This window comes from Esox lucius, chromosome 2, assembly GCF_011004845.1.
Source record: "Esox lucius isolate fEsoLuc1 chromosome 2, fEsoLuc1.pri, whole genome shotgun sequence".
NCBI classification, from domain to species: Eukaryota; Metazoa; Chordata; class Actinopteri; order Esociformes; family Esocidae; genus Esox; species Esox lucius.
Genome location: NC_047570.1, coordinates 14,054,896 through 14,126,984, shown reverse-complemented (window position 1 = coordinate 14,126,984; position 72,089 = coordinate 14,054,896). Strand labels below are relative to the sequence as shown.

At 40.5% G+C, this 72,089-nt stretch overlaps 5 protein-coding genes across 13 annotated transcripts in view; all 5 read right to left on the bottom strand.

Moving 5' to 3' along the window:
- nptnb (neuroplastin b) overlaps positions 1 to 9,355 on the bottom strand; it is a 43,845-nt gene extending 34,490 nt beyond the window's left edge. The window contains exon 1 of one of the 5 annotated variants that reach the window (XM_020055942.3): positions 8,904 to 9,355. In XM_020055942.3, the coding sequence (XP_019911501.1) occupies positions 8,904 to 8,982 (79 nt within the window). In that variant the 5' untranslated portion in view covers positions 8,983 to 9,355. The remainder of the gene's footprint in view (positions 1 to 8,903) is intronic. The other 4 variants (XM_020055934.3, XM_010878944.5, XM_034296861.1 and 1 more) reach the window with 4 other exon arrangements.
- Positions 9,356 to 16,011: 6,656 nt separating this feature from the next.
- LOC105015625 (UDP-glucuronosyltransferase 2A2-like) lies at positions 16,012 to 20,196 on the bottom strand. The gene is made up of 2 exons (XM_034295449.1): positions 19,614 to 20,196; positions 16,012 to 17,635 (listed from the first exon to the last, which is right to left on the bottom strand). Exon 2 carries the CDS (start codon positions 17,625 to 17,627, stop codon positions 16,017 to 16,019), a length of 1,611 nt encoding a protein of 536 aa, XP_034151340.1. The 5' UTR covers positions 17,628 to 17,635; positions 19,614 to 20,196; the 3' UTR covers positions 16,012 to 16,016.
- Positions 20,197 to 31,428: 11,232 nt separating this feature from the next.
- Positions 31,429 to 41,272, bottom strand: chrna5 (cholinergic receptor, nicotinic, alpha 5). 5 transcript variants are annotated; one of them, XM_010878899.3, is made up of 8 exons: positions 40,818 to 41,272; positions 40,476 to 40,637; positions 35,115 to 35,266; positions 34,242 to 34,286; positions 33,624 to 33,733; positions 32,882 to 33,059; positions 32,028 to 32,735; positions 31,429 to 31,744 (listed from the first exon to the last, which is right to left on the bottom strand). In XM_010878899.3, the coding sequence occupies exons 2-8, from the start codon at positions 40,552 to 40,554 to the stop codon at positions 31,586 to 31,588; spliced, it is 1,431 nt and encodes a 476-aa protein (XP_010877201.1). In that variant the 5' UTR covers positions 40,555 to 40,637; positions 40,818 to 41,272; the 3' UTR covers positions 31,429 to 31,585. The 5 variants fall into 5 exon arrangements, with proteins under 5 accessions (XP_010877201.1, XP_034151902.1, XP_019908410.1 ...); XM_034296011.1 differs by having other exon boundaries at positions 40,836 to 41,272; XM_020052851.2 differs by having other exon boundaries at positions 40,850 to 41,272.
- A 488-nt stretch (positions 41,273 to 41,760) lies between these two features.
- Positions 41,761 to 47,014, bottom strand: LOC105015799. The gene is made up of 11 exons (XM_034287361.1): positions 46,827 to 47,014; positions 46,674 to 46,724; positions 45,839 to 46,153; positions 44,698 to 44,847; positions 43,673 to 43,697; positions 43,534 to 43,583; positions 43,407 to 43,416; positions 43,064 to 43,122; positions 42,952 to 42,976; positions 42,541 to 42,560; positions 41,761 to 42,079 (listed from the first exon to the last, which is right to left on the bottom strand). Exons 1-11 carry the CDS (start codon positions 46,858 to 46,860, stop codon positions 41,970 to 41,972), a joined length of 849 nt encoding a protein of 282 aa, XP_034143252.1. The 5' UTR covers positions 46,861 to 47,014; the 3' UTR covers positions 41,761 to 41,969.
- A 13,187-nt stretch (positions 47,015 to 60,201) lies between these two features.
- The window catches only part of LOC117592952, a 12,098-nt gene continuing 210 nt past the window's right edge, over positions 60,202 to 72,089 (bottom strand). The window contains exons 2-10 of the mRNA XM_034287533.1: positions 71,349 to 71,660; positions 62,941 to 63,111; positions 62,776 to 62,800; positions 62,636 to 62,685; positions 62,495 to 62,504; positions 62,209 to 62,267; positions 62,081 to 62,105; positions 61,852 to 61,907; positions 60,202 to 61,475 (exon numbers count right to left, since the gene is read on the bottom strand). Of these exons, the coding sequence (XP_034143424.1) occupies positions 61,372 to 61,475; positions 61,852 to 61,907; positions 62,081 to 62,105; positions 62,209 to 62,267; positions 62,495 to 62,504; positions 62,636 to 62,685; positions 62,776 to 62,800; positions 62,941 to 63,111; positions 71,349 to 71,562 (714 nt within the window). The 5' untranslated portion in view covers positions 71,563 to 71,660 and the 3' untranslated portion in view covers positions 60,202 to 61,371. The remainder of the gene's footprint in view (positions 61,476 to 61,851; positions 61,908 to 62,080; positions 62,106 to 62,208; positions 62,268 to 62,494; positions 62,505 to 62,635; positions 62,686 to 62,775; positions 62,801 to 62,940; positions 63,112 to 71,348; positions 71,661 to 72,089) is intronic.

Here is a 72,089-nt window from a genome sequence, read left to right as displayed (position 1 = left end):
AATAAGTTAAGCCACTCAGCCACACCCATCATTTCCCCGGCAAAAAACAGGTCAAAAAACTAGCGGCAGCTGTAAATAAACTGACAATGGGACCATGATATGAGAACAGGACCCGGCCTAGCCAGCACAGATCAGATCAGAGTTTACACATTCCACACACAGTTGGGTCTGACTTTGGCCCGAGAATACATGGGCGGCTGGAGCCTTAATAATAGCGATGTATTCCCTCTAAGCCGTGTGTGCTCGAGGCCAACTATTCCCGGGAATGTTGCGCTGATGATTTAGCTCCACAGAAAGCCCTATTATGTTGTGCTATATAATAGATCACAGTTTTCAGTATGATTGAATCAAAGTAATGCCCATACTCCGTTCATAGGAAAATACAGCTAACCCTTCATCTGGAATCCCACAGTGTTCTCTCTATGATGTCAGGTTTTGGAGCTGGCCATGGGTCTCATCACAGCATCTCTAAAGGTTATAAAGGACAGCTATTGCTCCAACAGTACCGTGCTGCTGCCTTTCTTGATTCGGCTAAAGCCTTTGACTCAACCATCACATCCTTATTAATAGACTACATAACCTAGGGTTCTGAGAGGACTGTCCAGCCTGGTTTTAAAATAATATGTCTCTGAGCACGTACAATGTGTCAAACGAGGGCCTGCTGACCACTCCCCCGACATCTACTCTATAATACTTTTTAATCTAAACTTTCCGCAAACTGCTTGCCCCCCAAAAACACCCTTGCCCTGGATGGGACTAAGTTGGAGTATGTCAACACCTTGAAATATCTTGTTATTTGGCTCAACTTCTCACTGCTCACATTCTGTACCCTCATTGCCCACCTACAATCTAAAGTTAAATCCACAATGGATTTTTCACATTAAGTCATCGTTCACACATGTTGCTAAGTATATACTTGTTAAAATGACCATCCTGCCAGTCCTCGACTACAGCATTTTTAGGTTTGCTGCAAAAATGCTCCTCCATAAGTTAGATGTGATTTACCACTCTATCATCTGCCTTGTAATCTCTTGCTCATTCAACATTCATTACTTTGACCTTAACACACTAGTTAACTGGCCCTCCCTTCACACACAATGCCACACAAAGTCACTTTAGGAGAATGTTCTCTCTACCCTATCTCACTACTTAACATCTGCTACTCTAACAGTAACATGCGCTCATTTAGATATATCACTCTGGTTACTCCTTAAGCGTATTCTTCCTTTGGTTGATACTAATTTCAGTTTGCTGCTGCCAAAGACTGGAATTAGTTGTAAAAGATCTGTTTCTCTCATGCTCATCTTAGTTTACAACATCAAAAATAAAATAACTATCTGTTGATTTGATTTCCTTCAACATTCAAATGCAATGTTGACAATACTCTCCCGATGACCTTCAACTTAAGAGTTAATTAATTAACAGTCCAATGCACAACTGATTGCATATACAGTGGGGAGAACAAGTATCATAGGTACACTTCAACTGTGAGAGTTGGAATCTAAACAAAAATCCAGAAAATCACATTGTATGATTTTAAAATAATTAATTTGCTCTCGTTACCTGTATAAAAGACACCTGTCCATACACTCAATCAAACAGACTCCAACCTCTCCACAATGGCCAAGACCAGAGAGCTGTGTAAGGACATCAGGGATAAAATTGTAGACCTGCACAACGCTGGGATGGGCTACAGGATAATAGGCAAGCAGCTTGGTGAGAAGGCAACAACTGTTGGCGCAATTATTAGAAAATGGAAGAAGTTCAAGATGACGGTCAATCTCCGTCGGTATGGGGCTCCATGCAAGATCTCAACTCGTGGGGCATCAATGATCATGAGGAAGGTGAGGTATCAGCCCAGAACTACACGGCAGGAACTGGTCAATGACCTGAAGAGAGCTGGGACCACAGTCTCAAAGAAAACCATTAGTAACATACTACGCCGTCATGGATTAAAATCCTGCAGCGCATGCAATGTCCCCCTGCTCAAGCCAGTGCATGTCCAGGCCCGTCTGAAGCATCTTAAGGTCCTGGAGTGGCCTAGCCAGTCTCCAGACCTGAACCCAATAGAAAATCTTTGGAGGGAGCTGAAAGTCCATATTGCCCAGCCACAGCACCAAAACCTGAAGGATCTGGAGAAGGTCTGTATGTAGGAGTGGGCCAAAATCCCTGCTGAAGTGTGTGCAAACCTGGTCAAGAACTACAGGAAACGTATGATCTCTGTAATTGCAAACAAAGGGGTCTGTACCAAATATTAAGTTCTGCTTTTCTGATGTATCAAATAATGATGTCATGCAATAAAATGAAAATTAATTACTTAAAAATCATACAATGTGATTTTCTGGATTTTTGTTTTAGATTCCGTCTCTCACAGTTGAACAGTACCTATGATAAAAATTGCAGACTTCTACATGCTTTGTGGGAAAACCTGCAAAATCGGCAGTGTATCAAATACTTGTTCTCCCCACTGTAAGGCATGAACTAACAACAGCTAACAGTACCCTACAGTACTACATTTTTTTTTATGTAATTATAAAAAGCTACATTATTGCTGACAGAGTATAGTCTACAATACATTATCTAAATGTGAAATATATAAAAAAAAGTCAGTACACACTATACTGTATAGTTCCTCCAACAGAGCAATTTATTTTTAGCTGTTGTTATTAAACACATGCAAATGTAAATGCCAGTATATGCAAACAGCAAACAAAAGAATGCATCAATGAGGTATGTGGTCCATGGTGCAAACTGAAATTGTAAATGTGGCGCCACAGTGAGAATGACTGCCCACCCCGGGTGTCGACCGACCCAGCGCGTCAGAGTGGAATTCCCTGTCAGTATAGCAGTAACAAGCCTACCACCAAGTGAATGCTCTGGTCACAGCACAACCACACGTGCCACACATGGGTTGATATTTACAGAAATATCTAAGCCATTATTACATATATAGTCAATATACCACGTCTAATTGCCATATATCACATCCCTCATGTAGAGCATCCCTGTGTTGGGGATTTTCGTGATTTGCTCAGTTATTCGAGATTTGCTCCATTGGTTTAGTTGATAAGGCACTCTGAAAGGCCGATTACGCTCAAATAGCCATGACAGCCTAGGTTCATCTCTCTAGCATGTACAATGGGAATAGCAGAAACAATACATTTTCTACTTACAACTCTAGATAGCCTCAGCAGCAGACTATATAACAACTATCGAGCTAGACTGTTGTCCTTCTGGCAAGTTATTTCTACAGAGAAACTCTTAAACTCTGTTACAGTGGAAATTGGGTTCTTGGTCACCTCCCTGACCAAGGCCATTCTTGTTTATTTACTTTGTTTGGCTGGTAGGCCAGCTCTAGGAAGTCTTGGTGGTTCCAAACTTCTTCCATTTAAAAATGATGGAGCTCAGTGTGCACCTGTGAACTTTCAATGCTTTAGTATTTTTTTTTATAACCTTCCTCTGGTCTGTGACTTTTCACAGTTCTGTCTTGACGGTCAAGGGATGGTATACATTTCTAAAAATGTGATTTTATTGTTTCATTATGGGGAATTGTGTATAGAGTGTGTGTAGACAAAAAACTATTATATATCACATTTTGAACACTACCAAATATGTAAAAAGTGAAGGGGTCTGAGTACTTTTCTAAAAGCACTGTAAATAAAGTAAGAAAATACACATAAGGGAATAAACACTGAATAAAGCAGGACACTAAATCTCGACTAATTAAATTCTTGACAAATTCAGTGTGTGCATTGATCAGATAGCAGCATGTTCAGTTGTTTTTGAAAGAGTATGGTGTGACGGTATCAAGCCAAACGGTCTTCACAATTTGTTCCAGTCATAAGCAGTGTTTATTTGAAATGAATGACAGTCAAAGGAAGTGGAGGCTTTGGTGTGTTTGATTATCACCATTTTTGTTTGTCTCCTTACATCACCTGAAATTTGCACAGTGGCCAAAAACATTTGAGAGCACATTGCTTACATTCCGGCCTTATCATCTTGCCTGAAGGCCCCGGAGATGTTCAAAGTAATTAGTGTTCATGTCTTTCTCTGGAAACATCTGGGCACATCAAGCTTCAGCCTTCTCCCCCGTTATCATCCCCCATCATCCCAGAGGGTAAAGCATAGCCCGGCCGCCCACTCTGACTGCTCCGGCCGCCTCCTCACTAAACCATCCACTCAGGTCACAACAGTAGCATCGTCAAATCCACCAGAAAGTGATGTCCACCAGACGGCCTACATAGATGAGATTAGCCTGTAAGGTGGATGAAGCGATACCAACGCAGTTGTATAGGTAATGCAGAGGAAACGATAAGCTACAGGAAGGGATTCATACAAGACACCGACTGGATCCAAGGCATCCATTATGCTAATGTCATTCTGCAAGAGGCACGTCACGGTAAAAATCCTATGGAGTTTGCTGTGGTGAACAGATCCTATCTGATGCTGTGTGGCCGTCCCGTCGCGCCTGTCTGTTCCAGAGTGTGTTGAGAGCAGTCTCCCCAGAGGACTGGGAGCTGAGTACACACATCACCAGGCAGGTATGCTCTGGCTGCAAGTCCACCGCCTGTAACCTGCCTCGCCGTCCTACAACACAGACTGAGAGCAGAACCCCCATGGCGCCTCCACTGGTTACATACGGGGCATTCATCTACGAGCAGGCGGAGAGATGTCAAATCACCTGCGCGTACCAGTGAGTGAGGTGACTATGGTTGGATTAAATGCGAACAAACTCAAAATGGGCTTTACAGGAATGTTGGATTTTCGGTTAAAATCACTAGCATTATTAAAAACACTGAGCTTTAGTGTCAGTGTGTTTCCTAAGCCAGTGTAGCTGACTGTTGTAGGAAAGCACATTTCTTAGCTGGCTTGCAGCATCTGCGTAAGAGGTGTTACACTTGGCCGATAGCCAGAGGTTTCACAAAGCCTTCTGCTCTGACAGTTGTAAATGAGTCACTGCTGTGGGTTGAAGGATGATGTACTTGCTTCTGAGCTGCTCTAAACACATTGATGAGTGGGCTGGGATAGGTTTCTTCATTCATTTGACAAATCAGGAATAATCCCTCATTCCTTCATGCATTAGCGTGATGGCAGTTAGCAGCAGCTGATGCTGAAATGAGTGGGATAAGGTGAGCCCTGTCAGTTTACTGGAAGAGGGACAGGGGGGGGAGAGTCAGGGTTCAGCCCCAAAATTTGACAGTCATGGCAAGGAAAAGGCACAATGCTCGCTATTAGGAATGTGTTGTTTTACACCATTGTAGGCCGGAACCCTACATTTTAACATTGGTATAATAAAATATTGACATTTTTGATGGCAAGCAAGTGTTTTGCGCCTTTTCCTTGCCCTGACTGTAACAGGGACAGCCATTCAGGTCACTGAGGGGAGCCACAGCTGTTTAATGAGATTTAAATCCCAATACCCCCCCCCCCCCCCCCCAACCATCCCTGGCAGAAATGTGCTAATCCCCCTCAACCAGCAAACACTGCTCCCTGATTAACCCTTTCAGAGGTCAAGATGACAGAAAAGCCCGGCCCTCTGTCACTGTGCAATGCTAGCAGGGTTAAGAAGATACAACACGTCACAGGATTGGCTGAAACTCATCCACGTCACCATGACAACAACTGTCAAATGAGGGGGGCTTCCTCACTATACGCACAGTTACAACACATCTTGTAACCACAAAAACAAATCTCCCAGAAGTCGTATTTCACACATCCGCATGTCAACATTAAGCCTAGTGTCGCCATTATCTTCAAAATATCATCCACATCGTCCAAATATCATCCGCCGCTACGGTGTGCCCACTCTGTGCTGTGTTGAAGGCTGTGGGATGCTGTCGCCATCGGTGCAGTATGTATCATGTTTCACAGTGGGCTAGCGTGACTCAGTAGAAGAGCTGGCACACGTCCTACAGCTAATTTTCCACTCTCACAGATGTATCCTTTACCATCCAGAACATGGGCAGTGATTTACATGGCTATACTATATCTCGCAGGTACACTGATTGAGTCCCTTATTTACTGTAAGAGATACGCCATTTTAGTTTGTGTTTCTATGTTGCCTGCGTGCTCCTGGTTCGGGTGAATTGCTCAGGAAATGTAGATTCAGTGTGGCCTTGAGACGCACAACCTAATTAACTCTTCTAACCACTATATTACTAACTTTTGAACATATGAGGAAGTAATGTGAGCTGGAAGCTCTCTATCCTACAGTAAAATTAAAGATTTAGCTTGTTTTTACTGCAGCATTTTGGGTCTGATTTGGTTTATGAATTTATTGGTAAATCAAATGTGTGGTCTGTATTCTATGTCAACTCAAGAAGAGGATATTAAACACAAACCTTTCCTGAACAAGAATATGGCTGCTGTAGCAGTTGAATGCTTTCGATAAAGATTATGCATGGTGCATTGCCATAAACAGCATCTTTAGGTCAGACAGGAGAGAACCACCTTTCACATTCCTTCATATGCATGGAGGACACAGCCCTTTAAAAAGCTTAAATAGTTCACATGAATCTAGCGAGTCTTCAGAGAGCCAAGCAGTTGTTCACAGTGATGCTGCTGTCCATTACGAGTTAATGGATTCACTTTCACAAAAGGACGCTAAAGCCACAGTTCTCTGTGCTCAGGGTGCTGTGTCTCTGCTCTATAAATAGCGACTGGCAGCAGAATGGACCAATGCTATTTACAGTTCTCCAGATATCTATTGCTGAATCTCAGCCATCTACGGTCTGTTGCCCTCATGAAGCTTCCACTCATCTCCATCCACTTCTTTAAACACACCGTGCTGTGATGCAGTCTTATGCTTTTATAACGCCACCCATTTACTTGTCATTGACCCAAATATGAAACAGTGAACCCTGTCTTGTAACTTTAAATCCAGCCTGAAATGAATTAATCTGTTTCATATGTCCATATCTGTGCCACCAAATTGCATAAGCGTGTCAATCATAGAAAACACGATCAATCCATTTGTGCGATGATCCCAGTGTGTTTTACAGTGCCTGCATACAATGGACAGGTTTCAGAATGGCATCTCAACAGTGCCTGAGACAATCAACGTAATGAACAAATTAACCAACAATGGAGAGCAGTTAGTTATCATTTTTAACCAGCGCCTGCGAGGCTCAGACAAGCTGCAGACACACTGTGACAAGATGGCAGCAATCTGTCTCCCAAGGCCCCTGGAAGTGTCAGCAGAGCTCATAGTGTCGTTACGGACCCAGGGAGTGGGCACACCAGTCAGAGACTGTAGACTACAGCCAGTCTTGGCATGCCTACACTTAGGCTGTACCAAAACAGCAGTGGGCAAGCAAGGGACCTGAAATGAGATTGTTGTTTTAGTTTAATTCTTAAATGTATTGAATATTAAAGAATTAACACCAACACTGGTAGTGATAATAGCATAGCCAATGATGGAATTCTAATCAATAAGCATTGCTGTACAACTACTGTACAGCCTCGTATTTCAATATGTCCTCAGAGCTAAAGGATATAGCAATAACACAGCCCAAAATGTAACAGAAACAATTATCATCTAAAAATATGCAAATAACTGGTAGTAGCTCTTAATAGCTTTTGAACATCCATTAGCCTGTTTTTTGTGTGAATAGGCCACCTCTGATTGGTGTGCCCCCTCTGGGTGACCAAAATGATTCACCGGGATTGGCTGTCTGTTCGGTACATGTCGGGGAAGGCAACCCTGTACAGGCAATGATGAGGAGGCTCAGACATTTTTCATGTTCAGCAAATTGTGTTTTCCCCTCCACCAGACTTACACAGTGGTCATCAAAGACTGAAATAAATACTTTGCTGCTGGACTTGGATGAACCATAGAGGGCCAAATTAAATCAGTGAAAGGTTATCCACCACATTAAGAAAGATGATTTTTAATGTCCCAGCATCTAGGCTACACTGAGATAATAAAAATAAAAATAAACTACTGTGGCCTAATATGTTTTCGGGTTATCAACAGTCCACCGAGCTAACGATGAGACGTATACATTATATAATGCAATTTTAACTACCGTTACAAATGAATGGGCCTTACTACGTCCAGAAAACCAAAGTTTATGTTTGCAATATAATGTAGATTGTATTAGGCAGCAGAAAAGTGTCATGACCTTCTTAAATGTCCACACTAAGAATGATATCAATGGCTGCCTATTAATTCACATGAGATGCCAAGTAAATTTAAGTGCCATGAGCACAGCACACACAAGCACAAACAGTGGAACGTTGACCTTTTTACATATGATAATTAGATAATAGAAGAGATATAGATAATCCAGATCATGTAGCTCTGTTCACAACATGACAAATGCAACCTAAACAATAAATGTTCTACTATAAAAATCCTATCAAGATTATGCATAACCAAACAAATATTCATAAATGAAGACAAATAATAATGAAGTAGATATGTTGAGACAACAATTCCAGTCCAACTATAAAATAGTAGAATACTAACTCATAACATCATAGCATACATACTAACTGACACTACATAATAACCGATAAAGCAGGTGGATTAAATGGACAATCCAAGAAACATGACGATACTTTAGCTTACTGTAGTTTCAATCTTTTTGCCTACACTGTAAATTTGGTCACAAAGAATACGTAAGTAAATGGTCACAAAGAATATGAACACACCAAATACTGAGACCAACAGTTATGTAAGCTGATTTGTACTCAATATGTTAAATACTGAATTTCGTTGCCTAAATGCGACAATGCCCCTCATATTTAACACATCAAATGGCAGAATGCCCTCTTCATCAAATCTTTTTTTTTTTTTTTTTATCTGTTTTCTAGTAACAATAGCTACTTATTGAACAGTTTTCAACACGCTGTGCCTGACTGCGATTGTGTCCCGGGCATGGTCACTTCTTTATTCTTACCGCTCTGAGACGAGACGTAATGCAGCATTAATGTTCCAAAGAGGACCACCACCACCGGCAACACTGCGTTGGGCTGCATTCTTGGGGTTCGATGAGAGGACCAGGCAAGGACTAGGCAGCGAGAATGTGGGAGGAGAGATACTGGTAGCGGATATTGGGGTTCTGGTCTAAAGGTGCATAGCAAAGTACATTACGAGTTATTTGCAATGAAAAACGACGGCTATTTAAAGATAAAGTCCTCAGAAAAAGAATGATAGCAGGTAGCGGAAATTCTCCTGGACAGGCCGGTGGCTCAGTCAGGGATGCCGATGTAGTAGTAGAGCCATATGCCCAACAGCCTCCTTCATCGGATTGCGGAGAAGAGGTATTTCGGTGTCAGTAAGAGCGTCCACAGTTGTAGTTCTGAAGGATCAGAGATGCGCAGACCGATGCGCATCGGCGTTCATAACAAGGCCCTTAGTGTGGTGTAATAAGTCCGACCATGCACAATTTATAAACTACGTCACGTTAATTTCCCTTGCAAGCTTTGACTTTCTATTTTTTATTAACAGTCCATTTACATATGGGGTTTTACGCATCACAATCTTGAGCACGAGTGATCTCTTGCACTGCACCCGACAACGTGCACTGGCACAGGGACATTTTAACTTCAAGGATGTATATCGCTGAAATGTCAAGGAAATATTTCGATTTTGGATGGTTTTCGTTGACAATGTGTAATAAAATTGAACTTTCATCACGAAGGAATAGATTTGTTGCTAGTATGTAAACCGTGCAAACAGTGTCAGTAGCATATCTTAAATAATGTCAACTCCCCTGACACAAATATTCTGTTTACAATAAAATAATAATACGACTGTATTTTGGCAACAGAAAGGTGTGATGACCTTCCTAAATGTACTCACTGATATAAATGACAGTGGCTGGGTCCAGGACAGAATTGTAGTGGTGCAGATTATTGGGGCCATTCACTGAGGATTGACAATTCAATTGTGGAGCTCTTTTGGTATCACTGGGGGCCGTCCACATTTGGAGTTCCGAAGGATCAGAGATGCACAGTCACTCACACACACACGCACTCTCTCTCACACACATACACACAGACACACACAGATTGAGAGAGACATGGTCATCTCCGATGGCTTGTCGCTACTGTATTTAGACCACTTGACAAATGTAGAGGCACTGCTCATTTTAAGAAATGCCAGTACTTAGTCAATGCTTCACCTGCCTGGGAAAGTCATTATTTTGTTTAATATTCCAGTGGCCCTACCTTAGCACTGTAAATCGGTAGGAATGTTTTCTGCTCGAGGGCGACTTAACTAGGTTCTAACATCTCGGCCGCAAACCACAGCAGCTAATTTAAGCATAAGACACACAAAACTCAACATGAATCCAGGCTGCTGTACTGATTGTCCATCAGAGACAGACCCTAACATGGCCTCCTTGTAATCCCTGTATTCTGGAGCTGTGCTGTGGTGTTACATTGGTGCCATCTGCTGGCTATAGGAGCAGCCAGCTTTCAACTGAGTCATACAGGGAATATTGTATTGTGTGGGTGTGGATATTAGTACTTGGAGAATCTATGTACTTAGTGCGTAAATATTAATGCTGTTTGGAAACTGGTCGTGGAAAACCAATAAGAAGATATAGGCCACACAATGGCAATCCATTCAGTCATTGTGTTTACAGTACATATGAACTGTCAGTCTGAGGGATGCCATAGTACTGACCATATTCAGTTTCTTGTTTTTCAGAGTTCATCTGAGAAGTAGATTCCATAACTTTTCCTGACCGCTGCTGCACTACAATATCCACCGACCATTGCACTTTAAATATGTTGTGCTAGAGGATGTATTGTAAATGGCTGGTCTTCTCACCCAATAGCAGAACAAACTGGACTTCCCTCCACTTTATTCTCCTCCCTCTAGTTTGTCAGTGGAAGAGTATGTTTAAAATGTAACCCCACCTGAAACCCTCCACTAGCCAATCAGCTAGGGAAAGGTCAGAGCTGATGACACACCCTCCTTTGTTCAAAACCAATGAGAGTGGAAGTGTGGCATTTTGCCCAAGGGAAAAACTTACCCCTAGAAGTGTTAATCACGCCTCACTTAACTGTTGCCAATGTGTTCACAACGGTACACACTCTGTTGGGCTTTTTACCTCCACTACTCTCATTTTGTGGTCTATTTAGTATGGAAAGTAGACAACAATGGCTTACCAGACTGAAAAATGAACTTAGCAACAGTCCTCTGGTCTCAAATGTGGCTTTTGGATTCATCCTCATGGGACTAGAGAAGCTGGTGGAGCTAGAGTTTGAGTGTCCTTGCAATCCTAAATGGAACGGAGTGTTTTCATCTGCCTTCTTCATCATTCCTGCTGTCATGGCCTTCACGTTAATGCTGATCATTCAAGGATGTAGATGCGAAACACGGTGCCGGAAGACTGTGTCTCTTTCTAGTTTTGTTCCTGCCATCGTGTGGCTGATCTTGTTGTTCCTCGATGGCCAGTACTATGCCTGTGCAATGACAGACTGGAAGGGCAGATTCGTCATTGTTGATAAAGCAGCACCGCAGAAATGGTGCGAGCCAACTAGTGAGGGAGACGTCACGTCACAGGAACTAATGCTACGTTCCCAACAGCTGTTTGTCTGGTCTCAGGTGAGCATCATTTCATGCGTTTCTCCTGCACGCTAAGATGTTACATACGTGTTTTCCTTCCGTGGGCTAGAACGGGGAGTTCAGGGGCCATATGCATCAAGTTCTCAGCAAAGTAATGCTCATCTAGAATCACGTTCCATGTGTTCTCGTTCAGTACGATTTAAGTGAGCCCTAAAAGATCCACCTTAGTCCGAAATGCTGGATGCATTTGGCTCCTAGCTCCCCGTGAAACTGAACAGCGCTGCTGTGTTTCAAAGGGCTCCACTCGTGTGGCGTAATGTGTCTCATCAATGACAAAGGTGTCTCGCCTGTGCACTGCAGTCACATGTTGGAAAATAATTCACCTTGTCCTCTGTTCATTTCTGCCTCACTGCTGTCTCAGGTTATAGGTATTTTTCTTCTCATATTCATCTGTGGGGGACTCATAGTATATGTGATCAGAGAGAGTTGCAAGCAGGAGTCTGGGATGCAGGACGCAGACGTAGCAGAGCTCACCGTACTCAGGAGTAATGTGAGTTCGCTGAGAACCAGGTCGTCGTGAGAGGACAGGCTCCACCGCAACACCTGGCTGACTTTCCGGCTGGCCCATGGCTCAACTGGTTCTGGTGACGGTGCTGAGACTCCTGCCATGGCCACTGCCTGGTGGGGAAATGTGGTTAATGACCTAACGGGACATCTTTGGTGAAAGTACTTTTTGTGTTGTGAATAAGGTGTTCTCAGTAACACCTTCAGCATTTTGGGATTTACTACTTTGGATTTTCATTGACCCCATCGTTCAGCGTGGGAGTTCATGTCATGAAGCTACTAAAAGAAAAACCAACGCTGGTGTGTATACGCATATGTATACGCATATTTAAATATTTAAACAGTATCTCACAAAAGTGAGTACACCCCTCACAAATGTTTGTAAATATTTTACTATATCTTTTCAAGTGACAACACTGAGGAAATGACACTTTGCTACAATGTAAAGTAGTGAGCGTACAGCTTGTATAACAGTGTACATTTGCTGTCCCCTCAAAATATCTCAACACACTGCTATTAATGTCTAAACCGCTGGCAACAAAAGTGAGTACACCCCTAAGTGAAAATGGGGCCCAATTAGCTATTTCCCCTCCCTGGTGTCATGTGACTCGTTAGTGTTACAAATTCTCAGGTGTGAATGGGCTGCAAGTGTGTTCAATTTGGTGTCATTGCTCTCACACTCCCTCATACTGGTCACTGGAAGTTCAACATGGCACCTCATGTCAAAGAACTCTCTGAGGATGTGAAAAAAAGAATTGTTGCTCTACATAAAGATGGCCTAGGTTATAAGAAGATTGCCAAGACCCTGAAACTGAGCTGCAGCACGGTGGTCAAGACCATAGAGCGGTTTAACAGGACAGGTTCCACTCAGAACAGGCCTTGCCATGGTCGACCAAAGACGTTGAGTGCACGTGCTCAGTGTCATATCCAGAGGTTGTCTTTGGGAAATAGACGTATGAGTGCTGCCAGCATTGCTGCAGAGGTTGAAGGGATGGGGGGTCAGCCTGTCAGTGCTCAGACCATACGCCGCACACTGCATCAAATTGGTCTGCATGGCTGTCGTCCCAGAAGGAAGCCTCTTCTTAAGATGATGCACAAGAAAGCCCGCAAACAGTTTGCTGAAGACAAGCAGACTAAGGACATAGATTACTGGAACCATGTCCTGTGGTCTGATGAGACCAAGATACACTTATTTGGTTCAGATGGTGTCAAGCGTATGTGGTGGCAACCAGTTGAGGAGTACAAAGACAAGTGTGTCTTGCCTACAGTCAAGCATGGTGGTGGGAGTGTAATGGTCTGGGGCTGCATGAGTGCTGCCGGCACTGGGGAGCTACAGTTCATTGAGGGAACCATGAATGCCAACATGTACTGTGACATACTGAAGCAGAGCATGATCCCCTCTCTTCAGAGACTGGGCCGCAGGGCAGTATTCCAACGTGATAACGACCCCAAACACACCTCAATGTCGACCACTGCTTTGCTAAAGAAGCTGAGGGTAAAGGTGATGGACTGGCCAAGCATGTCTCCAGACCTAAACCCTATTGAGCATCTGTGGGGCATCCTCAAACGGAAGGTGGAGGAGCGCAAAGACTCTAACATCCACCAGCTCAGTGATGTCATCATGGAGTGGAAGACGACTCCAGTTGCAACCTGTGAAGCTCTGGTGAACTCCATGCCCAAGAGGGTTAAGGCAGTGCTGAAAAATGATGGTGGCCACACAAAATATTGACACTTTGGGCCCAATTTGGACATTTTCACTTAGGGGTGTACTCACTTTTGTTGCCAGCGGTTTAGACATTAATGGCGGTGTGTTGTGTTATTTTGAGGGGACAGCAAATTTACACTGTTATATAAGCTGTACACTCAACACTTTACATTGTAGCAAAGTTTCATTTCTTCAGTGTTGTCACATGAATATAATCAAATATTTACAAAACTGTGATGGGTGTACTCACTTTTGTGAGATACTATACATATACATATATTCTGCGCCCACAGAATGTGCACAGTAGCAACAAAAATAATTATCATTAATTATGTTCAGCACAGCAACACCCATGTCACGGACCTGCCTTCAATGAAATGCTGTATATGCTTTTAACCGCCATTTCTACAGTCAAGCAGACATTTTGATACCAGCTGGTGGAGCCCGTGTTTATTTGTTGCTTCGGGATGTCAGTACCTCATGTACATATCCGACACGAGACATATTTTGCCATAATTGAGGTTTTCCTCATTTCCGACCTGGTTGTAGGTCAGTGTCATGTATCTGACGGCCGCTGCACTACGCTTGCTCTGGCGCCCTGTCTTGCCATCTGCAGGTTTTGTGATCAAAGACTGGTCTTTACCCTGGCTGGGAGGAGTACCTCTCTGGACTAGCCCTCTCATTCTGTGGCGAGGCCTGTTCCATCACTCCCAGACCACTGACAAGCCCACGCCCAAGCTCCGGCCCAGACCCAGATGCTTGATACAGTAGTTGATACAGTAGTCCAAAAAAAAAGGATATCTTTCATACTAAGCAGAATGTGTAAATGTAGCACGGTTGACAAGGATTCATGTTTTGTTTTAGCATTTACATGTAACTGGTCATACCACTGTCTATGTACAATATGTTTTTTTTTTATTAAAGAAATTATTTATTTAATGAAAAGAGCTCAGGTTTTTTTTTACGGTTTACTTACACTTACAGGATAACATATTATTACTTGTGCCTGACTATCAAAACGTTATGCCATGACTTGTGTGATCAAGAATTATATAAAAAAATGCTTTTGGCTGAAGGTTTAATAAAACAATGCTATTATTCGTAACTGTCCAGGCACTACCCAATACACTAATATGTGATATCAATCTCATTTGAAGAACTCAGTTATTTATGCTTCTTACAGTCCCAACATCGCTTACAACATACCAATAGTAAAATAATAAGCACATGTAGGATTTTACAGGAAATGCACATTATTTTTGTGAAACAAGCCTCAAAACAAACTGTTGTGAAACAACTGTTGCAATGACTTATAGAGTACAGTGAAAACGTTACTAATCTTTTCAACCTTGTGAATGTTTGACCAATCATAAAATATAGCCTAAAGTGGGTGAACTGGTGCCGTTTTTACAGTTTACTAACACTTACAAGATAACATACTATTGCTTGTGCCTGACTATCAAAACAAGTTATGCCTTGACTTGTGTGATCAAGTATTATACAGGTAGAAAGAAATGCTTTTGGCTGAAGGTTTAATAAAATAATCTATTATTCTTAACTATCAAGGCAACTACCCAATATGTGAATATGTGCTATCAATCTCAATTAAAGTGTAAAGTGTAAAAAAGCTACTGAACTGGATAAGTAAATTGTTTTTTCAATCAATTATTGCTCCATTCACGAGATGTTTAATAATGTCCTTATACCAATTACAATTAATACCAATTCTTTTTCTGTGATCTCATCTAAAGGGCTGTACTTTCTATGTTGCACGTTTAATAACATTGAAGGCCATTACATCAGTTATTTATGCTTCAGTCCCAACACCGCTTACAACATACCAACATCATTTATTGAGTACAGTGGAAACTTTGCTCATCTTTTCAACCTTGTGAATGTTATCATAAAACATAAAGTGGGTAACCCCTAAAGTGGGTGAACTGGTGCCGTTTTCCCTGATGGGTTTGTATTTCTCATTATGATTGATATATTATTTATGTAGACATTTTACATTGTATAACCTATGGCTTTTGCTGAGTTTCCTTTTGCATGGGTGGTGACATGAGTTATACTCTTAAGGAGTGCCTGCAATCCAGATGTTAGTTTTGGTAAAGTTGTTTATACTTGTGTGAATAACCATGACACTGACATTTAAACATGTATTTCTCTGGTATTTCACAATTCAAGCCAATAAACAAATAATGAAATAATTCCTAAATAATTTTAGTCATGTTTAATTTTTGGTCGACAGCACATCCAGAAAAATAAATATCTGATGATGACAAAAGTAGCCAGAAGGATAATTAGCACAACAGCCAGCAGAAATGCCATGACATCCACAGAGTGGTAGGCGTACCAGGGCATTCTGTAGGATTCTGTACGGAGGTGAGCAGCTCCTTTGTGTCTCATGATAAACTCAATCCAGAAGAGGGCGCTGTCCAGGGGCAGCATTGGCACATCCCTGTGTAGCTTGGAGAGTCTTTGCATGTTCCTTCTGTAGGACGGCTCATGCAGAACTTCCTGTAAAGCTTGGGAGAATATGTTTCTATCTAGCGTTGCTATGTCCACAACCTTTGCTGTACCCTTTACTTTCATTCTAGAAAGATTGTCATGCTGGTCGAACACCAGAGGAAGGCCTACTATTGGAATACTGTGGTAGATAGCCTCAAAGATTCCATTTGTTCCTCCATGAGATACAAACAGCCTTGTTTTAGGGTGTCCTAACAGATCATTCTGAGGCAACCAGTCCACCAGTAATGTGTTGTTACCCAGGGCAGCTGGCTTGTCTCCCTTGTACCTCCAGATTACCTTTTGAGGCAGCTGGGCAAAAGAAAAGGCTATCTCATCAGCAACATCATGTGGAAGCTGTCCAACTAAAGTACCCAAGGACATGACAATGACTCCATGCTGCCCAGAACTCTGAACAAACTCTTCCAGTTGTTGGGGAAGAGGCTTGGCGGGTTTACACTGGAACCCTCCCATATAGATCACATTAGGCATGGTGGGACGAGGGAACTCAAACACAAAGTCAACTCTCATCAGCCATAGATCAGCAGCTTGAAACAGCGAGAAATAGTCTACCTCAGGACCAAAGTAACGACTAACCAAAGCGGCATAAGGTGGTCCCACTGTCTGTCTATACAGGTGCTGCCGGAGTACGTAAACAAAAACATTGCGCACTCTCTGAAAAAAACTCATCTTGTCAGTTAACTCTGCAATAGGAAACGGAACATAAGACAGTGGAGAGGGAGCAATAGCGAAATGAGCCTCACCGTGTATTGTCCATCTAACATTGAATACAAGCGGTACATTTAAATAATGCGCCAGCACCACGCCTCCTCCGTTAGCTGGGTCTGTGAGAACAAGGTCATACTTGGTTTCTCTAATAGACTCCATTAATGTGCTGTTCTCCAACATGTGGATTACCATCTCACACACTTTATGGTGCATTTCTGAAAACCTGTCTTTCAGCTCCATGTCCAAACTAAAACGAGTCCAAGCGAAATTCCCTTCTCTCTGTATCTGTATTTGTCTGGACACAAATGAGCGAAAGAATTCCTCATCAGCTCCACCCGGAACATCAACGGTGATTGAATTGTAGTGAAGGGATGTTTCCTTGATGTACCAGCTGTCTGAGGACCGTACAACTGACATGCTGTGACCTCTTGAATGCAGCTCTTCAATAATGACCTTCATGTTGACCCAGTGGCTGCCGTCTTGTGGAAACACCAGGACTTTTCCACCATGGACAGCAGTCATAGATAGGACCAACAGGGTCACAATGAAGACAGTAGAGAGACCCATCTTTACTAACGTCTTCGCAGAATCATGCATCAATTTACCTGAAATATATATACAAAAGAGACGTTTATTTATGTATAAGTATTTTCACTATCGACAGCACATTTTCTGTTACATCATTGCCTTCTGTTTTTATTTACCTTTTACGCTGCATCCCAACTTTTTTTTAAATGGGCTGTAACAATGTATCCTAGCATAAGCTTACTTTACATTGTAGCATGTTTGACAGTAAGTCTGAGTAAATAGGATTATCTGTGGTATTTTTTTAAACAAAACATTACACGAATTGTGCAATTGTTTATTGAAAATGAAAATATGTAAATATAATGTCACAGATAAAAATGGTTGTTAAATGATGAACATGTTTAATTCCTATCTTGACTCTGCTTTTCATTTAAATATAAACTGTATGTGAATTGCCAATCAGAGTGGTGGACCAGCGGGGCCATACAACACAGCCCATGGAAAGGACATTTACATCTGACTGCCCCCATGGCAAGCTTAAAACTCTGGGGCAACCTGTGTGGCATCAAGTCAGGCAGCTAGCTAGGAAGCTTGCCTTGACTCCAAAATAGCAATAACCAGGAATATTGTGGCTAAACTATACTATGGCCCATATGAAATTGGTAGGCTATACATTGCACAGATTTGTGTAGTATTTTAGGGATATTGAGGCCATAGCATATAGGTTATTAATGTCTATGTAACTTGCTCATCAGTGCAATTAGAATATTTTTATAATTATTTTCTTTGATGTTGAACAAAGACTATGGCGTATTTATAAACATTACCAAGAACCCACAAGCTGGTTTCCTGCATATAACGTTTTGTCATGCTTGTTCCAATGAATGGGTTGCAAAAGATTTAATCTTGCCAATCTTGTTGAGGCAGGTTTTAACTTGTGGTCAGGTCTTTCTGATATACATTTAACTTCCTGTTTGACAGGAAATGATTTTGTCATGCTGGCTGGCCTTGCTGAGACACCCTGAGAGCCAAATCTAAATTAAAATGATGCACAAAAAAGCCTTCATTTCGGCCTTTTAATTTAGTTTTATAATCATGCCAGCATAGATAGTTCTCCATATGTAAAAACAATGTAACAATATAGGTGTCATTGCCAAACATGGAGTGGAATTTTAAGCATGAAGGACTGTAAACAGGTTATAATATACAAAGGGATTATTCCTACTATGTGGTTCCATTTCTATCACCAGAAAAATATAATTTCTTATTTTGTGTAAATAAGGGAAATGTGCATTCTAAAAATATTATTTAAACACTTGTGGTCAGTGAATGTAGGAGAGTAAATGTTTTAGTTCATTGTTTTGTAGTCCTACTTAAAACCTCTCCCATCAAAAATGTTATTTCAATGTCTACTAAATTATAGAGAAAATAAGTCAAATTTCATAATTCTAACTCCTGCTCTACTGTTCTTCATCTGTCCAACTAAATCTTGCTACTGTAACTAAGCCTTGGAATGACCACGGTTTGGATCCACCCTGTTAGGATTATGCACAAATAGATTGGAACATGCCCCTAAAAGGGTGGAGATGTTAGATATAAAATGAATGACTCATGGGATGTATTGCTTTAAGTAATATATGATTTTCTATGTATATTTAGACATATTTTATGTTAAATAACAATTGCTCTTGCTTTCCACCACGTAATGCTTCATTCCACCCTGTTAATGTTGGTATGTTCTAATCATGATTTAACAATATGATGACATTTATGCATAATTGGTGTTATGCATAAATACTGAATGGTTCAACCTAACATAGAAATGTTGACCAAATTCAACTATTCACCCTTAGGCACAATAGACAGCAAAACGGTTTTACTACCGTTCAAATGTTTGGGGTAACATAGAAATGTTGACCAAATTCAACTATTCACCCTTAGGCACAATAGACAGCAAAACGGTTTTACTACCGTTCAAATGTTTGGGGTAACATAGAAATGTTCTTGTTTTCGAAGGGAATGCGCGTAAAATGGATAGACCCAAAGACTACTTACGTTTAAGCTTTTCATCCCCTCAAAACAATGACGATTGAAAGTTATTCGAATATTGTCAGTCAGGCCACGGGAAGTTGTCGGTCAGTCAATAAGCTCGTAAACTCTTTAGAGTGGAAGAAACATCGAAATCAGAACGCTGTCAGTTGCATAATGTTTGCGGAAATCCAGTTAAACTACATTTTGACACTGTTACACCCAGGAGTGGATGAGTTATTATTCTGTTATGCAGAACCAATCAGATCGCTATCCGCTACCAAGTAATTCCCAAGAATGTGTTTCGCCATCCAATCCAAGACGCCTCCGCTACCAACAGGTCCAACGCTTGATTATAAAGCAATAGTCTCTATACACTAGAGATCGGCATTCCGATTATTTTGGGTGAAACGGCTTGTCGTTCTGTTCATCTAAAAATCAAGGCTCATTTGGCCACCGAACGGCCCTTCGTGCTTAAAATAATGAGCCCAGAACAACATAAAAAAAAAAAAATAGGTACAACGAGCCACCTACGATTTTCGACGGCTGCTAACAGTTTTTTCTACAGCTATCCGGTGGTTCCAAACAGGGGCGTCGGACTGGGGGTAAAACCGATACTGATTACCAGGGCCCAAGGGGAGAGAGGGCCCTTGAAAAGTCTGGAATATATTTTATTTCACCTGAATATTTTCATTTCCTAATTACATTTCATAATGCATGTCAGATGAAATGTAAAGTGTATTGGCTGAATAACTTGGTTGATTGACTGACTACATTTTGTATACAAAAAAGACTATATGTAGGGTGTTACCCACCCCTTGCTAATGCGCCAAAATGGTTTAGTCCACCTTCACGCATTTTGTTTTGTTCAGTTGACCATCTGGTGGAGACGTGGAGCACAAACTTCTAGTACAGAAATGACTTTCTCAAAGAAAGCCAAATCAGGCTGCCAGAAAAGAAAGGAAATACAGGATAAGGAGAGAACTAAAATAGGGAAAGCAATTGCTGACTGACTCATTTTCAAAGAAAGGTGAGTACAAACTAGAAAACGAAATGGTGCTAAACTACTTGAATATCTCCGTGACCGTTTGTGCTAAAAACGGACTGAGACAACCCATATGATGACATATACAAGCTGCAGCTACAGAGCCTTTTTGGACAAATCTGTATTGCACTGAGGATTTTCTGCATCCTTCCTGCCACTGTTGCTGGTGGTGAACGGGCTTTCAGCAAACTGAAATTAGTTAAAAACTACTTGAGGTCATCAATGTGCCAGGATAGGCTCAACAGTCTTGCTCTGCTCTCCATTGAAAGCCAATTGGCAACATTTTTTTACTTTCAGGACCTCATCAATGACTTCGCCAGCAAAAAGACACGCCAGTGGGCATTTACTGGGGAATAAACTTCAGTATAAGCTATACATTTGAGGAAGCCATAGCATGTAAGCAATAGCATTTCTTTCGTTTTGCCTTTTTTCTTCAGATAAAAATGACTAGTGCGACGTTTTGTTTGTCTTTTATTATGAATGTAGCTTTTTCTTAATGTACAAAACTAAAATGGCATGTTTGAAGATTTAATTTATGCCTTGAAGTAATAAAGCATAATACAAATAATGTTCTCAAGTAAAAATCATTTAAGTAAAGTGACTGTAGACCAGAGTATGTTAAGAAAATCTGAAATGATGACTTAAGCACATATGGCATTAATATTAGGCTACCTTCAGTGGCATTTACTGGAGGGAGAACTCCAAAGTCATGTATAAGCTATCTGTTGTCTTTTGTCTTGTTCATTCTGCAAATCAAATATGAATGAGTCAAGTGTTGTTTGGCTATCTTTTATTATGCATTAAGCAGTTTGTTCATGTAGGGATTAGAAAACAAAAATATAATAATATTGTAATATCATTAAGCTTAAATTTAGTAACCACAGTAGAGAATGTTGTGAAAGGTTTGAAATGTGTGTAGAGAAATTACCAGGCTACTCTAAGCTGTACAGTTAATAGTTATTACCCTATAAACATCTAGGCCTACATATTCATGTGTACATAGGCCTGATTATTATTATTATTTTTAAAAAATTGGACTGTCTATGCATAGGGCCCAGGATCTTGTGCAACGCCCCTGGTTCCAAATCAATAACAAGACCCAGCCTTCTGCTCCCTCAGTGCGCACACATGGATCTTGTGACGTTGTCAACACAAACGCATCTTGCGAGGTGCCGGTAAAGCGGTTTAAAAAAGGGTTCAGTTTGACTGAAAACATGTTTTATTTTTTACTGATTTAAAAGTTAGGATTTGAAGGTATTAATAATTAATTTGTTTATGAATGGAGACCCAAACAACTCAACACTAAATTGGGCTAATAAAATACATTAATTATGTAAAAGATCTACAGTATAAAAAGCAACACATTATTTTGAAAATATTTTCCATAATTGCGTTTTCAGAATATTTAGATTAAATTAATTGATGATTTCATAAATACATTGTTTCTTTCTATTGTAATAAAAAACACCTTTTTCATAATAATGGGACATCCATTATCATGCGTTTCCAAAGCCATGGATGTTTAGCTCTGAGAAAAGCATCTAGAGGGGCAGAGTATTTTTATAAAATCGCTGAATAATAGAGTATTTAGATGTAAATTACACATTTTTATTTATTTTTAGTTCAAGGGAAGTAAGTGTTATTTCCCAATTGCTTATGTCTCAAAAGTATATAAAATTGCTATTTTTACCCAGAAACTTTTGTGACCAGGACAGTGATATTTGGAAATGTACCTATTTTCCAGAACATTCCAGATAGATTCAGTGCTGAGTGAACTTGGAGTAACTTTTAGAACTTTCCAGTAATATAAATAGTAGTATAAATACATAAATATGTATAAATACATATTACAACAACATTAAGACCTTGCTGGATGCCTTGAAGTATGAAGTCATAGGAGACTTCCAAATGGTGACATTCCTGATGGGTCTCCAATAAGGTTTTACCAAGTTTCCCTGCTGTCTTTGCCTTAGGGACAGCAGGGACACCAAGGCGCACTACCACAGGCAGGACTGGCCACAGGGGACAGAGTTCTCTGTGGGGAGGAACAATGTCAGGTGGGAGCCACAGGTGGACCCCCAGAAGGTGCTGATGCCACCACTGCACATCAAAGTGGGCCTTATGTAAAAATGTGTCAGAGCTCTAGATAAGGAGGCAGGCTTCAAGTAGGTGAGCGCGGGGTAAGTTGTCACACTGTTACAGTTTTTTCTGAATGCTTAAACCCTAACCGTGATTGTCATAGCACAATTTCTAAAACTATTAATACTTATAGCAAAACCACTCACTGAGTTTGCAAAACTAAAAGCACAAACACTGCTTTGCATTGTCGAAGTAGCCGCTCGGAGCTGTGGCCGTAAGGTCTCCGGTGCCTGTCGAGGCGGCAATCCCCGAACCCTGTGGTGGACACCGGAAGTAAGGGATTCAGTCAAGCTGAAGAAGGAGTCCTATCAGGCCTGGTTGGCTTGTGGGACTCCTGAGGCAGCTGATGGGTACCGACAGGCCAAGCGGACTGCAGCCCGGGTGGTTGTGGAGGCAAAAACTCAGGCCTGGGAGGAGTTCGGTGAGGCCATGGAGAAGGACTATCGGCTGGCCTCGAAGAGATTCTGGCAAACTGTCCGGCGCCTCAGGAGAGGGAAACAGTGCCCTACCAATGCTGTTTACAGTAGAGGTGGGCAGCTGTTGACTTCAACTGGGGATGTCGTCGGGCAGTGGAAGGAGTACTTCGAGGATCTCCTCAATCCCGCCGTCACGTCTTCCATTGAGGAAGCAGAGGATGAGGGCTCAGAGGTGGACTCGTCCATCACCCGGGCTGAAGTCACAGAGGTGGTCAAGAAACCGCCCTGAGTACCTCAAGTCTCTGGATGTTGTGGGGCTGTCTTGGTTGACACGCCTGTGCAACATCGCGTGGCGGTCGGAGACAGTGCCTCTGGGATGGCAGACCGGGGTGGTGGTCCCTCTTTTTAAGAAGGGGGACCGGAGGGTGTGTTCCAACTATAGGGGGATCACACTTCTCAGCCTCCCCGGGAAAGTTTATGCCAGGGTTCTGGAGAGGAGAATACGGCCGATAGTAGAACCTCAGATTCAGGAGGAACAGTGTGGTTTTCGTCCGGGCCGTGGAACACTGGACCAGCTCTATACCCTCTACGGGGTGTTGGAGGGTTCATGGGAGTTTGCCCAACCAATCCACATGTGTTTTGTGGATTTGGAGAAGGCATTCGACTGTGTCCCTCGCGGCATCCTGTGGAGAGTGCTTCGGGGAATATGGGGTCCTGGGTCCTTTGCTAAAGGCTGTCAGGTCCCTGTACGACCGAAGCAGCAGCTTGGTCCGCATTGCCAGCAGTAAGTCAGACTTGTTCCCAGTGCATGGTGGATTCCGACAGGGCTGCCCTTTGTCGCCGGTTCTGTTCATAATTTTTATGGACAGAATTTCTAGGCGCAGCCAGGGGCCGGAGGGTGTCAGGTTTGGGGACCCCACGATTTCGTCTCTGCTTTTTGCAGATGATGTTGTCGTGTTGGCCCCTTCAAGCCAGTACCTTCAGCATGCACTGGGACGGTTTGCAGCCGAGTGTGAAGCGGTGGGGATGAAAATCAGTACCTCCAAATCCGAGGCCATGGTCCTCAGTTGGAAAAGGGTGGCTTGCCCACTTCAGGTTGGTGGAGAGTCCCTGCCTCAAGTGGGGGAGTTTAAGTATCTAGGGGTCTTGTTCACGAGTGAGGGAAGGATGGAACGGGAGATTGACAGACGGATCGGTGCAGCTTCTGCAGTAATGCAGTTGATGTATCAGTCTGACGTGGTGAAGAAAGAGCTGAGCCGTAAGGCGAAGCTCTCGATTTACCGGTCAATCTACGTTCCTACTCTCACCTATGGTCATGAGCTTTGGGTCATGACCGAAAGGACAAGATCCCAGATACAGGCGGCCGAAATGAGCTTTCTCCGCAGGGTGGCCGGGCGATCCCTTAGAGATAGGGTGAGAAGCTCGGTCACCCGGGAGGAGCTCAGAGTAGAGCCGCTGCTCCTCCACATCGAGAGGGGTCAGCTGAGGTGGCTTGGGCATCTGTTTCGGATGCCTCCGGAACGCCTTCCAGGAGGAGACCCCGGGGAAGACCTAGGACACGCTGGAGGGACTATGTCTCCTGGCTGGCCTGGGAACGTCTCGGTGTCCCCCCGGAAGAGCTGGAGGAAGTGTCTGGGGAGAGGGAAGTCTGGGCATCTTTGCTTAGACTGCTGCCCCCGCGACCCGGCCCCGGATAAGCGGAAGATGATGGATGGATGGATGGATGGACTGCTTTGCACTCAGTTTGCAATTTTTAAACATACTTTGCAAAACTGTAGGTACAATTTCTGCGGAACTGTAAACACAACTCACTGCTTTACACTAATTTTCCAAATGATCAACACACTCCTAACAAAACTATACACATGTATGGCTATTATTTACACTGTTTTGCCAACTGTCTGGCACACTGTCACATGTGAAAACTGTTTTAGATAATTAGTTCACTTTGCAATCAGCCTAAGCACTATAAATAAGCCACAGGTGAGCTGTCCATGTGGAGTACAATAGAGGGAGCAGGAAGTGAGAAAAGTGAAAATTAGAGGAGCCCGTGTGGCCAAAGGGTTCAGCCTAACTTGAGCCACTACACTGTAGCAAGCATTATAAGGACATTTCGAAATAGAATCGGTTAGTACAGTCACTTTGCATTAAGTTTTGTAGCACTGCCATACTCTAATGAGAAACACAACAATACCATACATGTAAAAATACTGAAATTGTTACTTCACAGGATTGCTAGACATCCACATGCTGGGGGCAGAGGAAGAATGTTCACTGCAGAACAAGAGACCCACATAGTCAATAATAATTCCATAAGGCTACGAGAAATACAGCAGCGCATAATTGAGGATGACACCACCTTCCAAAACATACACAATGTGAGCATTTCTGTATTATGTCGTGTACTTGCCTGCAACAGAATCCAAATGAAACAAATCTTCAGAGTCCCTTTTGAAAGAAACAGTGAACGTGTGAAACAACTGCGATATGACTATGTGCAGGTAAGCTATAGTATCATTGGTACTGAATCTGGAAGTGCATACTGTAGTGCTGTGCATGGGCCTGCTGTGCTGCATTTGTTTTGTCTTGTCCAGAGAGTGATGGAGCTAGAGGCAGATGCCATGGGTCATGAGCTGCTTTTTGTGGATGAGGCAGGTTTTAACCTCACTAAAACAATGAGACGTGGCAGGAACATTATTGGACACCGTGCCATAATCAATGTCCCAGGACAACGAGATGGTAACATAACTATGTGTGCAGCTATAAGTCAAATGGTGTTGTTCACCATCATGCAACCCTAGGCCCATATAACACTGCACACATCATTACATTCCTGGACACCTTACATGACATGCTCAGACCAGAGCAGACCAGATACGTCATCATATGGGACAATGTTAGTTTCCATAGGGCTGCTTTGGTCCGCAACTGGTTTACAGATCACCCACTCTTCACTGTACTCAACCTCCCTGCATACTCTCCATTCTTGAATCCAATTGAAGAGTTCTTCTCTGCCTTCTCTGGAAGGTCTATGAACGTCATCCCCATAAATGCATAGCCCTTTTACAGGCAATGAAGGAGGCATTTGGGGATATTGACCAGGCATCATGTCAGGGCTGGATACGACATTCCAGAAGATATTTTTCCCCGGTGCCTATAGGACATTGCATGTGATGTAGACGAAATGTTGTGGCCGGACCCAGAGAAACAACACAATGTAGACTGATTTTTTTACCTTCTCAGTGAAATTACCATTTTGTGTTTTAACATGGAAAAAAACACTTGAGTTTGTTTTGATGTGTGCAAATAAACACCAATACTTGAAGTTTGGATCCCTGTTTGTTTACAGAACTATGACAAAAGTATGACCTCATGCTGACATAGCCTACCTTGTGCATAGAGAAAGCAAAAGCCAGATGTGTTTTTAATTCATGCCATCAGTGTGTAGTTTGTGCATTGTGTGCTTATTTATGTGATGGCTTGTGTTAACTGTTTGATACGAAAATACAATTTTTACGAAGGTGTGAAGAGTTAAGCAAGGTTTATTAGCTTTTGCAAGAAAACTACAATATTTTGCTGATTTGGTGAAAGGTTTTCTTATTTGTGTGTAGAGTTTTACAAAAATAGCCAATAGTAACAAAGAATATGCCTAAGCCATCAGAAAAAACTGTAATACCTCCCACACTAGTGGCGCTATCTCAAAAATCAAATAGATACTTTGTGTGACTACAAATTATATGGTCAACTTCCTGTTCACATGTGATCAAGATCACTTTAATCTGAGGTGAGCACAAGTTTCTTATTTTTCCCCTTCAAAAGTAAAAATGTGCCACTTCACTTCTTATGCAAGAAACTTTGTTTGGTGTGAATGTTGAAAATCATAATTTTGCACTGAGTAGAGGACACAATAACGTCTTTTAATACTTTAGCTGCAGTCCTATGTTGAGCTAACCTTGATATTTAGCCAACATTTACACACATGTCAAGTTGTCTCAATGATCTCATATTTGACAACTTGCCCCGGGTATACATAGAAAATGCTCAAAAAACATTGTAATTATTTTTAATCAGCTATGATAATATTATTAAATGAGATTATTAAAAACTGTAAATGTATTATTATATATACGGATATTTTAAAACAGTAGACATATCCCTGGACTAGCCTACACAAGACAGGCTCTGGCATGTCTGTGTGTATTTGTGTTTGTGTCTACTAACACAATACTTGCCTACTGTATGAGACAGTATATCCACACATACATTAGTTCATACAGTATCATTAATTTAGTGTGGTGTTATGAATTGCATTGTCGAAACAAGGATAGTAGACAGAGCGGAGGGTGTAATAAGCCTGTAATGAATATGCAGTTGCAATGAGGAAATGTGTTTTGGAAGGAAAGAAGAAAGGAAGGAAGGAATGAAAGAAAGAGGGGAAGGAAAGGAAGATCATTAGACATTTTAAAAGACAGAGAATGATGACAATGTTAAAGGCCATGAGGCAGGTGAAGTTGCAGTTGTTATACCAGCATTATTGTTGTAATTGAAAGGCATGATTCTTTTTATTTTGAATTCTTTAATGAAGTTGAATTTGGTTTTGAATTTGAAATCAATATTCACATTAAATTAGTTCAAGAAGAACATGGGAGCATACTCAGAGGAGCGAGACGAGTGCTTCCACCAGGATATACTGGACTTTGAACGCCGCTACCAAGGACAGTATAATGACAACAAGATGGGAGACTACATTTGGGGGCTGATTCGTGAAAGTGATTGAAAGTGTAATCATAAATATCGAAAAAGTACACACTTCTAAATCTTTTCTAGTAATTTTTGTATTACTTTAGATAATTTGGATTCATGTGGTTTTTCTGACTTTATGTGAATGAAAGACACTAAATACATTTTAAAGGCACAGTAGTGTAAAGGCACAGTGAGAACAAATGACACAGACAACCAATGCTACTGTCAAACATAAAATGTTTATTATAAACACACGGTAAAGGGGTTAGGGAAAAGTGGCTGAGCTGGACCCAAGAAATGAAATGATATATTTCAAGTGTTTATTACTGATTTTAATTTTGATGATTATAACTGACAACTAATGAAAACCCCAAATTCAGTATTTCAGAAAATTTGAATATTGTGAAATTGTTCAATTTTGAAGACACCTGGTGCCACACTCTAATCAGCTAATTAACCCAAAACACCTGCAAAGGCCTTTAAATGGTCTCTCAGTCTAGTTCTGTAGGCAACACAATCAAGGGGAAGACTGCTGACTTGACAGCTGTCCAAAAGACGACCATTGACACCTTGCACAAGAAGGGCAAGACACAAAAGGTCATGGCTAAAGAGGCTAGCTGTTCACAGAGCTCTGTGTCCAAGCGCATTAATAGAGAGGCAAAGGGAAGGAAAAGATGTGGTAGAAAAAAATGTACAAGCAATAGGGATAACTGCACCCTGGAGAGGATTGTGAAAAAAAACCCATTCAAAAATGTGGGGGAGATTCACAAAGAGTGGACTGCAGCTGGAGTCAGTGCTTCAAGAACCATCACACACAGACGTATGCAAGACATGGGTTTCAGCTATCGCATTCCTTGTGTCAAGCCACTCTTGAACAAGACACAGCGTCAGAAGCGTCTCGCCTGGGCTAAAGACAAAAAGGACTGGACTGCTGCTGAGTTATGTTCTCTGATGAAAGTACATTTTGCATTTCATATGGAAATCAAGGTCCCAGAGTCTGGAGGAAGAGAGGAGAGGCACAGAATCCACGTTGCTTGAAGTCCAGTGTAAAGTTTCCACAGACCAATTTTATGGAGATGCAGATTTCATTTTCCAACAGGACTTGGCACCTGCACACAGTGCCAAAGCTACCAGTACCTGGTTTAAGGACCATGGTATCCCTGTTCTTAATTGGCCAGCAAACTCGCCTGACCTTAACCCTATAGAAAATCTATGGGGATTTGTGAAGAGGAAGATGCGATACACCAAACCCAACAATGCAGAAGAGCTGAAGGCCACTATCAGAGCAACCTGGGCAGTGCCACAGACTGATCAACTCCATGCCACGCCACATTGCTGCAATAATTCAGGCAAAAAGGAGCCCCAACTAAGTATTGAGTGCTGTACATGCTCATACTTTTCATGTTCATACTTTTCAGTTGGCCAACATTTCTAAAAATATTTTTTTTGTATTGATCTTAAGTAATATTCTAATTTTCAGAGATACTGAATTTGGGATTTTCATTAGTTGTCAGTTATAAACATCACAATTAAAAGAAAGAAACATTTGAAATATATCAGTCTGTGTGTAATGAATTAATATAATATACAAGTTTCACTTTTTGAATGGAATTACTGAAATAAATCAACTTTTTGATTATATTCTAATTTTATGACCAGCACCTGTATAGCTTGGAGTCTGCATGTTCACCATGTAAGACGGCTCATGAAGAAGGTCTTGCAAAGTCTCCAAGAAGCCTCCTTGTCATTACTTTGACTTGATTTCTTAGGTTTGAATTTAGGTTAGGTAAGTACTGCTTTTGAAAGAACCTTAAAATTTCTTTCAAAGGTTAATTCCCAATACTCAGCAACTTAAAATGACTATGAAAGGGACAATATATATTACTGTACTGCTATCATAAAAATAAGCAAAAATGACCAGTTGATATCTGCCGTTAATGTTTCTAATAAATGTTTTCGTAAGTTGGAACCCTTCTTATAACATGCGCTCCAGAATCATTGGCCCTTTCGGTGAAAAATGATCAGCTTGATTATAAATATGAGAGAAATATAACCATTTCCTGAAAATTGGTTCAAAGAAAAATATGTCTAATTCTTAATCAAGGAATGAATGTTTTTCTCAAAAACATGTGGCCCAATGATGGCCTCCACCTAGGTATTCTTACAACCTGAGTTAATAGGTCTCTTAAAGGCAATATTCCCAAGCTGCTTCCACCTAGTGGACGTGAACAGGTTTGCAGCCAAATTGCTTTAGTACTTTGTAAATGTTTTGACTGACGTAACCATTAACAGAAAATCCCTCAATGAGTTCAGGTGAGTTACTCTATGTTGACACAGAATTATGGCATAAAATGATGTTGAAGGCTGGGGCCACCCACAACATTTTATCATGCATGAATAAATAGCTTTAGATCAAATCACTGGGCATGTCTTATTATTACTATAAGTAAAGTTGAAGACAAAAAAATGCACCATGTCCCAAAAAGCATCAGTCATCTGATAAACAGTCAAGAGCTGCTCAGCAGAAAGTAATCAGGAACCAAAGTACAAGCTTTGAAGGGGAGAACCATTTCAAAGCGAAATCAACTTGGAAATCAACTTGGACATCTGCTTGTTGCCTTCCAGAAAGGCAACAAGCAGATGTGATTACAGGACATAAAATACAAAAAAAACCATTGTGCAACAACCAGTGGCAGAAAGCTTTATTTCATGCTGTGAAGCATGACAGCAGTTCTTTCCCTGGCCCCAGGGTACATTTCAGCAGACGGTGTAGGGGATCTTGTCAAATTTGATGGAATTGAGTGCTGAGAAAAAAAGGGTTAGATGTATATTGCCAATATACCATCATTAAGTACTGTATCCTGGCATTATGAACAGCTCTACCTGTGGAATATTGGCCATAAACAGTACTACTCTCCCTTGGGCTGAATTTATTTAAAATGTAACCGATTCTGGATGGTTCCAGTGTGAAGAGCTTTTATGAGAATGTCCATGTTAAACCACTGTCTATTTTTAACATAAATAACAGATATTTCCCACTAAGATGTTTCAAGAAACAACCAGTTAAAATTTGACTACTCATGGGTTTATTTTGCCTGCCTGATTCCTGCAAACGTTACAGTTATTTTATCTGCTCAAGAGCTCCCACAACTGTTTTTCTTTTTACTAACTTTGGGCCCTGTTAACTGAGAAATTTGTCAAACTTAATAAAATATATGACAATGGCTAATGAATAAAATACAATTACAAGGGCAAAGTATAATTCAATTATTTACAAAGGAGTCCTGTTATTATTTGCTATTCCCTTTAGCTACTTACCTGGCCAGCCTTTCATAATCTTCTCATTTCCTGGGGCTTATTATTAGCCTAGTTTACAACTGCACGCTTCATCTATTAACATAATGTAATTGTACAAATATTCCAAGTCATGTATGGAGACATTGCTCCGAAATGTCCTTTTGCCATGAAAGAATAATGCTGTTTTTGACTTAACCAACAACAGATTTTTATTAATAGGTATACATTGTTAGATATTTCTTTATGTGAATCAAATGTATGTTGTTTTAACCTATAAACCGATACAGCAAGATAAAGATAAAAATCCCATCATTCAGTCAGTGTCTGTGAATTTGTTATGCTCTGTGAACAACTCAGTCTCATCCGATGCCACCGGTATGGCTGGGGACGATGATGTTAGCCCACTTGTAAATAACAGGTATGAAGAGCAGGGCAGAGCCCAGTACTGAAACAAGGAGGAAGGCCCACAGGAACACACGGTCCAGGACCTGGGCTACAAACTTCCAGTCCTGCACCACCTGGAGAGAAACACCAAACATTGCCAATCAGACACTAAAACATGGCCTTGTTACACAGGGGACGAGAGCTTGGCACAAGAGTTGCAGTTGCTTTTGACCATCAGAAGATGGTGACAAATACACATATCATGTAAATATGAACCTACAGAGAAAAATACAGTGAAATGTAAACAGATTAAATACTTTAGGCTTCATTATCATTGTTGTTCAAATCACAACAAATAGCCAGCATTCACTTGGGCCAAATTGATCATGTATACTTCAAGAGCAGATTACCTCTTACCTCTCTGACCTCATTCTCCTTGACCACATGCATAGTGATGTAGCGGATAGAGTCCAGGGCCGCCCGCAGGTTATTCCTAGAGGAGAGTAGAGGGGAGGTGTCCGGTGTAGAGCCTTTCTTAATGCCCCCTACTGCCCCCTCTCTCCCTGCCAGTCCTGTCCTGGCACAACCGGGGGCGGCGTAGCGGTCCGCGTGACTGCGCATGCACAGCAGCTTGGGCAGCCGGTGCAGGAAGATACGCCGTACCCAGGGAGCCATGCCATGGTGGGTGGACGAGGAGCGGTGGTGGATGTTGATGGCGAAGACGGTGATGACGATGGACAGCGTGACGAAGATCATGGTGAACACCAGGTACTCCCCGATCAGCGGGATGACCTTGGAGGAGGACGGGATAATCTCCTCGATCACCAGGAGGAAGACGGTGAGGGACACCAGCACCGAGGTGCAAAGGGAGATCTTCTCACCGCCGTTGGAGGGCAGGTAGAAGACCAGGATGGTGAGGAATGAAAGGCCAATACATGGGATTATGAGGAACAGGGTGTAGAACAGCGGCAGTCTGCGGATGATGAAGGAGTAGGTGATGAAGGGGAAGCGGCAGGAACCGTCTGTCCTCAGACCACGGCTGCCGGTGGCTTTCACTATCTCCCATTCACCGTTGTCAAAGTAGTCCCTCTTGTCCACGTGGAAGTCCTCCAGGAAGATGTCCACCTGTTGATAAAAATCAAAAGAAAGACTACAATCAGTACTCATATCTCCCCTTGAACTCCCCAATGTGAGATTAACTTTATAAATGGATCAGTTAAATACTATGTTGTAATTAAGATACTTTTTCACAATGTTGTGTAGGTCACAACCTGCGAGCCATCGTAGGTCCAGGAACCAAACTTCATGGAGCAATTCTGGAGGTCAAAGGGGAAGAAGGTGACATCGATAATGCAGGCTGACTTGTAGTTAGCTGGTGGTGTCCAGATGATGGTGCCATCATACTTGACCACAGCTTTGGTGATGGATCCCTCAAAACGCCCATCAGCACTGATGGAGGAAAGGATAAACATATTCTAAACACAGTATCATCTACGTCTACATATTCTAAACACAGTATCATCTACGTCTACATATTCTAAACACAGTATCATCTACGTCTACATATTCTAAACACAGTATCATCTACGTCTACATATTCTAAACACAGTATCATCTACGTCTACATATTCTAAACACAGTATCATCTACGTCTACATATTCTAAACACAGTATCATCTACGTCTACATATTCTAAACACAGTATCATCTATGTCTACATATTCTAAACACAGTATCATCTACGTCTACATATTCTAAACACAGTATATTCTACGTCTACATATTCTAAACACAGTATCATCTACGTCTACATATTCTAAACACAGTATCTTCTACGTCTACATATTCTAAACACAGTATCTTCTACGTCTACATATTCTAAACACAGTATCTTCTACGTCTACATATTCTAAACACAGTATCTTCTACGTCTACATATTCTAAACACAGTATCTTTTACGTCTATACATTCAGAACACAGTATCTTCTGGCAATCATGAGAATGGTATTTACTTGTCATAAAGCACAATGTCTGGAATCCAGATGGAGTCGGAGGGGACTCTGATGGTAGTGATGCCCAGGTAGTCATCAGGGTTCCAGCGTAGCTTCATGTCCACCCATTCCTTAACAACAGAGACATAGAGATGTCCTTAATGAATGTTCATCTCTTTTTAACAGACTATTTCTGGATCACACCGGAAACGTATTCCACTACTATAACGACGCAACTGAATATTTGAAAGAAAGCAGATGTTATTTCTTACGCCAAATATTATGGATACTGTTGTGGAATATTTTATCAGACAAAGCTGATAAGAAGTTTTTAGACACTGCCCTCCATGCTCTGATTTGCATGGCAGTTGTAACAGACCAGGGAGACCTGGCTGACCTGTAGACACTGGTCCAGAATGATGATTCCCTGGCTGCAGGGAGCTGATGCAGTCCAAAGGTATGAATTCAACTTTCAGGGTGGCTGAGAGGCAAGTGAGCTGTCAGGGTGGCGAGAGTGGTGTGGGGGCAGCTCGTGTGGGGACATGGGGAACTATGCATAATTGGTTTTGTTTATCTAATTCACACAGCTGTAGTGAACTGAGATAAATTGTACCACAACAATTATGTTTCAGAACTTGCCTGTTTCATCCACACATTGGTTGTCATCAACTGATTCTTCTCATCCTGTAATAGAAAGAACAGTGAAGATCTAATTTTTACATTTACGTTTCAGTCATTCAGCAGGGCAACTTTAATTAATCATGTCACCGTTGGACAGACACATAGCAATTGTAACCACATTTTACTTAATAAAGTGATGATAAGCAAAGTCAGTGAACCTGATGGGTAGCTGCCCTCCAATGACATCAGAGGTGGCCGAACGATGAGCCAAAGTAGGGAGGGGATGTTTCCCTCACTCCTCCACAGACAACACCATGGTTTTGTATTGGATGCAAGCTTCAACTGGAAGCAACCAGGAGTGTGGGGAGGAGTGGAGAAACATGGGAAAAATATGGGATGGGAAGTTGTGCTGCGGCATTGTCACTGGATTACAGGGGTTTGATGGCACATGCAGGGAGCCCATCCAAACTGCAGCAGTCCAGATATGAGATGACATGTGTCTGGATAACTGCCTGTGTAAAGTACTGTGAGGTTGTACTCCACAAATGTTGCAGGGCATGTTCTATACGTACCTTTATTTTATTCTATAGTCAATACCATGCCATGTGGATGTGGGAGAACCAGTGAGCAAACAACAGAATGATCTTCTATTTGGTTCTAACCTCTAGCATTAATTTACATCCATTATACTATTTAGAAATGAAAGCACTATACATAGTATGCATCAAGTCAAACTGAAATGCATTTGTCCTATTCACATGATATGCATGGAGTACACAGTGCATTTAAATGCATACTTACTGGTTCACCTCTCGAAAACGCAACAATAATGGAAAAGCAAGTGAATATAGAAATGATATGGTACAGTATAATAAACAGCTGTTTACTCACCACGTCCACTAGTTGGGAGATGGCCAGTCCAAATTTGACCTGCACTGTACCGTTCAGGTACTCCACAGGCCTCACCCATTTCTGGTAGTTTCTGAAGAGGTTCTTGAACAGTTTGTCCTCTGTTCTCGCATAGGAGGACAGTTTCGGGATACCTGTAGAGGAAAGGGAAAAATACATAAGACTTAAGCTACCTTTCACAGTGTTAAAACAGTGACTTACTCTGATAACAGCACATGGCCATGTTCAGCCCAGCTAAAACACAATTACACCAAGATTAACAGTTCCTGCTCCTGGCACTTTGTCCATAACCCCATCAATCTCCAGCTTAACATCTAGGAAATCACTCCAATGCTCTCACCATCACAGTAATCAAATCCTTTTGGTTCCTGATAAACTCAAGACCAGGGGCAGACCAACACTGTCTAGAGAGACAAAATCCTCACTGTTTCTTTGTCATGGCACCATAGTAATTACATTTTATTGACGAAGTGGTGTTTTCTTCTCTGAATTTAATTGATTGGTTTGACACTTCACACTGCATCTCAAAGGAAAACCCAAGCCAGGAAGTTCATAAAACTCTCTGTCGTCTTCTGAGATAGAATTGTGTGGAGGCATAAATCTGGGAATGGTTATTAAAAAAATTGTTATAGCATTGCAAGTTCCCATGAGCACAGTGGGCCCCATCATATTGAAATGGAAGACGTTTGGAACCACCTACACTCTTCCTATAGCTGGTTGTCCGTCCAAACCAAGACCAAGAACCCAATGGCCACTCTGACAGAACTTCAGAGATTCTCTGCCAAGAATGGGAGAACCTGCCAGAAGGACATCTATCTCTGCAACAATCCATCAATCTGGCCTTTATGGTAAAGTCGCTAAACAAAAGCCACTCCTGAGTCATAGGCATATGCCTGCAGGACTATGAGAACCTGATAGATAAGATGATCTGGACTGATGAGACTAAAATCAAACGATTAGGCCTGAACGCCAAACTCTCCATTGCACAAAATAAGGTACCACTCATCAACTGGCTGACACCATCACTACAGTGAAGTGTGGTGGTTGGAGCATCATGCCATGGGGTGGCTTTTCAGAGGTAGAGACTGGTCAGGTTTTAGGGAAGAAAAAAAATGAAGAGTACAGAGAGCACAGAACCTCAGACTGGTGTGGAGATCCATCCTTCAGCACAACAAGAACCCAAAGCAACAACCAAGTAAACACTGCAGTGGCTTCCTGACAAGTCAGTGAATTTCCTTAACTGACCATCTGACAGGGCTTGGGTGGAACTCTGCCCAAGAAGACTCACAGCTGCGATCACTACCAAAGTTGCTATTTCCAAAGCATTTAGTAAAGAATAATTATGGACATTACATTTCAGTTTTTATTTTTCAATGAATTGGAACACATTTCTAAAAACATGTTTTTGCTTTGCCTTTATGGATTATTATTTTTCGAAAATGGTGCCTTAAATGGAGAAAGTGAAGGTGTCTGAATACTTTCCAAAGGCACTGAAAGTAATAAACCTCTGAAAGCTGATGACGGTTTGGCTCAGCATGAGCTACAGATTGCTGCCAGCGTCGCGTTTATGGTCAAATTTCTTTCATAATGGATGAATCACTGTCCGCAGGCTACATGAACACAGTGACTCTGTTTGGGTCTCTTGGTTCTGCATGTATCACTATACTTGTGAAGTAGTTCCGATTTCATTCTGTGAGTCTAGCCTGTTTTCTACCATCATGCAGCACTAACCTGTTACTTCTTATCAGCTAAGCTGATTTGGTCCCACTCTCTGTAATTCCTCTGTCCGTCATCCCCTGGTCTGTGCTAATTAAATTTGTCTCAGTGCATTTTCTATCTGGATTATGGGGAGGGATACCCTATTGAGTTTCACTCCACAGAACTATGTCACAGCTGGTGTGACTGTGGTCGATGGATACTGCAGTGTGTCAGACCAGTGCAGCACTGGGGCTCTGTCTCATGTTGGTATCCATGGCAGCCTGGCAGCGTAGGCCCTAAGGGTTTGACAGTGAAGACAGGATGGAGCCTTAGATCAGGAAGTGTTCTGTGAGATAAAGGAAGATTTCTTTGTGTGAAGGATACAGTCAAGGCTTTGTATTCCCCCTGAGGGCTAGCTGGATTTATGAAGAAAAAGTGGAGGTGAGCCCATCGTGTTGAAGGCAGTCACTCTGGATCTACACACCACTGCTGACTGGGAGGAAAACCTCAATTTAGCCTGTGTAAAGGCAGAATTATGCAGCAACACTATTCATTTCAAAGGGAAGATGTGAGGTTGTTGTATGTTAACTAGATACAGCTGAAATGAACACCAGCCTCAGAGGGTAATCAACACGAATCAATTTAACTGTTCAGTGACGCACAGTTCCTCCAGCCTACGCCTAAATCATTCCGCTCATATTTAAGAGCTTTTTTAATGTGCCATCAATATGGCTGTACATCTACCTAAGGGATGAAAGCCCCCTGGCAGGGCCAACCAAAGTTAACACCCTAGTGTCACCCTCTACTCAGGCTCTGGATCAATAGCAGCATTGCTCTACCTCCACGGTCAATATCACTGTGATTAGGCGATTCATCATCCTTACACATTTTCTCACACTTAGCAAAGTTTCCTTCACAAAACACTGTGCATTTCACACTTCTCTGTATGATTCTAAACACTACTCTTTGGTTAGAGTCCAACAATAGTTAGTGTAACAAGAAATGCACAACCAGCACTGTGCGCACTGTTAAAGGTCTTTACAAGCACATTGTATTATTATTTACTATTTCAGGAGCCTTAACCTGCTTATACTTTGTAAAGAAGCAACAAATGAACATGAATAGGCATGATTGAATTGTAAAACACTCTGAAGACCATGCAGTGTTTTCAGTAAGAGGGTGTACTGTATGTACAACTATAGAGATCAGAGTTTGTAGCCTGTCAGGCCCGAGGACAGAGGAACCATGTCTGTGATGTGCTAATGAAAGGGGACTTCTCAAGAGAGAGAGATGTACATAAATACCCCAGAATAGCAGATATTTAACCTAACACGTATCCCAACCCTCCTCTACCATATCATTAAGACCACTGTTTCATAAGAGGAACTTCCATTTTCGTTATTTAGTATATGTTCTTCTCCAGAGCGATTTAGTCAGCGACCTGAACTGATCCTATTTCTACTAACTTGCAGGAGGAGTTGGCCATGTGGAACTGGTTGGGCGGGGAAGCTTATACTTCTGCCATTGACTGGTAAGACTGGTAAAGGACTCAGGTCCTTTCCTGAGTGGCAGAATTGTTCTCTTATTCAGATCATCAAAATTCCCAGATCACTCACCTCTGGACCTTCTACAGAGGATTGTTTATCTTAGATATTGAATTACCTATGAGTGGAGAACCCAACCCCTAACCTTTATATAGAATTTTACAAGACCATACACTTTAAATTAGTTATGGATATACAGTGGATATAAAAAGTCTACACACCCCTGTTAAATTGCCAGATGTTTGTGACGTAAAAGAATGAAAGAAAGATGAATAATGTCAGATATTTTCCACTTTTAATGTGACATATAATGTGAACAATTCAATTGAAAAAAAAATGGAATCTTCAAGGGGGAAAACCTTACAATAACCTGGTTGCATAAGTGTGCACACCCTCCTATAACTGGGTATGTGGCTGTGTTCAGAATAAACCAATCACATTCAAACTCATGTTTAATAGAACCCACCTGCCATCATTACCCACCTGCCATCATTTAAAGTGACTCTGATTAATCACAAATAAAGTTCAGCTGTTCTATTAGGATTTTTTTATTTGCATCTCAGAGCAAAAGCCATGGTCCGCAGAGAGCTTCCAAAGCATCAGTGGGATCTCATTGTTGAAAGATATCAGTCAGGAGAAGGGTACAAAATAATTTCCAAAGCATTAGATATACCATGGAACATAATGAAGAAAGTAATCATCAAGTGGAGAAAATATGTCACAACAGAGACATTACCAAGAACTGGACGCCCCTCCAAAATTGATGAAAAGATGAGAAGAAAACTGGTCAGGGAGGCTTCCAAGAGGCCTACAGCAACATTAAAGGAACTGCAGGAATTTCTGGCAAGTACTGGCTGTGTGCTACATGTGACAACAATCTCACATATTCTTCATATGAATGGGCTACAAGGTAGGTTGGTAAGATGGAAGCCTTTTCTTACAAAAAAAACATCCAAGCCCGGCTGAAGTAAAAATAAACATCAAGTCCCCCAAAAGCACGTGGGAAAATGTGTTATGGTCTGATGAAACCAAGGTTTAACTATTTGGCTATAATTCCAAAAGAAGATTAACATTTTGGAATGGCCTAGCCAGAGCCCAGACCTGAATCCAATTGAACATCTGTGGGGTGATCTGAAGAGGGATGTGCACAGGAGTGCAATCTGACAGATTTGGAGCACTTTTGCCAAGAAGAATCGGCAAATATTGCCACGTCAAGATGTGCCATGCTAATAGACTCCTACCCAAAAAGACTGAGTGCTGTAATAAAATCAAAAGGTGCTTCAACAAAGTATTAGTTTAAAGGTGTGCACACTTATGCAACCAGGTTATTGTGAGTTTTATTTTAATTTTTTCCTCAAAGATTGTTTGTTTTTTCAATTGAATTGTTCACATTATAGGTCACATTAAAGGTGACATTTTTTTCACATGATCTATCTTTGTCTCATTCTTTTACATCACAAGAACCTGCCATTTTAACAGGGGTGTGTAGACTTTTTATATCCACTGTATTGTCGTACTTGTGTGTAGTCAGTTACTCTCTATTTACTCTCCAGTTACTCTCCATTTAGAATAACTTTATCTGCTGGTATAATATTATGTAAAATCTTCAGATCTGTCATACTTATGAGCCAGCCCAGATGTCTATACCAATGAGCCAGTTCAAATGTTTCTATACCTATAAACCAGGCCAGATGTTTCTATATCTATGAACCAGGCCAGATGTTTCTATACCTATGAACCAGGCCAGATGTTTCTATACCTATGAACCAGGCCAGATGTTTCTATATCTATGAACCAGGCCAGATGTTTCTATACCTATGAACCAGGCCAGATGTTTCTATACCTATGAACCAGGCCATATGTTTCTATATCTATGAGCCAGCCCAGATGTGTCTTTACCAATGAGCCAGCTCAAATGTTTCTATACCTAAGAACCAGCCCAGATTTGTCCACACCTATGAGTCAGCCCAGATCTGTCTGAGTCAGCCAGTGTGTTGAGGATGAGTGATGAGGTACTTCCTCTCCTCATTGTCCTGTTCCTGAGTTGATTATCTTAGTTGTGCAAAGTGGGTATTTGTTAAGTGTGATGGCAGCGACATACCCAGACAGTGGCAAAGGTGGCAGCAGCAGTGTAAAAGCAGTAGGGTTAAAGAAGTGGCCGCTGGCCCAGCTCTCTGCATGGTATAAGAGGTGGCACCAGATCCACACAGCCAAGAAGCAGTTCCCACCTCTCAGACAACCATGAATACAACACAGCTGGAGCCTGAGAAAACAAAGCCATTAATTCATAAACAACGGCGGGGAACATGTACGTACCCTCAGACATAAGTATAAAGAGACGCACTGCATACGCACACATAAGCACTGTTGAAATGTGCACATGCATTCCTTTTATGTTACACAATACACACACAACAGTGTACAAGCACACAACTGTACATACGCTGACAAAAATACACACGCTGTAGCACAGACCTGCGTCCGCTCTTTCAGTCATACCCTCAACGCACATCTAACCTGGTGGCAGTGTGTTAATTCCAGACAGGATGTCGACAGACAGACAAGCAGAGATGCACTCTAATATTCCTCCAATCCACGCAGGTCTTCTGCCCTCCCTCAGTCCAGACAAAAGCCGCTTCATTCCCTTGCCGCTGCCTCCCAATGAACGGCGGCAGTCTCTCCCTCTCCCTGCTCTTTTTCCTCCTCCTCTTCCACCTCCTCTTGCCCAGCCCCCTCTCACTCCCAGTAGAGTATGATCAGTACTCACAACCAGGGATCATCCCCAGCAGCATGCAACCTAGCCTCAGTCCCCTGTCAACACAGTGAGCCCTGCCTAGCAGCTCTGCCTGCTCTGATCCAGCCCACCGTTGTCCTTCATCATTCCCTCTCCGCCTCCAGATGGCAGCTTCAGGGTTAACAGCTGGGTTAATGGAGGTGGATGGGCATGTGTGCTGAGAGCTGGTCTAATATATAGCATTCATACTCCCTATACTACCTGACGCCTCAGTGGGAAGCAATGATTTTGGTGTTGTTGTGGATGTGTGTGTGTGTGTGGATTGTCTATCACAGCAATACTTTGTCAGAGTGAGAGTGAATGGAAAATGCTGCAAGCAAAAAAATTCATCTCTTCTGCCTTCCCCATGGGTCATGGAGAGCGTGGAGATATCATAATACTTTGCTGCCAGACTCCTACTCTTTCCCTCCCCAGTCCTCGCCCCTTCTCTCTCTCTCTGTTTGTAGATGGTGGTGGCTTGTAGCCTTTTCAGGTTAGCATAACAAATCTGACGAAGTAATTGGGCAAACCTTTTGTTTAAATCTCTATTGGTTTTATTAACCTAATTTTCATTTAGGAAAGGATAAATATAGTCACTTAATTCTTTTCAGGGTAAAAATAATACACATAGTTTTTATTGTAAATGAAATGCAAAATAAAACAATAAAATCCAAACCATAAATATATGCTTTTAACAAAATAGAGGGAACAATTGTATCCATACCTCTATGTTAACAACTTTGACCAAAAGATCAGATTAAAACCATGTCTTTTTATGTTATTCCATGTATTTTTGTATAAACAGTAGCATGGGTCCTCTGTTTATGTTTTTGTCAACGAACTGCACACAGCCTCCTGTTTTATGTCCTTATTCTTTGTCTTGATCACTTGGGTATAGGCTACGGTTTCACCGTGTTGTTCTGGTCTTTCCACTAAAAGAGGGGAAAATTGTTAGTCAGTCAGATGTTGAAAACTGTATGTAAGTATATTGAAAATGTCTGTGAAAAACGGTGCTGAATATTGTATGTTACTTGGTATATAGAAAATGTCTGTGAAAAGAAAAGCCAAATAATTACAGTTAAGTGTATCTTTTTATAAATATATATGTAGGTAGCTTGGAGGACTGTGGTTTCAGTTTTGTGGGTTTTGACATATGCGAGTCTTTGCTCTGGTCGGCTTCCTCTGTCTAAATGCCTGTTGATATTTGTGTTTATGTGGCTAAAGAAGCCTCAACTGTCAGTAATATGTGGTTAACTGTGACGTTCAGACATCAGTATGAAGGACAGGACATAATGTGATCATGTGAAAACAACCATCAAATAAAATATCTACTGTTTAGCTTGTTTATGTTTGTGTACTCACCTCCATGTATTATACTATACTCTTTCCTTACCTGTATGACCCACTGGAGACCTACACAGACAGGAAGTGTTTTTCAAACTTAGAAATGTAATTATAAAATTAGAGAAATATCAACAATATTGAAATAAACTGTATCGAAGATATTATAAACTGGGTGGTTGAACCATGAACGCTGATTGGCTGCATGCCAGTCACTTTGTCATGAATGCATTACAAAGAATTCATATTTAATATTCTAATGGGGTTGTTAGACAGCTTATAATAGTAGTAAAGCATATTTTAAGCGCTGTGGTAGTGTTAGTGAGAGTAAACAACTTCAAATTAGAATTTATCTAATTCTGAAGATAAAAAGCTAAATTAATAAAATACCCCAGCAAAGTTGTTCCAAACCACTTATTTTTAACAGAGTATGACACTTTTATAGATAAAATGCAGGTCTTACCTTTGTGTACCTGAGAGAATCACTCCTGTTATAGAAACATTGTTTTTTTAAGTCTGATATTAAGGCCTTTTGACTTACTTATTTATCAAAGGAAAGATTAGATATACTCTACCTCTGGGATAATCTATCACTGAATAGGCTATTTCTGCACCATCATCAGGGACGTCTCTACTGAAATGACCATAGAAAACAGTGACACCTTTAGGAAACACTTAAAGAAGCCTTGTAATAGGCTTAAAACCATCTTAGAATTTGAAATCACATTGCATTAAAGCTACCTATAAGGGATGCTTACTAAATTCAACAGTGTATGAAACCTTACTGATTAAACAAAGATACAACATACAGCACCTGAAAAACCAACATCATACCAATCAATTAAAAAAGATTAGTTTTTTAACAGTTAGGGTGGAGAAAGTTGGAAATATTCAATGAAAAATCTTAAAGAAACTTACATTGCAGCAGCTACGACATAGAGAATATGAAAATCAAAGAGAGAAAAATATAACTTAATACTTAAAATAACTTAATTAAAGTAAATTAAACATTATTTAGAAATATATTATGAGTATATATAGGTACCTGGTACAACATTTATTACATTGTAGATGTGATCTGTATCCAGAATCTCACTAAGGAAAGAGTAAACATGTTTACTAACAAAAAGGGGATTCATAAATCAAGTGAAATGGAATGTTTTTATATGGTAGTCTTTCTATACCTTGGTCTACGGTTACCGCGTATCACTGTTACAGAAAGAAAAAAGGAATTACTCAAAACAGTGTGTTATTGCAGATACTCTAGATAATTTGCTTAACATCAGATGTATTCCCTTATCGTTTTCATGACACATAGCTTGACATTGTTGTTGTAAGGCAATTGCAGTGTTAACCTTCATGTTGATTTGTCTGGTTGCTTGTTTGATATGATAGAATATGGGCATGAGAAACGTAACACAACACATTAAGTGCTGACTAACTCCGAGCAAAGGAAAACAGATGGGATGTGGTGCTGGGCCCGTTATTGATGAGCCCCACACACCCTACCCACACACCCTGTCCATACCTCCTGATAGGGGTTTTCCATGTGACTGTAATAAACTCTATGAGTAGGCCCATGGACCGTAGGTTGGAACATACCATTGTGAGGAAGCCTGTCGTTACCTGATGATACACATGTATTTTAGTTCTATTCTCTTGTTAGAGGAGTGGTAATTCGTTAGCTATATGATGTACTGTATCAAAAGCAGTTGGTATCCACTATTGAGGGGCCCCACACAACCTGATAAGCGTGTGGAGCCAGGAACTCAAGAGGGGACACTACCAGGCTATGTAAGGTTAGGATAAAGAATACATGTATGTGATTGGAAGATAGCCAGATATTGGAGGGGATGTGCTGAAGGATAATGGACTGTGTAATGGTTGGCTATGACCACTGACCACCTCCTATGTGTCCTGGCATAAAAGATTGTGTTAACTTAATTATTGGAGAACATGTAAGAACTATGGAAGATCAACATCTTGGACTCAAATAAAGATTCTCCCCTGACTACCTATTGCATTAATTTTGTTCATGGATCAAAAATGGACATAATCTAACAGATATTTAAGGATGGTTTCAAAGTGCTGAACAACAAATTACGTTCAGAGTTTTTTGTGCTTTCTTTTTTGTCAATGACTAGGCTTATTTTGTGACAGCAAAACCATCCCTTAAAGTCTTAAATCAGAGCTTTAGGACTTCACTTACATTGGTTGAGCATCCCTGAGTACCTCCACATTAAAACCAGGATAGAAAGGGACAAAATTAGGAGGATCACGGCTACTGCAATCTTAACTCCTAGAATTCCTCCTGCTCCCTCATTCTCTGGTGGTGTAGACACTGGTGTTTTACTTGATGCTGCAAGAGAATGTACAAAGAAATATTTGCAGTATTTTCTGAAAATTTGTCTGTATTATTAGCAACGACTGGCATGTGATAAAGTAAGAACACCCCCGGAAAGTTGTCTTTTTTGTGCGTAAAAACACACATGGATGTCTAAGCTCTATTCCAAACACATTCATTCAGAGACCCCAATTAACCAAATCACATAAACACTTAGTAACTATATGTATAATATATAATATACAATATAAATAAACAGAAATGCAATTTTCTTATGCAGAAAAAGTTAGAACTCCCCTACCTCTTATATTGCATACTGTTGGAGCCAAATTTGACATTATCTTTTACACAGTATCTGGGTATTTTTGTTACTATACCCGAATTAATTTGTGTTTATATGAAATAGTCTTTATGATTATTAGAATAAATTAATATAGGAATCATGGAAATATTGTATTGAAAAAATATGATGCTTTCAATAAGGCACCCAGATATCTCCACCAAATAGGGGGTGAACAATATGGGCATTAAATCAATAGGTTTGGCAGCAAATCATTTTCCAGCTGTGGGGGGACTTTAAGAAGGCCGTGCATGCAAGAAAGCCCTTAAATGTGACTGAGTTGAAAAGTGATGTAAAGCAGATTGAGGAAAAATCCTTGATATAAGAGACTGATACACAGTTACAAGAAACAGCTACATTAAGTTATTTAAGGGTACAGGGTGCTATCGGTGTACTATGAAATGATTTCTGCACTATGAAATTGAATTTCTGTAGATTTATTCATGATTAAATGACTGGAACGTTTCATATTTTACTGTTATTTGTTAAATTAGATTACATTTAGCTGTAAATTGTGTTGAAGTGGATCTTACATATCCATATGTCCAAATATGTAAAGGAAACTTTCCAGGGCATGTACTTACTTTTTTTATATGACTGTATAGTATAACAATTTTTGTAATCCTTATGAACATACATTAAACACAAACATTGACAGGCTCTTACCTTCACCACCTTCATCTCCAAACACCCGGAGGACGAGATTATCTCCTGTTGAATTCACTTGACTGGGATGGATTTTACTTTGGCTGTACACACAGCTGTAGTTGCCTGAGTCTTGTTTTTGAACTTTGTTGATTTTGAAAACAAAGTCCTTTACGCCTTTCTGCAGTGCTGCAGAGATTTCTATCCCAAGTCCATTCTTACAAAGGTAAACATTAACCATTTCACAGCTTATGTTGCCAGCAGTAGAACACTTCAAGGTTACATTTCCTCCTACAGCCACATTAGACGGTCCGAAGAGCTTTCCGGGGTAGATCTCTGCATTTAACAAAATATCAATAGGGGGACTTCCAGTTAAATATAAACTTCAAAGGTTGTTCACTTAAAGAAAAAATTATAAATGTATAATAAATGCAGTGATGTAAGTACATTGATTAGACCATTCGAAAACTTTGTTCTTATACTTTCTCATAAAATAATGATATGCAGAGTAGTATATGGCCATTCAAAGATAAATTGCTTTTCAACATATGCCCCTTTTCATAAAAATGTAATTACATTATATCCCAAACTAAATTATGACTTTAAGCATCAATAAATAGATACACAATTTCCTTTTGGATTAGAAAAACCTTATCTCTGCCTGGGACCTAGCCAAGCATTCAATGATACAATCATAGTTTTGACAGCAATGGGGTCTTAATGAGTTACTAGGTGTTCAACTAAGATGGTGGTTTCAGAGGCCACACTTTTGTTAAATAGTATTTTTCTTTGCTTACTCGCCTCCCATTTATGAAATAATAATGGTTACGTTAAACAGGTAATTAAGTTTATTTACTTGCATCTTCACATTTTGTGGCTTCAGATCTGAAAAGGATTGATACTGCACCTGCATAAAAAAACATTACCCTTTCTCGTTAAATATTTTGCTTGAAATGAAAATGTATTTCTCTTTAACATAGGTATAAATTGAAAAGAAGAAAATACTCACAAATCACCAGCCATATGAGTCTTAATACAGCCATGACAATGATTGAGAAGTGGTGGTGTCAAAGAAATGGAATGTTGACCACACCTATTTTGTCTCATGAGGGTAACAACACACTGGTTGAATCAAATCCAATACATGTAGATCTGTCTGATGGGCTTTCTCAAAAGATGATGAGGGTATTTTTTTGTTCAAAATGGCAATTAATCTGGCATCTTATGTGAAGAAATATTTTAAATATAAATTACATCATAGTTCTAATTCTTAATAAAAGGTATTTACTTAACGTGTTTAGAACCCTTTTCTTGAAACCATTCCAAAGTGTGTTCAATAATTGCAAAAGGCCATTCTGGCTGCTCCACAGCACACATTTTCAAAGCAACAATCACTGGAAAAGGTTCAGTCCCAACATCATTGTCAAGCCTGTTTTGATGCAGTTTACCACTGGATGGAACCAATATACCAATTCAACAGAATTGTCGTATGTAGACATGTACTGTACAGTGGGTATAGGAAGTCACCATCCCCTTTCAAAATGTTACAGCCAGACATCTGACTTTTCCCGGCATTATTCGCACACAGTCACTAACAATATCCAATAAAAAAAATTATACAAATATAATTTTAAATAATACAGTAAAATAGCCTTTTTGGATAAGTGAGCAATTGCAAACATGCTGAGCAATAACCAACTACTTTCCTGATCTTACCTGCAATATTCCAATCTTGTTTCTGCCTCAAAGATGTGGTGGAACAGTTGTAAAACGTGGCCATCACTAGATTAATAACAATGTGTGAGAACTGACTGGCTCAAAAGACATTGGTTTAATCCGCTTAGTCGACCAGCCAGTGATCTTCCACAATGTCTTGTGCACCCAAGCACCATTGTCTTATGCAACCAAGCATACTGTTTGTTGTTGGACAGCTGTGCCTACAATGCCGCTAAGCTGTCTCGAAAGACAGTGCATTGACTCTGAGCAGAACAAGGCAGTTCTTGGTTCATTCAGAATTGTTAGGTGTTAGTTGTACTATTTTACTAGGTAGCTGGTGGAAAAAACATTTAATTTGTATTATATATTCCTAGCTGGTTTGCTTCTCTTTTGTATTATTAAGCGGGTGGCTAAGCAAGACTGGATGATATAGAAGGATTTGCTTTGAATGGTTCTTTTTCCAGATGTGCTGTGCACAACAGCATGGAGATAATTGTTCTATGGTTCAGAGGTGTTGTGTATTGCATCTAACAACGCATTTCCCTTTCTCAGTACATAAGCAGACACTGTCCCTTACTTGAACTGACTCATTTCAACTGTATTTTAATAATAGACTTCCCTTTGTCTGGTTAACCTTACTGTGACTTATTGTATCATTCGGCAAGTGGTGTTTGCTAGGTGAAGAGGTCAGGGTTTTGGCAGGATATTAAAATCCCAACAGTTCTCTCTTTTCTATAGTATGTCCTTTAAAGTGCACATTGAAACTTGAAAATAAAGTATTATTGAAGACAGGATCTGCTTAAAGAGAAAACACACACCCATTTAATAGAAAATAGGTAATAGGTAGGTAATATTCATTTCTGAAAAAATAAATAAAAAGATTGTGTGCAGATAAATCAGGAAAATATCTATTTAATCCATGAAAGGGTTATGACCATGGGGATGCCTCTAGACATCTCTGCGCTTCTACTTTCTGTTCTCCTCAGTCAGAGGTAGCTGCACCTTGATGTCTCTGATTGGTGACCCTATTTAAGTTGCTATTGTTTTGCTGTAGTTTGTGGTTCATTGTTTGTGCTGTTTGCCTCAGTTCTCGGTTATGCATCTCCTTTTGTTGGTTTCTGTTTGTTTTGAGAAGATGAACATTTACCTTTGACTCTGCGCCTGTGTCCTGCCTCCATGACCGTGATATTCCTGGCTAATTCATCTCTTGTTTTGCATTTTGCTAGTGTCCTTGTCACTACTGGTAGCATGAGGCGGTACCTCCAGCCCATTCAGGTTGCACATGTAGTCTAGCTCCTCCAGGATGGCACATCCAAATGTACCATCGCAAGGAGGTTTTCTGTGTCTCCCAGTACAGTCTCAAGAGCATGGAGGAGATACCAGGAGAGAGGCCGTTATGTGAGGAGAGCTGGACAGGGCCGTAGAAGGGCATTAACCCAGCAGCAGGACCGGTATCTGCTCCTTTGTGCGAGGAGGAACAGGAGGAGCACTGCCAGAGCCCTACAAAATGACCTTCAGCATGGTGTGCATGTTTCATCCCGCATGACCAATTTGGCGATGGGTCAGTGATGGTCTGGGGAGGCATAATTTTAGAGGGTCTGTGGAGGGTTGCACAGACCTCCACGTCGCAGACTTCCACGTTTACTTAGATTTTCGGTGTTAGAATCCAGCCCTCATTCGGTTGGTGATTTTGGTTTCCATTGACCGTTATGTCATTTTTTCTCAACATATTACACAATGTACAGAAAAGATGTTGATCTTCAATACATTTTGTTCATCAAGACCTGATTTGTGATTTAAGTGTCCCCTTAATTTTTTTGAGCAGTGTAACTCTGGATTAATATCCAAGAGAAAATAACATCCAGCCAGAATTGTTCTTGGGTCTATAATCTATAACCTGTCTATACGTCATTGACATTGACTTCAATTAGACCAGCATTTTGGAATGACTGTACAGTCAACCAATCACACATTTTCTTTTAATGAGTGGGACAATTGTATGATGCCGCTCAGCCCTACAGAGGGCCGGTCACTTCACTAATTCAGAGCCAATAGCGAGCCTTATCTTGTTGTACGTGTATCTTACCATAGATATAAGGCATAGATGGGACATATAGTTCTATCTGAAGTCTCAATATCTCCGCCATCTTACATAGGACCAGATTGGAAAAGTCATGCCACTTAACAGTAGTCATGGTGGTATTTTGTGCAGCAGTAATCTGGTCCAGAAAAAGGATGAAGGATACAAAGGAGGTGGGAAACATTGTTCATACATCAACAATAGTGTAGAAATGTATGATAACATGCAGTACTTAACTGTACATACCATGTTTTTAATCAATGAACAAGAAATGTAATCCAGCCTGACCTTAACTGTTGAGCTACATTACTTTACATTATCAGAATTCTGTTTGTTTTTTTAAATTATAATGCTCTCAGCTCAAAGCTATCTTGCTACAGCATGATGCACACAACATACACTCACCTAAAGGATTATTAGGAACACCATACTAATACTGTGTTTGACCCCCTTTCGCCTTCAGAACTGCCTTAATTCTATGTGGCATTGATTCAACAAGGTGCTGAAAGCATTCTTTAGAAATGATGGCCCATATTGATAGGATAGCATCTTGCAGTTGATGGAGATTTGTGGGATGCACATCCAGGGCACGAAGCTCCCGTTCCACCACATCCCAAAGATGCTCTATTGGGTTGAGATCTGGTGACTGTGGGGGCCATTTCAGTAAAGTGAACTCATTGTCATGTTCAAGAAACCAATTTGAAATGATTCGAGCTTTGTGACATGGTGCATTATCCTGCTGGAAGTAACCATCAGAGGATTGGTACATGATGGTCATAAAGGGATGGACATGGTCAGAAACAATGCTCAGGTAGGCCGTGGCATTTAAACGATACCCAATTGGCACTAAGTGTAAAGTGTGCCAAGAAAACATCCCCCACACCATTACACCACCACCACCAGCCTGCACAGTGGTAACAAGGCATTATGGATCCATGTTCTCATTCTGTTTACGCCACATTCTGACTCTACCATCTGAATGTCTCAACAGAAATCGAGACTCATCAGACCAGGCAACATTCTTCCAGTCTTCAACTGTCCAATTTTGGTGAGCTCGTGCAAATTGTAGCCTCTTTTTCCTATTTGTAGTGGAGATGAGTGGTACCCGGTGGGGTCTTCTGCTGTTTTAGACCATCCGCCTCAAGGTTGTGCGTGTTGTGGCTTCGCAAATGCTTTGCTGCATACCTCGGTTGTAACAAGTGGTTATTTCAGTCAAAGTTGCTCTTCTATCAGCTTGAATCAGTCTGCCCATTCTCCTCTGACCTCTAGCATCAACAAGGCATTTTCGCCCACAGGACTGCCGCATACTGGATGTTTTTCCCTTTTCACACCATTCTTTGTAAACCCTAGAAATGGTTGTGCGTGAAAATCCCAGTAACTGAGCAGATTGTGAAATACTCAGACCGGCCCATCTGGCACCAACAACCATGCCATGCTCAAAATTGCTTAAATCACCTTTCTTTCCCAATCTGACATTCAGTTTGGAGTTCAGGAGATTGCCTTGACCAGGACCACACCCCTAAATGTATTGAAGCAACTGCCATGTGATTGGTTGATTAGATAATTGCATTAATGAGAAATTGAACATGTGTTCCTAATAATCCTTTAGGTGAGTGTATAATTGTATTGGTATGTTTATTTGAACAGTGAGAGACAGAATAACAACAAAACAATCCATAGAAACACATGTCAAAAATTGCATGAATCGATATGCATTTTAATGAGTGAAATAAGTATATGAAATAAACGTAATTACTGTACATAATCAGCAGATGGCAATGTTGGGTAGCCTTTGTCCACAAAAAAGTAGCCTTGTTACTCATATTTCCGTCCTCTTATTACAATGCTGCTGTTAGCATACCAAATTCACTGAGCTAGCCTGCTCCGTTTAGCGTACTGTTACTGAAAATGATTTCTACAATGAAATAAATGTATAATATATAGGGAAATAATGAATTAGACATTTGACATATTTAAAGTACTATCCTGTATCTTCCTACACTGGACCATAGCCATTTTGTACTTCTAAATTAATAAATTATTGAAAACTATGTCAAATGGATTTGTTTGTTAATGTTCTAAAAAGTACAGTAGTTTCATGTATTATGCTTTGCATGACAGTGGATATTTATATATTATTAAGCCATTTCTACCATGTGTTTTTATTGTAGATTGGTTAGAACAGGCCCCAGGTAAGATGCCTGTCAAATTGCTCCATTCTGATTTATCGGGGCTCTATGACATCAGCCCATCTACTGTTCTATTATCTATGTATTTAATGATGGCGATGGCCCGACTGTCAGCCCTGGCTTTGATCTCAATCGAAAAATTACTTGAAATGATAAGCAACGTGAACCTGCCATTATCCATTTCATAATGAAGGACAGGAGAATGGACATCATTTATAAATGATAATCTTTCATCTACAGCTTTCTTTTTGTGCTTTCTTCTCATTCCTATCATTTTGAATACAAGGTGTAAAATATTATTTCAACTTTCGATGACTTACTGTTTTGTAAAAACAACGGTAATGATGTTGCAGTTGAAAGTACTGGGCGCCTGTTGCGGCGCATTTTTTTTATTTGCTGCATGCTGGAGACAGCACAACTTTTCTCTCTCTCACATCATATACTCTCCATTGAAATGTGAGTAGCTGTGTGGTTGAATTTACTCCACCTCTATTTGTGTTTGGTTTGACAAATGCTTCTTTGAAAGGACGCAGTGCTATTTTCTTCTAACGTGGTTCCTGCTATCAATATTTGCAACCGTTGCCTATGTCTCCTGTTTCTGTAAGCCACAGCCGAGGCGTGGCTTAGGACTGTTTGACTCTGTCACCAAATAATTGCTTCTCCTACATAAGAAGATCTGCAAAAGAAAGCTCTCAAGTCGTGCTCTTGTATGCACAGGCACCTGATTTCTCTATCTACATGTATGATATCAGATCTTTTTCTGCTTTTGATGGCCTAGCTCCAATTGTCACGGTTTGCCACTGCCTGAACCTACCCACACCATATGGCACCACTGAATAATGATTGGTTCCCCAACTGCTGTATTTCCCAGACATCTAATCCAATCTGTCCTGTCATCAGTTCGCCCATTATCCACTGAATATGACTGCTAATTTACTTTATTAATAATTGCAGTGAGAAATTATGCTCCTACAATCAACCACCAGCTGTTATGAAAATATCAGGGAATGTGTTTATTTTCTAGTTTCCTCTTATTCGTTTCCTCTTTCAGGTGCTCGTCCTCCAGCCTACTGTGCTTCCACATTATTCTGCTGGTTTCATGTGAAAATGTTATATGTGGAAATGGTCTTGTCAGCAGTGTGGGTGTTGAGCAGTGCCGTGTGACATTTTGACCAATGTTGGCCTGGTGAAACTTGATATACAGTATACCTGGTTCCCCAGACTCAGTTTATTGCTGTTTCTATCAGCATTGAGCCTATTCCTCATTTGTTGGTTTTACCAACAACTATCACCTCCCATAGCAATATCTGTACCAGGATATTTGCTGTCTGGGCGAAGGGGGCAAACACATTAGTTCATCATGATAATCAATCTACTATGTACTATTGCTTAAGTTTTCTCTCTACTAATGGGCATAGGGCTTGTTTAATGTCTGTAAGGCTGTGAAAGGTCCATGCTTTGTATGTGTTCTTATAGCATTCCATTAGCTACAGTCTAAAGCACAGGTGTCAAACCGGTTCCACGGAGGGCCGAGTGTCTGCAGGTTTTTGCTCTCACCTTGTACTTGATTGGTTAATTAGGTCACTGATTGGTTAGTTTCTACCCTCACCTGGTTGTGTAGGTATGAACTAGGAACCAATTTATAGGAAAAACCAAAAACCTGCAGACACTCGGCCCTCCGTGGAACCGGTTTGACACCCCTGGTCTAAAGCATTGCTCTAGTACAATACAGGTTTATCTTTTCCCCCAGTATTTACACTGCACCATATCGCTTTTCCTCATGTAGAGAACATTATGAAGGGTCATTTTTGATTTGGTAGGTCTAAATCAGGTGCTTGGATTAGTGTTTCCTTTAGGCTTGGGTGGTGAATAACATCCATTTGTGTTTGTACTGCGCAGAGTTGCTTCCTGGTGGTCAATGTGGATCAGCTAAACTGTAACATCTACTGCATCTCCAGAATCGTAATGGCTGTATATTCATATCCTTCCCCGGTCTTAGTATCATACCTGATTTGCTCTTCCATCAGAGACCTACTGGTTGAACTGATATCAACCCTGAGGTGAGACAATGTGGTTGCTAAGGTGTAGACACATGTTGTTGCACCATGAAAAAACACTTGTCATGTGTATTCATCAGCATAGGGGAGCTATTGCATATCTCATCATTTTGGCTTTAATGTACTCTGCCCTTGAACAATACCCATTTACCAGTCTCATATTTTATTTGCATTTTTGTTACTTGTTCCATTGACAAATTTAATGTTTGCTCATTATATTTCAGCTTTTACAGCGTATGGACTTTTGTCTTTGGCACGATGGTTGTCAATGATACGATAGTGCCTGGTTTAAAACTGAAGAATATATCTCCTTATTGTGTTTTCTTTGTAGGATATTCAAGAATGACTGTGCCCGCAGTAGAGACTCAATAGATCATTGGAGGGGATTTTAAGTTGTTAACGGTCAGACCGTCTACAAACCACCGGTTCTATAGTTGTGGAGTGTTGATTGTCTAATGACCTCAGTAGATACGCCTAAAATAAAAATGTTGTGTTTTTGCAGTGATTAACAACTAATGTTCTATTTTCAGTACCTATATAGACACTATCCCTTGCTTGACCTGACCTATGATGTTATTTTCCTATTTCTAATATAATAATTTACTTTATTGTGTCTGGTTAAACTAATTGTCACATTCCATTATTCCACAGATGTGTTTTGGAAGGTCAGTAGATCAGGATAATGGAATAACCCAAAAATATCTTGACCAGAACATACAGTTGGGAGAACAAGTATTTGATACACTGCCTGATTTTACAGGTTTTCCTACTTACAAAGCATGTAGAAGCCTGTAACAAAAATCCAGAAAATCACATTGTATGATTTTTAAACAATTAATTTGATTGCATGACATAAGTATTTGATCACCTACTAACCAGTAAGAATTCCGGCTCTCACAGACCTGTTAGTTTTTCTTTAAGAAGCCCTCCTGTTCTCCACTCATTACCTCAATCAATCAAATTTATTTATAAAACCCTTTTTACAACAGCAGTTGTCACAAAGTGCTTTACAGAGACACCCGGCCTTAAACCCTGTACCTGTATTAACTTCACCTGTTTGAACTTGTTACCTGTATAAAAGACACCTGTCCACACATTCAATCAAACAGACTCCAACCTCTCCACAATGGCCAAGACCAGAGAGCTGTGTAAGGACATCAGGGATAAAACTGTAGACCTGCACAAGGCTGGGATGGGCTACAGGACAATAGGCAAGCAGCTTGGTGAGAAGGCAACAACTGATTGCGCAATTATTAGAAAATGGAAGAAGTTCAAGATGATGGTCAATCTCCCTCGGTCTGGGGCTCCATGCAAGATCTCACCTCGTGGGGCATCAATGATCATGAGGGATCAGCCCAGAACTACACGGCAGGACCTGGTCAATGATCTGAAGAGAGCTGGGACCACACCATTAGTAACACACTACGCCGTCATGGATTAAAATCCTGCAGCGCACGCAAGATCCCCCTACTCAAGCCAGAGCATGTCTGAAGTTTGCCAATGACCATCTGGATGATCCAGAGGAGGAATGGGAGAAGGTAATGTGGTCTGACGAGACAAAACTAGAGCTTTTTGGTCTAAACTCCACTCGCCGTGTTTGGAGGAAGAAGAAGGATGAGTACAACCCCAAGGACACCATCCCAACCGTGAAGCATGGAGGTGGAAACATCATTCTTTGGGGATGCTTTTCTGCAAAGGGGACAGGACGACTGCACCGTATTGAAGGGAGGATGGATGGGGCCATGTATCGCGAGATCTTGGCCAACAACCTCCTTCCCTCAGTAAGAACATTGAAGATGGGTCGTGGCTGGGTCTTCCAGCATGACAACGACCCAAAACACACAGCCAGGGCAACTAAGGAGTGCCTCCGTAAGAAGCATCTCAAGGTCCTGGTGTGGCCTAGCCAGTCTCCAGACCTGAACCCAATAGAAAATCTTTGGAGGGAGCTGAAAGTCCGTATTGCCCAGCAACAGCCCCGAAACATGAAGGATCTGGAGAAGGTCTGTATGGAGGAGTGGGCCAAAATCCCTGCTGCAGTGTGTCCAAACCTGGTCAAGAACTACAGGAAACGTATGATCTCTGTAATTGCAAACAAAGGTTTCTGTACCAAATATTAAGTTCTGCTTTTCTGATGTATCAAATATTTATGTTATGCAATAAAATGCAAATTAATTGCTTAGAAATCATGTGATTTTCAGGATTTTGGTTTTATATTCCGTCAATCATAGTTACGTGTACCTATGATAAAAATTACAGACCTCTACATGCTTTGTAAGTGGGAAAACCTGCAAAATCAGCAGTATATGAAATACTTGTTCTCCCCACTGTGTAACATTGTTTAAGGTGTTGAGAAAAGAAGCAAGGAACAGGAAGTGAACTTCAGGGCAACAGCTCCTGACCCAGTTCTAGAACAGGTGATCAAGAAGAGGAACCGGTCAAGGAGCCACTTGTTACCTGGGGGAAATGTTAATGCCAGACTCTCCTCTCATCTTCATCTACAAGGAGGAACTGGTGGAGGACCTCCATCAACTCTGCAAGGTGATGAAGGGGGCCTGCATATAGCATAACTAGGGAGATTTTAAGCGGTCTAGATCAAGAAGCTTTTTGTAACCTGCTCTAGTCAATTGTAACAGGAACCACAATGCATGTGACAAAAATCATGAACCGGCACTGTGTAACCAAGGGGACAAAAACCCACAGCTATGAGAAAGATTGTAAGTTCCTTTTGAAGTGCATGAGTGAATGACTGCATATGTGCATCTGTCAAGAAAATGAAAACCCCCATGTGACAGAAAGCTAAGTTATATGTATTAAAGTGTGGAAAACTGGACCATTGTACAAAAGTTAAGGGTGACAAAAGCTTGAAAGAAAATTTCCATGACGAAAAAATTATTTGTATTGGTGGCTCAGTTACATGGAAGACCACCTTAGTAGCCAGGAGACAGATATGCACTCAAGTCGAGGAGTGTGTATCTGTCTCTTGGGTACTGGACCCACCTCACAACCTGACACTGTCTGAACTGTTGACTGACTCCCTGAATAAAAGAAGGAACTTTTGAGTAGAAACCCTGCCTCTCTCTCAGTCTGGGTGTGTGTGATTGTCAACTACTTGATTGTACTTCCACTGTCTTTGAGCCTCAGTTACGCATCTAGCGATAAGAGACAAACCGCATGCCCCATTAATAAAAAAAAAAACTGCCCAGGTTCCATTGTATGTGCTCCGCACAAAAGTGGGTAGATATGATCGGTGGTTAGATTATATAAGATAGGAGCGACACACAGTCCTTCAGGCTCGATTATAGAACAGGACCTAAAAGTCAAAGTAACAGGAGGTAGGTTAGGTTAATCAGGTGATCCCAGAAATAAAGGATGCGAAAAAGGTTACCCCCTCCAGTGTTTCACCAACCCACGGTATTATGGTTACCATTTTAAACCAGTGTTCACCACACATAGCCAGTCACAGAGAAGTGCTATGTTTGCTGTAATAATATTGTAAGGGTTAATACAGTATTTACATCATAAGTCTAGCAGACCCTCTTATAGCAAGGAACAGTAGTGAGTGCAAACATTTATGCTTTATTATCTCAAAACTCTACCACCCATAGGAATTAATGAACAACCAGCACTAAACTGTCTTCTGTAACTTGATAATGGCATGACTGTTTGTCACAATCTCCCTTGTATATATTTACCTTAACTCTTTAGCTTCATCTTCTGGACACTCGTTTCCCATGACATTCATGTTTCTTTTAATCTTAGCAATTTAAATGTTTTATGTTCAAAATGTATTATAATGTATCATTTCAAGAACATACAGTGGATATAAAGATTCAACTCACTATTGTAGATAATGCAACTTTTGTTTATGTAATGGCTAAAATAGCTGTGTGCTTTCAATGGTTGTTGGGCAGCAGGGTTCATACCAAAACACCTTGATATTTCTAGGTGTCATTGTTCCCTGACCAGAACTCCTAACCCTGCTGAAGAGAATGAGCCCCAGACCATGAAGCTGCCTTCACTATGCTTGACAGTAGGGACTGTGTACTTTGGGCTGATGAGCCTGTTGGTCTGTGCACTAAACATATATATTTTAGAATTAATCCCAAAATGATATACCATGTATTTTATTTAACCCCACTTGTAAGTAAAGGCCATCCAACCCCACAGCTAAATAAAGCAACAAACAAACAACAAACACAAAAAAACATAAAGCTAATATTGCAGGATAAGATGGCTTAATGAAATACTTGAATACTTATGCATGCAATAAATTGTTGCTAATATTTTCCAACATGAAACCAATGTTACCACATAATAACTGATTTTGAGAGTTAGTAAATTACTGTTACTGTAGTGAGCTAAATAAGTGTTTCTTATCGGTACCCAGGGGTGACTATTCCCTCTAGGGATTGCCATGCATTTTATTAACATGTAGCCAAAAATGGAGAAGTCATCTCAGACCAATCTCACTTCAGAAACAATGAAACATAACAAAATGTTATAATAAAACCTGCCAATGGGACCACAGGTGTTTTTTCTTTTTCTTTGGGAACTAGGCTACAACAAGTATAATCCAATGAGAATTGATCCCATTCTGCTGTTTTTATATGATGGTATATCTAAGCCTAGTGTCACAGTTTTGGAGGCATGACCCGAGGTGCAGAGCAGTAGTGGATAAACATTCCTTTATTTGTGTACTTACAAAAACAACAAAAGGAGAAGCAGCAACCATAAACTAAAATACATACAGCACCAAAGATGATGTACATATCACTACAACACAGTGTACATATCACTGACCACACAGGGCAACTTAAATAGGATCTCCAATAAGAGGCAATACCTCAATGCCTCTAATTGCCTCAAATATCACATTCCACTGCGGTTATGATCAGTGTTCCTGGCTGATATGACATTTTGCATGTGTAAAAACTTAAATAGGTTCTCCAATTAGAGGCAATGCCTAGAATGCATCCCTGCAATCAGGCCCTGACACATAGCTACATTTAATCCTTATTTTCTATCCCTTAGCTGAGGCCCAGCTCCAGCCACAGCACTTGAGATGTCTCCTCTGAGAAACCACTATGGAAAGACACTGGACTGACCAAGAAGACTGTTTCTCACTTTTTATTGTCTCTGTATATTTCAAATGTATGCAGTGAAAAAGGAATACCACTGCGTTATTTCAGTTTTACACAATAACAAAAGAATAAGTACCCCAATTGTGTCTGATTCAATAATTTATTTGATTTAATGTGAGTTAGTTAGACATGTGACTAAAGTAATCAGGAAAACACATGTTGATAATACATTATGCTGGCTTGTTATTAAGGAGTCAATGTTATATCTACACTGCTCAAACAAATTAAGGGGACATGTGATCATCACAGTATAACACCAACTCAATTAAACTTCAGGGATATCAATCTGTCCAGCTAGGAAGCATAAAAGACTGTGAATCGATGTCACCAGTTTGGATGCAAATGAAAGTAACAACAGGTGCACTGGAGACGAAACAACAAGACAACCCCCAAAATAGGAATGGTTTTGCAGGTGGTGGCCTCCTTATACTTCCTGAATGATTCTTCTCTAGTTTTGCGTTTTGCTAGTGTCTTTGTCACTACTGGTAGCATGTGGTACCTGCAGCCCATTCAGGTTGCACAGGCAGTCCAGCTCCTTCAGGATGCCAAATCCATATATGCCGTTGCAAGAAGGTTTGCTGTGTCTCCCAGTACAGTATCAGGAGCATGGAGGAGATTCCTGGTGGTGGGCCATTACACAAGGAGAGTTGGACAGGGCCCAATGGCCCAATGTCCTCTAGTGGGACCTATGGTCAAAGCCCAGCACCATGAAGCTCGACTGGCATTCATCAGAGAACACCAGAATTGACAGGTTCACCATTGGCGCCTTGTTCTCTTCACAGATGAGAGCAGGTTCACACTCAGCACATGTGACAAACGTGAAAGAGTCTGGAGATACCGTGGTGAACGTTATGCTGCCTGCAACATCATCCAGCATGACCAGTTTGGTGGAGGATTTGTGTTGGTCTGTGGAGGCATACCCTAGGAGGGTGCAGGACAATTGGTCTGGGGAGGCATATCCCAGGAGGGTGCAGGACAATTGGTCTGGGGAGGCATATCCTAGGAGGGTGCAGGACAATTGGTCTGGGGAGGCATACCCTAGGAGGGTGCAGGACAATTCCCGGCCTCTTGTGGCCAGAGTGTGTAGGCAGTTCCTGGATAACGAAGGCATTGATACCATTGACTCACCCTCACATTCCCCAGACCTGAATCCAGTTGAGAACCTCTGGGAAGTTATGTATCAGTGCATCTGATGCCGCCAAGTAGCGCCACAGACTGTCCAGGAGCTCACTGATGCCCTGATCCAGGTCCGGGAGGAGATTCCCCAGGACACCCCCCACGGCTTTCTCAATCAGGAGCATGCCCAGACGATTTTGGCTGTGCATACAGGCATGTGGAGGCTATAAACACTACTGAGTCACACCTGACATTGTCTGGGCAATGTCAGACAATGCCCACCCCAAAAAAAAACAAGATTTAAGATTCACTGTTATAATCAAACATTGGTTTACCTAATCAAACATTGGTTAGGCTTTTTTCTAAGGATTTTTGAACACTCCTCCTTATAGAACTCCACCAAATGGGTGAGGTTTGTAGGGTGTCTGGCATTTCCTACTTGCTTCAGATCTAGCTGAAGCATCTCAGTTTGATTAAGGTCAGGATTTTGACTTAGCCAATCCAAAACACAAATCTTTGGGTCATTGTCTTGTTGGAAGATCCATTTTTGTCCCATTGTTTGCTCCCTGACTGATGTCTCTAGGTTTTGTTCAAGAATCTCCTGGTAAACCTCAGAATTAATTGTTCCCTTGATGATGTGCAGTCAACCAGGTGGCTCTTGGGGATATTTTGAAGGACGTCCACTTCTAGGCCGAGTTGCGGTCATGTTAAATGGGCTCTATCAGTAAATGATTGCCTCACAGTGGACTGATGGAGCGTAAATATTTTTGAAATGTTTGTGTAGCCTTCCCCTGAGTGCTCTGTTCTAATTACGCTCTTCCTGATGTCCTCTGAGATTCTCCTTTATCTCTGCATGGCGTGTTTTGGATTCACCTAAATGGGTAACACCAAACTGACCAGATTTCCTGTCTCTATTAGAGTCCCACCCAACCTCTTTCCTAAAGATCTCTCCTTTGATGGGTTCATTTGGTACCCAATTGTTTATACAGATGATTCTACTGACCTACTGGATTTAAACAATTCAAACTGAGGTTTACTTATTTTTGGACCTGCACTAATTCCTTTTCTATATTGTTTCTCTACTACATGCAATAGGCTAACATAAAGCTGCTTTGTCAGATAAAAAGGTTCTGATCAAACAAAGATTTCATGGTGAACACTAGAAAAGCTATAATTGCACATATTTTCAAGCCACACTGTATGCTATTGTATTTCCTGGAATAACAAAGTAGACAGTACTGTAGTATGGCGTTCTCTATTTTTCCATCAGAAAACTGCACACAGGATCATTTTCTTTCTTCTTGGTTTTGATCACTTGGGCATAGATGGCAGTTTCAACTTGTCGTTTTGGTTTTTCCACTGAGAAGGAAAGATGGGCTGATTTAGTCAAATGTTGACTACTCAAGGTTAAGTTGGTGCTCTGAAAATGATGTGTCTGTTTAAATGAAAAACCAAACTATTAGAGCTGAGTGTATCTTTATAAATATACATGTAGGTAGCTTAGTGCAATGTGGTTTGAGTTTTTGTGCGATTTTGGATAGACATGTGAGTCATTGCTCATGTTGGTTTCCTCTGTATAAATGCCTGTTGATCTCTTTCTGGTTATGTGCTATGTTCAGGGCTGCCTCAGTATGACAGACAACAGATAAAAATAAGGATAATGTGAAACGACCTTTGTACCATCATGCAATACATGTTAATCTACTGTTTAACTTGTTAGCATTTGTGTACCCACCTGTAGTTTCTAGTGAACTGCATTTTGCCTCCTCTCGTGTAGGATCTATTTGAGAGCTACACAGACAGAAAGTGTATTTTGAACATATAGTGTACATCCAATCCCGCCGGCGACACACAACACTTGATTAAATCTCCTTCGTGTTGGTCTCAGTATTTGCCGTCAGTTGTGGTATTTCAAACAACAACGTTTTAACAGTGGATAGAAAACGCAAATTTGTAAGTCTTACCTTTGTGTAACTGATGGTCTCAGGCCTGTTTTTGAAATAATGTTATTTCATAATAAATTATCATGAATCATGCACTTTTCGGCATCCTTCTTATCAATAATATAATGATACTGTAAGAGACACCATACCTCTCCAATCATCTATCATAGAATAGGCTTCTTCCTCAACATCAAGACAGACCTCAGTACTGAACAAATAAACAAATGTTACTGTTTTACAAAGCTATCGTTGATTAATGCATACTAAAGCTACTTTTAGTGGTAACTTTATTTTATTAAAGATACAGCATACCAATATTTTCTTACCCAAAAATAGGATAAATAATTTAGGCATAATATTTTTTTTTATTGACATACTGTCCATCTAGTATCATTTAGAATTGGCATAATGTAATTTCATTTCAGAAAAACTTACGTTTCATCAACTGTGACAAAAACATACAGCAAATAAACCAAAGACAGAAACATATTAGTTATTACTTAAAGAACTAAAAAGAAAATAAACATTATATAATGCAAAACATTTTGTATATAAATATGAACTGATATAGTGTACCTGGTACAGAAGAGAGTACATTGTAGGTTTGACCCATATCCTGTATCTCACTAGAGAAAGAATAAAAATATGTTAACCACGATTGATTACAAGGATAAATCAAGAAGCATGACCATTTACATATGATGTGCATTCTATACCTTGAGCCATGGTATTTACTTATCACTGTAAGAGAAAGAAGGAAATACTGAAACCACTTTTGTTCACCTGGTTACTTATCTTAACATTATAATTTTAAGGTAGGGATTCAATCACATCCATGTTTGATCAGTGCAATTGTCCATTTGATATTTAAAGACCCTTACTTTGTTTCAGGATCCCCAAGTACCTCCACAGTAAAATCAGGACAGACAGTGACAAAATTAGGAGGACCAAGGCTACTGTGCTGTTAAATCCCAGAATTCCTTCTGCTCCCTCATTCTCTGGTCTCTCTTTGAAGACTGTTGGTGGTGTTGACACTGGTGTTTTACTTGATGCTGCAAGAGAATGTACTAACTAATATGTTGCAGTATTTTCGGGAAGATGTATCTGTTTTTATCACTGCTGCTGTAGTTGATGCTTGAAAATAATTTAGCCTTTATTCAAAGCAGGGCTGTCAAAGGTAATGTTAATTCAAAACATTTAATGCCGCAAAAAATGTTGAGCCTCCCTGCTCAAAATTATTTTGAGCCTCGGAAACATCTATAGTCAATGCTTGACTTAGGCCGAAGCTGTCTGGAGCACAGTACCACCACAAATAAGCACAATAGTAAGCACAAATAGTGCCCTGACACCGACATGGAAAGTGGTCAATTGGAGGACGGTCATTATGAAATGTTGTCTTTGTATTCCCAAAGATGCAACCATCTCTGCTTTCAACAATTCGTCATCCAACCTCCGCAAGCACATAGAGGTAAGGTTAGCTAACTGGTTCGTGCTATTTGGCGAGCTAAATACTTTTATTAAAGCCATCTATTTTTTTTATTGAACTTTTTTGTCATTGAACAAGTACAAGTACAGTAAAACAAAATGCAGTAATATATCCTAATGATAATATAATATTCTAGCTAACTTACAACATATAATAACACTGCAGCTTGTTAGTATATTATCATTAGGATATATTACTGCATTTCGTTGTACTGTACTTGTACTTGTTCAATGACAAAAAAGTCATTGACCTGAACCTATTGGGTTCAGGTCTGGAGACTGGCTAGGCCACTCCAGAACCTTGAGATGCTTCTTACGGAGCCACTCCTTAGTTGCCCTGGATGTGTGTTTCGGATTGTTGTCATGCTGGAAGACCCAGCCACGACCCATCTTCAATGCTCTTACTGAGGGAAGGAGGTTGTTGGCCAAGATCTCGTGGTACATGACCCCATCCATCCTCCCCTCAAAACGGTGTTGTCGTCCTGTCCCCTTTGCAGAAAAGCATCCCCAAAGAATGATGTTTCCACCTCCATGCTTCACGGTTGGGATGGTGTTCTTGGGGTTGTACTCATCCTTCTTCTTCCTCCAAACACGGTGAGTGGAGTTTAGAACAAAAAGTTATATTTTTGTCTTATCAGACCACATGACCTTCTCCCATTCCTCCTCTGGATCATCCAGATGGTCATTGGCAAACTTCAGACGGGCCTGGACATGCGCTGGCTTGAGCAGGGGGACCTTGTGTGCGCTGCACACAAGTGTGTAACAAATGGTTTTCTTTGAGACTCTGGTCCCAGCTCTCTTCAGGTCATTGACCAGGTCCTGCAGTGTAGTTCTGGGCTGATCCCTCAGTTGAAGTGTACCTATGATAAAAATAACAGACATCTACATGCTTTGTAAGTAGGAAAAATCGGCAGTGTACCAAATACATGTTCTCCCCATTGTACTCTGAACAAAGGACATTAGAAAATATGTGATACCCGTTACTGATGGGCCCCACACATCCTATCCATAAATTCTGTCCATACCTTCTGATAGGAGTTGTCCATGTCAATGTCATAGGATCTATGGATAGGCCCATGGGCCATAGGTTGGAACATACCATGCATGGGTATTTTGTAGGATAATCCATTCTTACTGGAGGATAATGGACTGTGTAATGGTTGGCTATGACCACTGACCGCCTCTTATGTGTCCTGGCATAAAAGACTGTATGAACTTCATAATTATTGGCAAACATGTAAAAACTATGGAAGATCAGCATCTTGGACTCAAGCGAATGAGAAACAAAAAAAATTCTCCCCTGACTTTCGGTTGAATTAATTTTGTTCATGGATCAAAAGTGGCCAGGATCCAAAAGCATGGTGCCATGACCGGATAGTTGGAATTTGCACTCTGATGGTGAGTCAAACCATATCTGAAAGAACAAGTCAGTTTAAAGAGCAAGAATATGCTCATCCAGAAGAAGATATTTTTAGTTTTTTTGATGTATCGAAAACATGGGATGAAATTCAAAGAATGCCTTATGAATTATAAAAAAACATGGTTGTGTTATCAGAAATTCAGAAATGTAATGATTAATTCCTCAAAAATGGTCTTGAAAGAAAAAGTAAAATGTGTTTGAGCGTTGTCTGAACAAACAGCTGAACTGAATATGTTTACAAAAAGACTTGAAAAGTTGAAAAAGGGACTGGAAACATTGAAAGTTGGAAAAACATCTAAAAGGTCATTTTAGAAACCAGGAGCGTGTCACTATTGTTGAATCCCTGGCAATTGGCAGAATGAGTGTCGCAAGAAGAAGAAGAACCAAAAGACAGACAGGATGTTCAAATGGTTGGAACACGAGACATTCTGCCCACATGCCGAGCAGTGGCAAGGAAAGATCTCCCATGTATGGGAATCAGGAATCAAAGAGGGAGGATTTCCTAGCAATACCTGGAACTGATGTGAGCTTATATAATCATTGAGTTCTAAATGTATTTTCAAAAATGTAACGTACCTAAACATTGAATAAAGCTGAAACTTATACGAAAATCTGATCATATTAATGACCAGGCTTATCCAATTTAACCCTTTGGCGCGTACGATCACACCAGTGTGATCAATCTAGAGTGGTCCCTGGAGCGTACGATCACACCGGTGTGATTAGAACGTCATGTTTAGAACGCACCATTAGCATACCTAGCTACAAGTAACGTAACAATGGCTGGTAAAACCGCGCTATTATTTACTCACATTTAGCTCAAACAGTGTTTATAACTTTATTTCCTGATTGTAATTGTTTCAAGACCATACTATGATATTAACCAGGTAGAAAGCATTCAAATCGGGACAAGAAGTGTTAGTTACGTACCAACAGACAGCCAACACTAATGCACAAAAACGAATTATATTAGCGACTACTACCGATCAAAACCATTGCAAAAACTTTCTAGAAGTTACGTTCCCCGTTGTATGCATTTTATATAGTTTATTCATTTTCACTGCATTGAATAACTGGTCACGATTTGTTAGCTAGCGGGCAGCTGACGTTTGCTAGCGGTTAGCTGACGTTTTCTAGCTAGCTACAGTAATAAATCAACCAACTTTTGTAGCTCTTAGAATTCGAGTCAACGAGAGAAGTTTGCAATGCAATGCATGTAGTGTTCCTTACCTAGCAAGGTGACTGTTCAAATGCTGGAGTGAGTTCAAATGCTGCAGAGTACCGAAGTCACGTGCAAAAAAACGCTGGGGGGTCGGTAAGGAATATTTGAAACTCACGCGTGAAAAGGTTAATATTCATTTGAAAAGCACTTTGATAGTAAATAATATGTTTTAATAGGAAAGACATTGCCTCTTTTGTTTTGTCATGTTTGATGTAAATCAGTAGGGCCCATAGGCCTTTACAAAGTGTGGGCTTTCCACCAAGTTGGAATATATGTGTGTTTGAACGCTAAAAACCTTTCTTTTCAACCTTTTTAGAAAAGAGTATGGCTCGATGATATTAAGGTCAGGAGACCGTGATGGCCACTCCAGAGCTTTCACCTTTTTCTGCTGTAACCACTGGAGGGTCAACATGGCCTTGTACTTAGGGTCATTGTCGTGCTGGAGCGTCCCATGCACAGCTTTCGTGCAGAAGAATGCAAACTGTCTGCTAGTATTTTCTGATGAAATGCTGCATTCATCTCGCCATCAATTTTCACAAGATTCCCCGTGCCTTTAGAGCTCACACACCCCACAAACGTCATGAGCCACCACCACGCTTCACAGTGGGGATGGTATTCAGTTCACTATAGGTCTTGTGGACCCCTCTTTAAACATAGCACTTATGGTTGTGACCATAAAGCTCTATTTTGGTCTCTTCATTCCAATGATCCGAAACACACAGCCAGGGCAACTAAGGAGTGACCCCGTAAGAAGCATCTCAAGGTCCTGGAGTGGCCTAGCCAGTCTCCAGACCTGAACCCAATAGAATATCTCGGCAGGGAGCTGAAAGTCTGTATTGCCCAGCGATAGCCCTGAAACCTGAAGGATCTGGAGAAGGTCTGTATGCAGGAGTGGGCCAAAATCCCTGGAAACGTATAATCTCTGTAATTGCAAACAAAGGTTTCTGTACCAAATATTAAGTTCTGTTTTTCTGATGTATCAAATACTTATGTCATGCAATAAAATGCAAATTAATTACTTAGAAATCATACAATGTGATTTTCTGGATTTTTGTCATTCACAGTTGAAGAGTACCTATGATAAAAATGACAGACTTCTACATGCTTTGTAAGTGTGAGAACCTGCAAAATCGGCAGTGTATCAAATACTTGTTCTCCCCACTGTATATATTTATCTTGTGTAGTAATGCTCAATACATCTTGTCAATCAAATTAGTAAGTCAGATCTTTGGTTTGGAATGACTGACTGAATTGCAACTAAGCCAGCTGTTTAGTAGCAATTGCTTTCAACAAAAATCTAGCTAGCTAGACTGGGTATGTTGCTGCTAACTAAAGTGTATTACTAAATAAGCCCAATGAACCACTAATACAAATATACTAACAAGCTGCAGTGTTATTATATGTTGTAAGTTAGCTAGAATATTATATTATCATTAGGATATATTACTGCATTTTGTTGTACTGTACTTGTACATGTTCAATTACAAAAAAGTTTGAAAAAAAAGATGGCTTTAATAAAAGTATTTAGCTTGCTAAATAGCACGAGCCAGTTAGCTAACCTTACCTATGTGCTTGCGGAGGTTGGATGACGAATTGTTGAAAGCAGAGATGGTTGCATCTTTGGGAATACAAGGACAACATTTAATAATGACTGTGTTGCCTTATTTTACATTTAAATCGAAACAGTCAACTGTGGCCAGGGGTTGGAATCTTCCTTGTCAACGTCCTCCAATTGACCACTTTCCATGTCGGTGCCTGTCATTTAATTAACTATGTCTGTCATTTAATTAACTATGTTCCTCTGACACTGTACTCTTTTACTCATTTGCGTTACTTGTAACACGTTACTACCCACCCCTGATCACTGATGCAAGACAAACAACACTAAAGATATGGACGACAGGGCGCTTGATTAGAATCTAAACAATCAATGTTTTCATAAATTGTCTGGTACATTGATCTCTTATGTATATATGTTCATTCCTCACAAGGCAGGAAGAGGACTACATATGATCACTACTTTAACATTGGTCATTGATACTTGTTTTTTTGTGAAGTTGCTTAATAGTTATTAGTCTGACAGCTATCCTGATATGTTTAATAGTTAGTATGCTATGAGTTGAAACTCTCACTAGTACATTCATTGGAGTTGAGTGTTTTGTTACTTTCAGGTTATGTTGAGTCGTTAGTCTGATGCTGATGCAAGACTCATGATATGGACAAGGGGGGACTTTGATTGTTTAAGAGGTTTTATTGGGGGAATTAATTAAGCTTTTCATTAAAATGTCATGTTAGGTCTATTTCTGTTGGACACAGGTTAGCCTGATAGTAGCCTGAGACTTGATGTGTATGGTAAAGATCGATCACAATGGTCACTACGACTCCAATGCCATACAGTGCTATGTGTCAGGGCAAGGTGTGTCCATTATGTCTTATTTACATTTCATTTAAGGAATAATAGAGCCTCATACGCCAGATAATCCTTTTAATTATTTGTCTTTATTGTTTTTTTTAACAGAATTGTTTGGACCATTTCAGTTCATTAGGAATTGGATTGTACTTTTATTTTGCTAGTTTTATTAACATGTAATGTGAAGGGAGGACTGCGAGATTACGGGCATTTGAAACTTAACACAAAGTGCTGACTAACTCTGAACAGGACAATAAATAGGACTTGATGCCCACATTCTATCCATTCATTCTATCCATACCTCCTGATAGGAGTTGTCCATGTGACTTTCATAGACTCTATAAATTGGCCCATGGACCATAGGTTGGAAAATACATTACAAGGGTATTTTGTAGGAAAAACCTTTCTTATTGGAGGATAATGGATTGTGTAATGGCTATGACCACGGATTGCCTCTTATGTGTCCTGCCATACAAGACTGTGTTAAAACTTATAATTACTAAAGTACATATGGAACTATGGAAGATCAACATAATGCAAATAAATAAAGTTCTCCCCTGACTCCAGGTTAAATAAATTTTGTCATGGATCAAAAGTGGCCAGAATCCAACACCATGCAGTGATGTCTACTAAAGAATTGTGTCTGTTTTTAATGCAGTAGCGCCTGAGGGCCCAAAGATCATGGCCATCTAATATTGGTTTTCAGCCTTGTCCTTTGTGTATGGAGATAACTCCTGATTCTATGAATCTTTTAATGAAATGATGTACCATAGTTGATGAGATACCCAAACTCTTTGCAATTTTACATGGAGAAATTTTATTCTACATTGTTGCACTATTTGCCTGCGCAGTCTTTCACAGAGTGGTGAACTAATCCCCATCTTCTCATCCTCTCTGGAATGCTCTTTTTATACTCAATCATGTAACTGACCTGTTGCCAATTAAGCTGATTAGTTATTTTCCACCAGGTCTTTTTTTTTTTGCATTACACAACTTTTCCAGTCTTTTGTTGCCCCTGTCCCAAAAATGTTTAAACATTTTGCTGTTATGAAATTCAGAGTGGGCATATATTTTTCAAGAAACAATAACATTTCTCAGTTTCAACATTTAATATGTTGTCTTTGCACTATTTTCTATTGGATATAGGGTTTAAATGATTTACACATCATTGCACTGTGTTTTTCCTTCAATTTTCCACAGCCTCACAACATTTTTGGAAACAGGGTTGTATTTGCATATTCCAGTGTTGAAAAAAAAGACAACTGACTAAAAGGAAACTGACTAAAAGATTTAGTTGAATTATAAGTTATTATCTGCAAGCCATAAGTTGTTTGTACTTGATATACACTCACCTAAAAGATTATTAGGAACACCATACTAATACTGTGTTTGACCCCCTTTCGCCTTCAGAACTGCCTTAATTCTATGTGGCATTGATTCAAAAAGGTGCTGAAAGCATTCTTTAGAAATGTTGGCCCATATTGATGGGATAGCATCTTGCAGTTGTTGGAGAATTGTGGGATGCACATCCAGGGCACGAAGCTCCCATTCCACCACATCCCAAAGATGCTCTATTGGGTTGAGATCTGGTGACTGTGGGGGCAATTTCAGTACAGTGAACTCATTGTCATGTTCAAGAAACCAATTAGAAATGATTCAAGCTTTGTGACATGGTGCATTATCCTGCTGGAAGTAGCCATCAGAGGATGGGTAAATGGTGGTCATAAAGGGATGGACATGGTCAGAAACAATGCTCAGGTAGGCCGTGGCATTTAAACAATGCCCAATTGGCACTAAGGGGCCTAAAGTGTGCCAAGAAAACATACCTCGGTTGTAACGAGTGGTTATTTCAGTCAAAGTTGCTCTTCAATCAGCTTGAATCAGTCGGCCCATTCTCCTCTGACCTCTAGCATCAACAAGGCATTTTCGCCCACAGGACTGCCGCATACTGGAGGTTTTTCCCTTTTCACACCATTCTTTGTAAACCCTAGAAATGGTTGTGCATGAAAATCCCAGTAACTGAGCAGATTGTGAAATACTCAGACCGGCCCGTCTGGCACCAACAACCATGCCACGCTCAAAATTGCTTAAATCACCTTTCTTTCCCATTCTGACATTCAGTTTGGAGTTCAGGAGATTGTCTTGACCAGGACCACACCCCTAACTGCATTTAAGCAACCGCCATGTGATTGGTTGATTAGATAATTGCATTAATGAGAAATTTAACAGGTGTTCCTAATACTCCTTTAAGTGAGTGTATTTGTTTGTAAAACAGTAGAAGTCAAGGATATTTTAATTAAAAATGCATTGTTTTCAAAATACATAAAGCGGATTCAATTAGTTTCTCCACTATTCCATATACATAGAATGAGTACATAATTTTATGCAGTGATGGTTAATGTGTTTACTACACTAGCCTAACATTTAAACAGTAGTCTAACAATTACTGTCTAAAAGTAGACACTAAATGGGACTGCAAGTAGACACGAAACAGCATATAAGTGCCTTGACCCCAAAGTGTAGTGGACCAACCTGGACAAAGACTGCTCCTGCACTTATTCAATCCAAGTCAAGCACTGTCCATAGCGTACAAATGTGAATGATGATTCACATTTCTTTGTTATTGCTTGACAGAACTAATACAGAGCAATATACAGAAGACTATAAACTGTACTGTAACAATATACAGTGTAGCAATCCATATATCTAAGCATTAAAACATACACTATACACAATATTGACATGATCTTACCTTCCACGTCTTCATCTCCGTTGATCCGTAAGACCAGATAATCCCCTGTTGACTTCACTTGGCTGATTGGGTGTTTACATATGCTGTACACACAGCTGTACTTGCCTGATTGTTTTTTTTTAACTTCTTTCAACAAGAAAACAGATTCAGCATCTTTCGTTATTGGTGCCATTTGTATCCCAACTCCATCCTTACAAAGGTAAAAATGAACCATGTCCCTGCTTATTGTGATGTCATTAATATGAAACTTGAAATGTATTGTGGTCCCTTCAGTCACATTAGATGGTCCAAAGAGCTTTGCGTGGTAGATCTCTGCATATAACAAAATACGCAATGTGAGTAACGGGCAACAAGTTTCAGTTGATTTCTATGTATTGTCATAGCCTAATTTTGACACAACACTTCATAGTTTGTTTATTCATATAAATAGCTATAAATGTATGTGGTATTTGACCATACAACATTGATTTACTGTTTAATGGCTATTGCAGTGCCTTGCAAAATATTCACAATTTACAGGTTTTATATTTCACTTGAAATAGTAGACCATTTTTGTGTTGATCGGTGGCCAAATCTCCTAATTTAATCAAATTTTCTTTCAAGTTGGAACACAATAAAATGTGTAAAAGGGATGCAAATACTTTTGAAAGGCTTTTAATTATGGAATCTGAAAAATTACTCAGACCCAGCCAAGACAAGCTTTCATTAAGGGGTCATGGTAAGTTCACCGTTAAATAAAAA

What these genes read in the sequence shown, in the direction of transcription:
- LOC105015625 (XM_034295449.1), bottom strand. Translation starts at nt 17,627, where the DNA reads ATGCATGATTCTGCGAAGACGTTAGTAAAGATGGGTCTCTCTACTGTC.
- chrna5 (XM_010878899.3), bottom strand. Translation starts at nt 40,554, where the DNA reads ATGCAGAGAGCTGGGCCAGCGGCCACTTCTTTAACCCTACTGCTTTTA. An exon ending in TCTCCCAACTAGTGGACGTG is followed by an intron (nt 34,287 to 35,114) that starts GTGAGTAAACAG and finishes TTTCTATTACAG; the next exon opens with GATGAGAAGAATCAGTTGAT. An exon ending in CCAATGTGTGGATGAAACAG is followed by an intron (nt 33,734 to 34,241) that starts GCAAGTTCTGAA and finishes TCTGTTGTTAAG; the next exon opens with GAATGGGTGGACATGAAGCT.
- LOC105015799 (XM_034287361.1), bottom strand. Translation starts at nt 46,860, where the DNA reads ATGGCTGTATTAAGACTCATATGGCTGGTGATTT. An exon ending in CTCAGGGATGCTCAACCAAT is followed by an intron (nt 43,698 to 44,697) that starts GTAAGTGAAGTC and finishes TTTCTGTAACAG; the next exon opens with TGATACGCGGTAACCGTAGA. An exon ending in AGTGATAGATTATCCCAGAG is followed by an intron (nt 42,977 to 43,063) that starts GTAGAGTATATC and finishes TTTCTATAACAG; the next exon opens with GAGTGATTCTCTCAGGTACA.